The 68,672-nt window shown below is 62.6% G+C and overlaps 1 protein-coding gene across 1 annotated transcript; it reads left to right on the top strand.

Moving 5' to 3' along the window:
* Window positions 1-30,982: 30,982 nt before the first annotated feature.
* On the top strand, window positions 30,983-40,920 carry TBXT (T-box transcription factor T). Its single transcript, XM_028504022.2, has 8 exons — window positions 30,983-32,092; window positions 32,563-32,827; window positions 33,469-33,603; window positions 34,352-34,413; window positions 34,534-34,595; window positions 36,251-36,427; window positions 37,656-37,785; window positions 40,307-40,920. Exons 1-8 carry the CDS (start codon window positions 31,887-31,889, stop codon window positions 40,578-40,580), a joined length of 1,311 nt encoding a protein of 436 aa, XP_028359823.1. The 5' UTR covers window positions 30,983-31,886; the 3' UTR covers window positions 40,581-40,920.
* Window positions 40,921-68,672: the final 27,752 nt, after the last annotated feature.

Here is a 68,672-nt window from a genome sequence, read left to right as displayed (position 1 = left end):
TCCCCAGGGGCATGTAACCGTCATCCCAGAGCCCAGGAAACCTCCTCAGCACGCCAGCGTGGCGGGGTTTGGAGAGTCAAGAAGGAAGGATCCAGGGTGTTACGAGTACCGTGAGATGTGGCTTAGCACCTGCGCTTGACCGGTTAGATTCCAAGACCGACATCACGTCCGGCCGTGGTTCCCGGTGCGGTGCGGCAGCCGGACCTGCACACCCGCCCTCAGCGGCAGGACTGGGGGAGGGGTGGGCTCTGTCTGGGGCGGAGAGCCTGCGTCTGGCCCTCGTCCAGCTCTGGCAGGGGTGACTCGAGCAGAGCCCCTGTGACCCCTGGTCCTCCTAGAAAGGGCTGGTGAGGAGGGGCCTCACCTGGGGGTGCCTGCCACAGCCTCCCGGGAAGATAAAAATGAGGGCTGGTTGCCGTTGAAAACGTCTTACTTTTTGTGCTTGGTTCTATAAACTCCTTTTGCCGAACGTCTTGCTAGGCTGTGTCCTGAACTTCTCCGGCACCAGAAACCCGCTGGGACGCACCGGGACCGCGGCGGGGAGGAGGCGGGCCGGCTCGCTGGCCTGTTCTCTTGTCCCGTGGGCGCCTGGCCAGCATCCAGACGGCCTGGGCGGGGCCGGGCCTTCGCACCTGGGTGCCAGGGGCACGTCGGCCCCAGGCTGCCGGACAGGCCGTGTTCGGGGCCCACGGTGTCAGCCGGCTGGGGGTGGCTGCAGGTTCCCTCCCCGGCGAACGCCGGCCTTAGGCGCTGCGTTCTGCGGACAGAGGCCCGAGAGGCCGCGGCGCGGGGGGCTCCCACGTCCCAGGCCACTCTTCCGTCCAGGTAAACCTCGCACCGGGAGCTAGGGAAGACGGTTTTCTTGGAAAGCGTTGGCAGTGGGGAGCTTCGGACAAAACAAACCACGACCCCTGGAAAGGGCCGCTTTAGTGCCGCCACGGACGGTGAGGAAATCAGAAGGGTTTTCCACGGGAAGGGTCCCCGCTCACCCGCCTGCGGTCGGAGAAGGCGCACCGAGCGGGCACAAGCGTGCCTTGGGCGAGAGCGGGAGAGGCTGCGGCAGACGACCTCAAAGATTTTGTGCAGGTTTCAAGGCCAGGATGAAACTGTAGTTCCTTTTGAAAAAGATAGCTAGGCTGCATGGTGAGGCTCTAGAACCTTCCACACAGGAAAGGCGCAAAGACATTGAGCTGAGCCAGGGAAGACACGGCCAACAGGCGGCCGTGGCCCCAGACGCTTGGGGTTCTCGGCTGGGTTTCTTGCCTATTTCCTGTTCCAATAGGCGTGTCACTCCTGTGGTGCCGCCCAGACAGGCCGCCGCGCACCCGTCTAGGCCTGAGCCCAAAATTACCAGGTAACACGCAGCAAGGGCACCTTATGGACATTAGTGCAACGATTTTAACATTAGTGTTTATTAATAAAATCACATAAAGTACACGGTAAGGAAAGACAACTTCACGCCAGCGTCTGTCATGAGCATACGTGCAGAAATCCTCACTAAAGTATTAGTAAATCAGACCCCAAAAAGTGTGAAAAGAAATGTGCACTGTGCCCAGGCGGGGCCTGGCCCCGTGCAGAGCGAGGCTGGGTTTGGACACGGGGTGCACGTGGCCCTGGCTGGTCACTCGGGGGAGTGAGCGGCTGGTGGTCCTACCTACGTCCCCACCTCCTGCGCACCTGTCAGTGTCCTTGGCGGCCCCCTCTCTGCAGAAGGGCCTTCAGGTGGCTTGGACCCGGGGGGGGTGCCGCTGGCACCAGGCTGTGAGGAAGGCCCCCCACCCCCTGGCCTTTCATCTGGCCTGGGGTCCCTGTCGCCAGGGAGCCCCTGTTTGGTTTGCTGACCGAAGACAAACAGGCCTTTGCCGGGACGGCGGCGCTCCCCAGGAGCTGACCCGGCGGGGAGACGTTCACAGGAAGGCGAGAAAAAATAAACCCGAGGGGGGCCAGACCCTTTTGAACATGAGGAGAAGTGCCACTCGGGATTAAATCCGAAATGGATTTGAGGAGAAAGCTGTGACAGTGTGTCAACAAGGAGGGCAAACATGGGGGGGCGGGAGGGCGGTGAGCCAGGCTGTCGGGGAGTGACCCGGAGAACCCTGAAGAAACTCGGGGGGCCGGCACAGCCTCGGCCAGCCCGCCGCGGGCCTGTCTGTGGGTGCCGCGTGTCCGAGTTCACAGTGCCGGCCTGCGGGCTTTCACGGCCTCTGTCTGGAGCCGTGTCCCGCAGGCTTGCGATTCGGGTGGACGTGCGGCCACGGGGCGGGCGCCAGGTGTGGGTGACGTCCAACCCACAGGCCTCTCGAGCCCTTCCTGACGCGGACCGCACGAGCCCGGGAAAGGACGCCCTGGCGCACCACAGCCAGGTCACGCGGATGGCAGGCAGCTCGGGCCCACGCGGCTGTGGGTCCCTCGACGTGGCCCACGTCACCCCCAGAAACGCAGACACCCCGTGGTCCTCTGCAGCATGACCAGGGAGAACTTCCGGGAGGCCCAGGTCGGCCCGGAGGGAAAGGAATGTCAAGGGTGCGCACTGCCCCAGGTACAGTCCGACCCATGCGCGGGGCCCCTTGGCCGATGCCTCGGTGCTTTGTTCGTCCCTCGTGGACTTGTCTGTGATTAGTACACATGTCTAATTAATTGGCCTGTGCGTCATTAACACGCAGAGCTTGCCTTCCGCAGACAGAACGGCCGTCCTTTCTGCTGTGGGCAGCCACGTGAGGGTCTCAGAGGAGAGTGGGGCCCCTCTGCTCGCCCCTCGGCATCCGAGTGTCCCCATGAGCCTGGACTAGAGCGGGAGGACTCACTGGGTGGGGGGCTGATGGTCGGCGCCTGTGTGCACGGAGGTGTGCGAGGAGGTGTGCACAGTGTGCAGATAGGTGTGCGCAGGTGTGGGAGCACCGGGAACCTGGGCTTCCCTCAGAGCGCCGCACCCTGGGTGGCTCAGCCCCGTCACAGACAGCAGAGCCTCCGGTCCCGGTCTGCACCAGGAGTGGTTTGGCCCGAGTGGTCCCGACAGCCCAGAGCCCCCAGGGGACACGTGTCAGAGGCCAGATCGTTGGCAGACCTACTGAATTGGACCCCCCGGGCAGCAGCCCACTCACACCTGCGGCTGCCCCGATTCACCGATCTCACTGTTAGGAGCGCAGGGTGCCGCCTCCTCCGGGTGGGCTGCGATTGCCCGCCGCCCGGCAGGGAGAAAGGCCAGGGCTCGTTTCCGGAAGTGGTTCTTTTCTAGTTTGCACACCGGGCCCCCCCCTCCCCCCGCACTCCCCACCCTCCTCGCCTCGCTTCGGACCGCCCACAGCCCACGGCCCGGGCTCTGGAGGAAGCAGAGTTGCCCTGCGCCGGCCCCCGGCGACCGGCAGCCCGTGGGCCCGGGAGATCCCTTTCCTGTCAGGCTGCTCCGCTCCGGGCGGAGGTCATCCTGCCTTGCTCAGCCTGGAGCCTGAGCCCGGGCTGCAGCGTGACCCGCCAGGGGCCTGGCCTGCCGGCCGAGTGGGGAGGGTGAACACTCACCCAGCACTTCCAAGAGAACACAGGCCAGGCCCCCTGAGCACCCACAGCGACCCCCACGCTGGCCCCTAGAGGACTGTCCCTGTGCTTCTGGGCTGAGTGAGCCGCACGCGACCCGGTGAGTCCCGCTGCTGATGCCCGCAGGGCCGCTGCAGCCCGGACGGCCAGCCCTGCTTCCTCTGGGATGCATGGCCGGCCCTGCCCGCACTCCCCGGCATTCGTCCCCGTGCTCAGCGGGTGGGGGCCCGCCCTCCACACTCACAGCCTGGGGCTCGGAGCCGGCACAGGGCGGCTCAAAGCGTCCTGGGGGGAGAAGAAAGGGCAGGGAGAAGAAGAAAAGCGTTGAAACAGGAACAAGGAATGTCTTCATCATCTCATGAGCCCTGCTGGAGAAGAGAGGTCTTGTCAGGGGGTGGCGGGGGGCTCTGGGGGCCGCCACGGTGGCTCCGGCGTGGACTCAGCAAGTCAGAAAAGTGTACAGGCTGCTGGCCTTGGAGCCAGATCTGAGCGCCCGCTCCCCTGCTCTGACTGAAGAAGGACCCCCCCCCCTCCAGGACCCCGCCCCCAGGTGTGTGGTGAGCGGGTGCTGCCCGGCCCGGGGTCCGAGCTCGGTCAGTGCCGGGGCGCAGGGGTCCGGGGCAGCCGGAGCCCACCCATCTGGAGGAGGAGTGTGTCCATCCTTCTGGCCGAGCCAGCTCAGACACCGCTCACACACCGGCAAGCCTGCTGCTGAGCGGTGTGGGCGGTTCTCCCTGGGGGGGGGAATGTCCGGGGCGACGTGAACTTGGAGTCCGAGGACCGTCTGTGGGGAAAACCGATGACTCTGCTCTCGCCGGTTCTCCCTGGCGGCCGGCTCCCCTCGGAGCCGTGCCCCTCTGTGGGCAGATGGACCTGCTTCTGGGGAAGGGAGGGCCCCATTGTCAGCGTTTAGAGAGAACCCACCATTCACGTTCATCCGCGAGAGACCGTCGGTGGCGCCGGAAGCCCCCCACTCCCGCCCACCTGGCGGCCTCCGCAGCGGCATGTGGAGCTGCAAGGGGTCCCCGCCGACCTGCACACTCTCGGGGGACAGGTGGCCTGGCCACTCCGCTCCCGCCCAGCCCCAGCGCACTGCAGCCACCAAGGGCAAGGCCCCCCGCTGGCCCCCCTCGGGGGACAGGCGGCCTGTCACTCGCGCACTGTGCGCCACTCGTGCAGAATGGGGACAGGTGGCTGCCAGGTGGTGAGGGCGGTTTAGCCCTCGACAGGCCCCGGGCGTCACAGATCACACGTGCTCAGTCTGAGGTCACGGCGCTGCCCCCACAGGAGGCCCCGGACCGGCTCTGTCTGCAGGGGCTTTGCCAGCAGGCGAACGTCCTGCAGCCGCTCTCTGCCCGCCGAGTCCCACCGCCGAGGCCGCACTGATGCTGTTGGGTCCAAGCCGGGCTCGTCTCCTGTGGGTGTCGTGTCATCCACCACAGGGCCCGAGCTCCAGCGCACACCCATGCGGCCGGACTGTCACGCCAGAGCCGGGGCTGTCCCCTGCCGTGCCCTTGGCTGTGGGTGTGGCTCCTACAACAGCTCTGTTCTTCCCGAGGGCTGGGGGGCCCCGGGGACTCCTGCCCATCTCCGCCCTGTGGCTGCGTCTCGCTGCGGACTGGGCGGAGCCTAGAACACCCGAGAGGGCTTCGGACCGCTTCCCCTCTGTCTCTCTCTGTATGTCCCTGTCTCTCTGTCTCTCTGTCTCTCTGTCTCTCTCTCTTCTCTGTCTCTCTGTCTCTCTTTCTCTCTCTTTTCCTGTCCGTCTGTCTGTCTGTCTGACCGGGTAGCACGTTCCCTACACGACGGTCTTCTGAGAAACAGGGAGCAGAAACGGGCTGTCCCCTTGAGGCCTGGGTCCGGGAGTCCCAGAAGTCCCCTCTGTCACGTGCTGTGAGTCGAAACCAGTCCCAGGGCTGCCCAGGGGCGGGGGGAGGGGCGGCCCCTCCTCCTGCGTGCCGGGAGCAGCAGGCGGAGGAGTTGGGGCCCCTTCACAGAGAGCACCGGCTCCTGTGACCGCCCCCCCCACCCCTCCCCGGCCCTCGGAGAGCCGCCCTCTGTCCTTGCGGCAGCTCCATGGCCGGTCAGTGTACTTGCACATGTGTCTGTCTGTCTGTCTGTCCGGCCTCCTTCACATGGAAGCCGTTTGCTCGTGGCAGCATTTCTGCACCACCTGCCTGTCTATGGCTCTTCCCAACGCCCAGGGCGGCGCCGGACACGCGGGCGGAACGCAGTAGACCTGTGAAATGAGGAGAGAAAAGCTGTCCAGGTGCCGGGTGGGGAGTCCACATGTGTTTCCGTCCACCGTGCAGCCTGCGCTGCTCAAGCACACCTGCGGGACTCGGCGCGGACAATGCCACGTGGCTGCCAGCTGCCCCGAGGTGTCGGAGACAGGGCCCGCACCCCGCGTCTGCCGGAGCTGAGGTCCGCGCTGGGCGTGAAAGGGCGAACGCAGCGGAGAGCCAGCGTGAGGGCGGTGGCCTCGAGCACAGCGACGGGGACAGCGCCCCCGAGTGGGTGGGGCTGGTGTGGCCAGGACAGCGACGCCCCGTGCGGTCGGCCACACTGAACCAGGCCCGTGGTGGCCGAAGAATGGTGCTCTGTGCCCAGCCCGGGCCTGCTCGGCCCAGGGCTTCCCGAGAAGCGGCCCCGTCCCTGGTGCACGGGGTCTGACCTGGGAGCGGTGGCCCGCCCATGGCCGGCCTGCGGTCATCAGTTCGTGAGTCCCTGTCCAGTGAGTATTTCTTCCTTTTTTCTGGTTGGTAAACAAAACGTGGCCGTTTTAGGATGAAAATATAGTAACATGACGTAGCAGTGAAACATTTCTGGCTTCGATGCGTCTCCAGCGCTGGATCCTTTTCCGTGCCTGCCTCTGTTGGGGGCTAGTGGCCGGGCGGCCGCTGGGTAGGAGGGTGACGCGGCGGCGAACCGGGGATCAGTGGTGCAGAGCGTGGTGCTGCGCCTCTGCTCATCGCTGCGTCACCGCGCAGAGTCCCCTCGGCGGTGCTCAGGTGTGCCACGGCCGCCTCCTCCGATCGTCCTCCCTGTCTGAGAGGGGGGTCCGCACCCCACGTGCCCGATGCCCGATGCTGTTCTTTTGTAGGCCGGTGGGGGGGGCAGGCGTGGCTGTGGAGTCAGACAGGGCCCCGGTGCCCACGGTTCCCGCCGGCCTCCCGGCACTCTGTGCTGTGCTGTGCCCGGGGCGCCGCCTCTGTCCGCTGGCGGACGCTCAGGGGACATCAGCTGCTGGCTCTTCCAACACCCACGGCACCTTTCTCACTCGCGTGGTTTTGGTGGATGAAGGAGGTTAAATTCACCTGCCTCCTTATCTCTTTTCCCCAGGTTTCCTGGGGCATCTGAGGGAGTCCGTAAGCCTCCTTGGCCTTCCCGTTTACCCCAGTAATCTTCCGTGAGTAATTACTGGGCTCTACTTTGTACCCCAAGCTTCGCCACTTGGCAGGACCCCTGGGGCCATGTGTGCGAGGGGACAGTTGAGAAGCACCCCCGGGAACACGAGTGGCAGCTGACAGTGCTGCTCGCCGTCCGCAGGTTTAGAAACACTGTTTCGTGCTCGGTTTATCGCTGCAGCTGCCGGACTGTGGCGGGCGGCTCACACACGCCCCTGGGCCTGTCCCCGGCAGACACCCTGCGCTGTGGGACCGCCGTCCCTGGCCCCGGCCTCGGGGAAGTGTGACGGCCACTCAGGGTGGTGCAAACGGCATCGATCGCCTCAAACGGGCACGTGCCAGATGGGATCATTGGCTTTGGGGACGACCCACATCCTCCTCTCAGACCCAGGATCTAGCTTTTATTTTGCCTCGTTCTAGGAAAACACATTTTGTTAGGTTCAGACCGCACGAGCATAGACCCAGTCAAATGAGGAAATTCGGAACACATTTTCTTCTTACCTGATTTGTTTTCTTTTTAGGTACTCTAGGTAGGCTTAAATAATCCAGGCTGATTTGTTTTGCTTTGATTTCTCAAAATGTATAGATTTTCATTTACGCAGATCTATACTTAAAAGTAATATAAAATGCATAAGGTAAACATTCCAGAAATTCCAGCGTCCACGTCCCGAGTAGTTTCTCACACCCGAGTAAGTGACCAGAGGGCAGCTCACAGGTTCCTCCTTCTAGAAACTGATATAGTATGAAATGTTGCTTAACCCATGTGTTTTATTAGAAAGCAGAGACATAATTTGATGATTTAACCAAGACTTGCCTTTAATGACACCTGAAAAGTAGCTTTGTTCCCCAGTGCAGCAATCTCTGTGGTTTAACTGCAGTTAGAAGCCACGGTCCTTAAAACTGCGGGCTGTCCTGCTTGCACACACTCCCCTCACCAGCGAAGGTGTCTGCTGGGTTCGGAGAGGCACCCTGGGGGCCTGGCCGGAGAGACCTTTCAGAAGTCACCCGTGTTTGAGTCCAGTTAGCATGTCAGAAGTCATCCGTGTTTGAGTCCAGTTAGCATGTCAGAAGTCATCCGTGTTTGAGTCCAGTTAGCATGTCAGAAGTCATCCGTGTTTGAGTACAGTTAGCATGTTGAATGCACTGAGTTCTTCCTTAAGAAAAAAACCGAGTAATCTATGCTAAACCAGGAATTCAGAAATAAGTTTAAAATGGAGCTGAGTTCCATGTGGAGCCCTCCAACACTGGAAATTCTGCAAACCCAAAGAACAGGAAGGAAGTGACATGCTGGGGAAGCAGGGTCTTTTTCCAGCTGTTCTCGTCACCAGGCAAACCTTTCCTTGAGCAGGGAGGGTAGCCATCCTTTCAGACTTTGCAGGCCACGTCCAGTCTCTGGGGCGAATTTCCCCTCCCCTCCCCTCCACTCCCCTTCCCTCCCCTCCCCTCTCCTCCCCTCCCTTCCCCCCTTCCTGCTTTCTTCCCTTTCCTTTCCACAACTGTTTACAAACCCAAAGCCCAGAGACCTGGCCCCCAGGTGGACCTCATGGACCTCTGATCCAGGAAGATGTCAACGAGGTGACCCTCCTTTCTGCACTTACATGACCAAACAACGAACCGCCACACGTCATGCACCTTCTGGGGTCCAGAGGTGCCAGGGCCGCCTTCTCTGTGGGCCTGCATCCCTCTCTCTGGAGACTCGCTTCCTCAGGTCTCGTCCTCATGTCCCGAGACCCTAGGACGACGCCTGCCACTGGGCAGGTTCCCGGGAATGTTGGCCAGGCGAGAGCGTTCCTGAGGGTGGCCTCGGCTCTGAGTGGCGGGTTTTCACTGTCCACCCCACTGGGAAGGTGTCCTGGGGGTCACCCCGCCCCGCCCCCACCAGCTCCCTGCGGAACCGAAAGTCTGGGGCCCGACAGATGCAATCGGTCAGAGCCGTCACTGTGATAAGCAGAGCTCCGTGTGATGTAAGCACAGTGTTGAGTGGGAATAATGTAAGGATCTGGGACAGACTCTTGGCTACTGACTTCTAGAACGTGCCCAGGCCCATCCTGTGCCCGTGTGTCGGGTGTCTCCCATGCCCATGTCCTTGGGGTCAAACTAGGGCTTTTTCTTCCTTACACATTTTTTTTCACGCTTCTTTCCCCTCCACGCCCCGCCCTGCCCGACCCCCGCAGTGTGGTGAAGCGCTCAGCGCACAGTGGGGCAGCGTGACCGCTCTGGCCGCGTGCTCCTCCGCCCCGGACCGCGCTCTGCCGGCTCTTCTCCTTTCTGTTCTCCCTTCTTTTGCAAACGGGCCTCTCTCCCTCCTCCCGTGCCTTGAGGAGAGGCACGCCTCCTCAGCCTGCCAAATAAAGGCAACACGGACCATTCAAGATTGCTTTCAATTGTTTTTTTCCTTCTTTTTCAAATACTGTCGCAAAGCCGTAGGCATGATGAGCTGGTGGCCTGCAAAGTTTCACTGTGATGGGTGAGCGCGCAGCCCACAGCTGTGCATTCCTTCGACGGCTCAGAGAGGAGGAAAAGGGCAAAACGTGCCACCTTCCTCCTGTTCAGGAGCGACTGGGGCCTGACGGGCTTGACGTTGGCCCCCCCCCCCCCCCCCCGTGGAAGGAGGAAGAAGGTCCTGGCCGTGTGGCTTTGGGGGCTGCTTTCTAGAGCCCTCGACGCTGTTGGGGACGTCCTTCGCTGCGACCTGGGCTCCATGTCCCAGTCACGGTGGCTTCTCGGTGTCCCCTCCGTGGGCGGTCTGAGTGTGGGCGGACTTGCGCTGCAGGGTCTGTCCTGGGGCGTCGCCCGGGACCTCAGGGTCTGGGGAGGTCAGGAGACCAGCTGCACCCCACCCTGCGGAGCAGCAGTGGGCCCCACCCCGCCCCCCCCAGGGGAGCAGGCCTGCAGCCCTGACTGCCGGGCAGCCGCAGCCGGCCCCCGACCACTCTCCCCAGCGGCTCTGCACGGGTGTCAGAGAAATCGTTAGGCCCCCTCCCCCCGGCCGCCCTCCCACACCTGCGCCCCGGTTCCCTGCTGCACTTTATGGGCCCGAGGAGGCAGGTTTGACGCGGCGGCACACAGGCTGCACCGACAGCTGCAGACGCCCGCTCCCCAGACAGTAAAATGTAAAGAGGGGAGGGAGGGAGGACCTTTGAAGTCTGCAAAAAGGCATGACTTTGACCACTTCCTTTTCCCTGTTTCAAGTGGGGTCCCAGGTAAGCCGAGGGCAGCTATCAGCCGGCTTTACGAGGAAGGACCCACTTCCTGCCACACTTAGCGCCGGCCGGCTGGGGGGGCCTCCCCCCTCAGGGCTGGGGTCTGCAGCCAGCAGAGGCGGGACCCACAGCCGCCGCCGAGGGGCTGTGCGCACGGGTGCTCGGCTGGGCTCTGGGCTTGAGCCCCTCCTCACGTGCACAGCAAGTTCTTGGCCTCAAGTTTAAGGTTGAGGGGAGCAGGCCGGTCCCTGAGTGCTCCCCACACCTCTCCGAGGGTCCCCTCCGCTGTGGGCCGTCCTGCTCTCGTCACAGGGACGTGAGGGACGTGACCTGAGGTCTCCAGGTGCCTTTCCCTCCTGATTTCACACCTGGACGTGAGTCCCTGGTTAGTGCCTTTCCCCTGCCCTGTGCTCCCAGTGTCCTGCGGTTGTTGTTGCTGCTGTTGTTGAAGGAAGGACCCCCCCCCCCCAGGGCTGTCGTTGTTCCGTCCCTTTTGTGCAGGTCCCCAGGAGCTGCTCCGGTGGGGTGTGGAGGTGTGTGCACGTGTGTGTTCGTACGTGTGAGCGTGCACACGCCCCCAAACGACGCCGGCAGCGGCGGTCTCCAGGAGCCCGTGCTGGGTCCGGGCTCTTCTCAGCACCGGCCTGGGCCCACACACGGGGAGAGAGCAGAAGGGATTCCTTCCACATGACGGAAGCGCCACGGTTCTGCCAGCGCCCTGACTTCCAGATGGAGCTGCTTCCATGTGAGGAGCAGCCCCCACTTTCTGTGTGATGGGATGTAGGCAACGTGGGTGGCACGGGCCGTGTCTGAGGTTGCGTGCTCAAGTGAGAATTCGGTCCTCCCCAAAGGCCAGCAGGGAGACTGGAGAGAGCGAAGGATTTCACAGTTTCCTCTGGGTTGTCCTCCAAGAGCGCGGAAGGGGACCATACTCGCGCCTTGTCTGGCAGGGCGGAAGCCAGATGGGAGACCGGCTGTCCGCCCCCCAGATGCCGTCCCTGACGCGCCCGGGCTCTCACTGCCGAGCCGGAAGACTTGGAGGCAATCACTCGACTCCCCGGGACTCAGTTTCCCCACTCGGAAAAACAAGGCGACCGGCCCAGACCTCTCCCCTCCAGCACTGAAGCCACGAGTCCCCCGTGACTACTTAGGTTTACATTCAATCTGACCGAGTAATGGTCCAGTGTCCAGTTCCCCGGCTGCACCAGATAGGTGTCCAGGGCTCAGTAGCCTGTGTGGCCCGTGGCGACAGCCCCCGCCGTGGCGGAAAGTCCAGTGGGAAGCTCGGGCAGCGGGAGCATGCTGCGTCTCACGACCGAGCGGCACACCTGCCCGGCCCCCAGCCTGCTGGGCCCCGCCCAACCCTCTCATCCTCCCGCTTGCTGTCCAGCGGCCACTGGGTCACTTACCATGCCCTTTATGGCACCGTAACAACAAGGGCTCCTTCTGCCTGGAGCCACGGGCGCCTTGACCAGGCGGTGAGCCCTCGCCGTGCGCCAGACGCTGCGTGACGGGCGGGGAGCACCAAGGTGCACAAAGGGAAACGCTGGGCGCGGGGGCCGTGAGGCAGAGGCTGTAAGTGGGGGCCGCGGGGGCTCCCCCGTGAACGCCACCCCCGGGGGGGCGGGTGACTGCTCTGGGCACACGCTGTACTCTACGGGCGCGGGGGGTCCACGCTCAGGAGCGGAACTGCCGAGTCGCAGGGCGTGATGCAGCTTCAGGACGGACGCGCTCTCGAACCGCCTTCCCCGCGGCGTGTGCTCTCCGCTCTCCCCTCCCCACGCGTCAGCAAAGTGTGCCTCGTTTCGCGTCCCCTTCGTGACGAGTGCGGGAGACGGCGCCGCCTGCCGTGGTGTCGCTGGCGTGGACCGCACAGGTCGCTCTCACAGCCCGCTGTGTGTGTGCGTGCGGGGGGGGGGGGGGGGCGGGCGTGCCCGCACATGCACACGCACACAGGCCGACGCCCAGCTGTGCACCTCGCCGCAGGCGTACTTCCGTGGCCGCCTGGCCGACGCCGGTCCCCCAGACCCACTGGGGGCTCCGTGGGGTCCTCACCACGAGGCGGGAGCAGGGTCTGTGCAAACCGCCCGTCGGTCACTTAGGGACCCAACGGGGGAGGCAGGGAGGGAGGACCCACGTGACCCAGCCAGCCATCTAACGGAGAGTGACACGTCACCTGGACTCTCACGCGACAACTTCCCTTCTCCTGTCCCCTCCCTTAAGCAGACAGGACCGCGCTCCTGCTCAGGGGGTGACACATCTCAGCTTTGGGCCGACGGCGTCGGGAGTAAGGGGCCGGGAAGGCGCCTTCACAGACTCAAAGGCAGTCAGTCCTCTCTGGGGGACGTTCAAGTTCCGGGGCGTGCGCAGCGGTCCCGGGAAGAGAGGTCTCCCTCAGCCCTCACCCTCGGGGACAAACCGTCAGTTTCAGATCGTACCAAACTGCAGCTTATTTTTAATTCCATTAGCCGTCCCTCCCTCGGGGAGCAGGCGGCTGCCCTTTGATCCCGCCTGGTGCTATGCTAATGCTGGACAGCAGGAAGCGGTGGCCTGCTGCCCCCCCCCCCTGGGCGCCCCCCCCCCATTCATTCATCTCCCCCGTGATTAGGGAGCCAACTTGAAAGGGCCCGGGCGCTGGGCCGTATTTACATCAGCTGTGGCCATTACGAGCGACTTGAAGGGAAAAAATAATTGAAAGGGTTCCCTGGTTAATTTGAGTCAACAGCTCGTCGGGATCTGGGACTTTCGTATTTCCCGGGTCTGTGAGCTTTTCTGTGAAGGGCTGGGCCGGGGGTGGGTGGGGCAGGGCTTCAGGCCGTGTTCTGGGACCCTCGGCCCGGCCAGGACCCCCCCACACCCCAGCCTGTCACCCTGGCTCCCACGCCCTTTCCCACGTCACCAGCGCACCAGTCTCTCTCCAACAGGATGATTTGGCGGCCCACCCGCTGCCCCTGATCCCGCCCAGCTCGGGGGCCGGGTGGGCCCGGGCAGGTCCCTGAACTGCACGTGTGCCGCCCACTCGGGTCCCTCTCCGAGACGCACGGGGACTTCGTCAGCGGAGGGCGCTTCCCCACCCGGCTCGGCCGACTTTTCTGCGAGGACCGGTGACGGCGCGGTGGCCGGCCTGCTGGCAGAGTCAGAACGAGAAGCCCCCCCCCCCCCCAGCCCTTCAGTATGAAGATGAAACGGTCACGTTTCGTTATGATTCCCGCGGTGTGCTCTCGGCGGCCTGCGGCCTGTGAGCCCTGGCAAACGCGCCCTGTCGTTTCGGTGGCGGACACGGTATTTTCCACTGCCCTGAGCTCCTCCCTCAGTGACCCGCCCACCCGTGCCTCTCGGCCGCCCCTCCAGCCCCCGGCAGCCACAGCTCTTTCCACGGTCCCCGCGGTCTCGCCTTGTCCAGAGCGTCCTCGAGTTGGGGCCCCACCGTCTGCAGCCTTTGGGGACGGTCTTCCTGCCCCTAGGAACACACATTGAAGGTTCCTCCGTGTTTTTCCCAGCCTCGTAGCTCACTCTGGGCCCTGAACAATCCCCCCCACTCCCATCTGGGTGGACCACGGGGAATCCCCCCGTCACCTCCCGGGGGACAGGTCGGTCGCATCTGGGTTTTGTCGACGGTGGCCGAGGCTGCTGCGCACACCCACGTGCGAGCCCTTGTGCGGGTCTGCACGGTCAGTCCCTCTGGGGGACCCCAAGGCGCCTGACCACCGAACAGAAGGGTGGGGCGCTGGGGTTTAGCCAGACGCCGCTGCCTCGCTGTCTTCCGAGGGGCGGCTGCCCAACACGCCCCACGAGCACTGCGTGAGTCCCGGCTGGCGTGCGCGTGGTCGGGGCTCCAGATGCGGTCATTCCAACGGGCGGGGGCGGTGTCCCCTGCTGCTGCAGTGCCCACTTCCCAGGGGGCTGGGGCTTGTTTCCCATCTGTGTGCGTGTGTCTCCTCTGGGGAGCTGTCCGTGTGGGTCTTCGGCCCGTTTTTCATTGCATTGTTTTCTTTGGCCCATTTCCGTGGCATTGTTCTCTTGAGTCTGTGTGTGCGCTTTTCCGTGTGAGTCCTCAGACACGTCTGTGCAAACCTCCTCTCCGCCCGGGGCTCTCCTCTTCCGCCCCTTGGGGAGTCCCCGCAGGGCAGAGGCTCCCGGACTTCAGTGCTCCCAGGTCATCATCGCCTGTTCTCCTTCCCGGGTCGCGCCGCTGCTGGTGTGGCACCGCTGGAAAGACGCACTGCCCGCCGGGGTCCCCGAGGCTCTCCCTCCCCTGCGCTGTTTTCTGGAAGTTTCACAGCTCTGCGCTTGGCGCTGAGGTCTGCGATCCGTTCTGCGTTAGGTTTTTTGCAAGCAGTTTGCAGCCTAGATCTGGGTGGTTCTGTAGATGGCCTGAGATTGTCTATGTAGACAGCCCTGCCACCTGCAATAAAGACGACTTTATTCCTTTCCTTCAAGTTCCTACGGCTCATATATTCTTTTTCCCCCTTTTATTGCCCCGGACCATCCAGACTCGGCTGAATTAGAGGGTGAGCACAGATGCCCCTGCCTTGTCCCCAGCCTTAAAGGAGAAGCGTCCTGTTGTAAGCCCCTGGGCGTGATGCGGGCTGGGGGCTGGGGGCTCCGGGCAGATGCTGTTGACGAGGCTGCGGAAGCCCCGCTCTGTCCCTGGCTCGCACAGAGACTGACTGTGTGCGACGGGGTGAGGCGCGTGGTCAGGTGCCTCTTCTGCACCCGCTGGTGTTTGGCCTGCGAGTGCGGTGGTTTACGAGGGCCGGTTTTGAATACCGAACCAGCCCGTGTGTCTGGACCGTCTACGTGGTTGTGCTGCGTCACTGGATCCGATGTGCTAGTGTTTTGCAGAGGATTCCCGTGCCTACGTCTCTGACACAGTGATCTTCGGGGGATGTGTGCGGTCGGTCTTCCTCTGCTTTGGGCATCCGGGTAGTCCCAGCTTCATAAAATGACCTGGGGAGCATTCCCTCCTCACAGATTTTCTGGAAGAGTTGTAATCCAGTTTTGTGTTGATTCTTCCTTACAGTTTAGATGACGTTCTCTTGGGAGGCCAGACGGATCTGAAAATTTCTCAGCTCAATTCCTTCAGTGGAGAGAGGGCTACTCACCCCACAAGGCCGCCGTTCTCGTCCGGGCGGTCTGTGGGCCGGAGAAGGGGGGCGTGTCTTCCCCGTTGTCCGAGTCACGGCATGCGTGTGTGCTGTCCCTGCGACCCCCACGGCTGCAGGGCCCGTGGGGACGCTGCTGACTCAGCGACTCGCATCTGGTCTCGCTGGTGTCCCTCTTGCTACAGGCTCATCCAGGTGTTTTTTTCTCTGCTTCGCCGGTTTTTACATTGTTTTTCTGCTTTTGGTTTTGTTGAGTCACGCTATTGTCTTTCGTATTTCTCTCCCTTCCGCTCCCTTGGGATGGACGCTGCTCCTCTTTCCCTGGCTGTGCAGTGCGGACTCGGGAAGCTGGTTTGAGCCTTTTCTCTTTTCCCACGGGCACGTCCAGCGTTATCAGCTTCTCTCTGGCTCTGCTGGGGCTGCAGCCCACAGATGTTTTTAAAAAAACTTTATTATTAATTTTTTAGAGAGCGGGGAAAGGAGGGAGCATGAGAGGGAGTGAGACATCAGTCGGTTGCCTCTCGTACATGTCCCAACCCGGGATGGAACCTGCGACCCAGGCACATGGAACCCGCGACCTTTTGGTTCGAAGGATGACACCTGACCCACTGAGTCAGGGCGCATGGGTCAGGGGGCATCTCCCAGATTTTGACAAGTTGTGTCTTCATATTCGTTCAGTTCAGTGTGTTTTTAATTTCCCCGAGGCATCCCCGTGGGGTCATGGATTATTAGGGGTGCGCTGGCTGCCGTCCACGTGTTCGAAGGTTTTCCTTTGTCTTTGTGTTACTGATTTCTAGTGTCATTTCGTTATGATCAGAGAACAAACGGAAAATTGGGTTTGTAAAGCTCGGCCTACGAAACGTACTACCCAGGACACGGCCTGCCTTGGTGGGTGGTCGGCGGGGACTTCAGACCCGCGCCCTCTGCTCTTCTCGGGCGGCGTGTTCTAGGAATGCTGATTTGACCACACCACCGCCACCACCACCGCCACCGCTGCCTGTGCGCGGTCCTCCGGCACTCCGGCACCGCGCCGGTGCTCTGTCTCGATCTGTCCGCGGCCGAGAGACGCTGGCGAAGCCTCGGCTGTGCCTGGTCGTGGGCCCGTCTCTCTCTCTCTCTTCCGTTCTCCCTGCGGTTCCCACCTGCGTTTGGAAGCCCTGTGGCTGGTGCACACGGTTTCAGGGTCGCCGCCTCTCTGTGGTGAACCGAGCCTTTGCTCACACTCCAACGCCGACCCGGGGCCGCCGCACCGCTCACCCGAGGCTGCAGGCGCACCCGGCGGTGGGTGACCTGCAGGAGGGTGCTCCACCTTCACAGCCGCGGGACGCCCCGGGGAGCTCCAGGCAGGCCTGGGGGTGGGTGGGGGGCTGTCTCCTTCCTGAGCCGCCTGCAGTCCCCGAGCAGGGACTGGCTAAGGAGAGGAGGAGGAAGAAGAAGAAAAAGCAGAGGACAAGGAAGGATCGACGGAGAAAGATGAAGAGGAGGACGAGGAAGAGGAAGAGGGTCGATGACTAAACTCGGGATGCCTCCAGGGAAGGAGAACGTCTTCCAGGGAGACTTCCCGCTGCACGGCGACGGGATTCGATCCCTCGTCTTCCCAGCGAGCCCCCCTTCGCCAGCTGGGCGTCACGATGCGCCCACCCACAAAGACGGGGAGATGGCGTGAGCACCGCGGCTGTGGCTCGCCAGCCCGCACGGCCCCTGCGGAAAGCCACCCCCTGGGATCGCGTCACTTCGGCAAACGGAAGCCGTTCAGGTCAGCGTGGTGTCTGCTGTGATTCAAAGTCCCGGCACGGAAAGAAGTTGCTGTCGTGGGGGGTGCTGGCAGGTGGCTGATTCAGCGTGGGGGTCACTCGGCGTGGCAGGCCCTCGTAGTTTTTTTAAAAAACAACTTCTCCTTGTTTTCTTCGAGTGGTGTAATTTATGCCACTGTGTTTGGACTTGAAACACGCTACCCCAAATCCTGTCCTCGATGGGGCCTTGGCTCTGCCGTGTTCGGTGACCTCATGCATGCCCCCGAGTGCTGGCCGTGGCCCGGCGGCTCCCTGTCCGGCGGGCCTCGGGGACTGACTCACACCATCTCCGTGGTCGCAGCCTGCTCGGACGCCGTCACACACCACCTGCTTGGACGCCGTCACACGCCCCAGAAGCGTGTACATGGGAGCAGGGCGAAACGGGAGCCCACTTTACTTGTCACGGGAACGGCGCGGCTCCAGCTCTGTGGGCAGTGCCCGCGCGCCGGTCTCTGCTGGGGAGACGTGGAGATGCAGCCCGGCCCCGACAGCCTCGAGTCCTAGCTGCAGAGGCGCGAGGTGACCGAGAGACACAGACGTCCCAGCGACGCACTTCTTTCAGAACGAACGAGATTATCTGCGAATCAGATGAGCAGGATCCCTGGGGCCGCACCGCCTCGGCCGCCTGGGTGGGTGCCCTCCACTCCCCGCGCTCACACGGCGCCCCCACCCCCACCCAGGCGGGCTCCTCCTTGGATGCCCGCCGGGCCCCCCTCCGGCGTCTCGGCAGGTGGCAGCCCCAGGCTTCTCACAGATGCAGGATGGGAGCCCCGCCGTGTGGCACGGTTCCGGGACTGTCCCCAGGACAGGGAGCTTCGTGCCTGTCTGCCTGATGGGGGAGGAGCCAGTGCCGTGGAAACCGGACCCTGAACTGAGGCACCTGTGCCAGGAGCTCGTCGGGGCCGGGGGAGCCGGGGGAGCCGGGGGAGCCGGGGGAGCCGGGTGGCGGTGGGGCGGGGTTGGGGATATGGCTGCTCATTTGTGGGGACTGTGTGACAGGCCCCGCGGGACGGGTCGTCATGACAGCGTCTCACTCACACACGTCCACGGACAGGAGGGACCGAAGCCTCAGTGAGCGCGGGGGTGGGGTGGGGTGGGGTGGGCGGGGGGACAGGGTGTGCTCATCATTGTGCAGCGAGCCCCCTGCTCGCCTGGGCGGGTCACGGACTCTAGACCCCCAGGGGCTGGACTCCGGGGACCTCCCCCGTCTCCTCGGGCCGAACAGGCACCCAGGGTACACAGGTCCACAAGGCCAGGCCACGCCCGGCCGGTGCGACTTGACCTTGAATCTGCTGGCCCCAGGTCCGGGGTCCGGCTCCCTGAAGATGCCGGGCAGGTGGGAGGACCGGGGGCACCTGGCCGTCGGGGCTGAGAAGTGGCTTTCTTTCTCCAGAATCCAGGACACGAGGCCACCTCCGGATCGGGGTGACCTGAGGTGGGGGGCAGCCCACCACAACCAGGGCCTTTCCCAACACAGAATTCAGAAGCTGCACCCCATCTGTCCCGGGGTCTTCCTCGCATGTGACAGGGACACCTGTGACTGACAGGGACACCTGTGACAGGGACGCTCGCAGCTGCCGGGGAGACGGGAATCTCTGGGGCAGAGCCCTGTTCCCCGTTCCCGTTCCCCATTCCCGGGGAAGGCCTCTCCCCTCAGCCCTCAGCCCTCAGCAGGCCCGCCCCAGACCACCTCTGGCACAAAGGAGTGTGATTTGCAGGGACATTGCCCCGCTCCCGGGCGGCCAGTCGGGCCCTGGCCATTAGCACTTGAATAGGGCGGCCATGCGGTTTTGATTGAGGAGAGAATCCCGGCCTTTGTGGTCGAAATTTAGGGGCGTTGGTGATTTCAGTCCCTTTAATCAGGCCAGTAGTGGGGGGGGGGGAGATGGCGGTGTGCAGGGAAGCGTGGTCTGGCCTGGGACGCGCACATGCAGCCCCCGTTCTGAAGCCTCCGTCCCGTGGCGGGGGAGGGGGCGCGGGGGGAGGGACGGGGGGTGCAGCAGGCTCCAGGGGCTGGCAGGCTCCCGTGGCTGCCGGTCCTGACCAGAACTTGGCTGGGTGTCTTCCGGATCGTCTCCTGGTTTGGAGGAAACCGATCCGCACAGTCAGGGGGCCCCACGGGACCTGAGGAGTCGATGATGATGATGATGGTCAGGGGGTCCCCGTCCATCGGCCCGTGTGGCCTGCCCTCAGGAGCAGTGGCTGGGGGCTCCGTGGCCCAGCCCAGGGCCACCTCCAAAGTGACTGACATCTGGGTCCCCTCGTTGCCTGGGGCTGTGTATACTATTTAAGGTGTGTGCTCGGGAAACATCCTGTCCGTGTTTGTAACCGATGCCCACTGCACACCTTAAGTTTAAAAAGACAGAAGCCCGAGTTGTCAGGGATCCTGGGTTGCTTTGCTTTGCTTCTCCTGGGACGGCGTCAGTCCCTCAGTCTGCACCCCGTGTGGGGGGCCCTCAGGGTCCCGATGCGCAGACACAGGAGTGCCCACCGGGGAAGGGTGTCTCTGGGGAGGCTGGCGCGGTTGCAGCCAGGCCGGGAGCACAGTCTGTTCTCGCTGGTGTCAGGCGGAGGTGGGTGCCCCTCTGGCACTTGGGGCTCCGGTTCTGGGCCCAGTGGAGGGTGGCAGGGTGACAGCGTCCTCCCTGAGATCGACCAAGGTGCCTCGCAACACCCCGGGGCGCCTGAGCCCCAGGCCCGAGCACAGGAGCACAGGAGAGGTGCTGGGGCCCTGGCCACTGGGCAGCCGGCGTCGGGCTTGGCTCCGGCCCAGGCTCCGGGTCAGGAGGCCCTGCTGCCGCCACCGGCCCTGCTCTGCTCTGCAGGGCGACACTTCTGCCTTCTGCTCCACCCAGGACCAGGTCCGGCACCACGAGAAACTGCCCGTGGCACTCGGGTGAGCCCTCAGAAGGCACCGATGCCCAGCAGGCTGCGCTGTGTCGACCTTTCTGGCTGAACTACAGGTATTTCCTGGCTGCCTCTCCCCACTGCCCTCCGAACCCTCAAGAGGCGACAGGAGAGTTTTCTCCTCTGGGACTGCGTTTGGCCCACTCCCTTTACCTCCCCCTCTTGTCCACCAACCTACCCCCTCCTCCAGGAAGCCCTCCAGACTTAGCAACTTTGCTCATGGGGGCCCTACCTCCCCTGGGGTGGAACCGCCCGCCCTCGGGTCACATTCTTCAGATGCTCAGGCTCCCCTGGGTGCCACCTCAGGGGCAGGCCGTCTAACTAATTACGAGCGCCTGCCCTCCCCTGCGCCCCAGCGCTTCTCCGAGGAAAGCAATTTGTCACGCAGCCGCTCCCAGGAGCCCGGCAAGGAAGCCTGTGTTTGTTTCTGCCGCCGTGTTTGCTGTGGCCGCTTCGCTGGGACAGAGACCAACGCAGTGGCAGGGCCTTGGGCACCTGTCTCCTCCCAGCGGGACGGGGTGCGGGGGGGGGGGGGGCGGTGCTGGGGCTGCCGCACTGGCCCCTCCACCTCCTGGCGCTCCCCTTGCTCCGAGCCCCCCAGGGCCATGCTGGCGGGGGCTCCCCTGGCCTCACCAGGAGAAGCAATGGGGGGAGGATGTGGCCCCCCTGGGGCCGGCCCCGGGCACTGGAGGCAGGTGTGACATTGGGGAATGAATTTGTCGGAGACCACCCAGTGGCGACAGTCGTCACTCCAGTCCCCACAGGTGCCCGGGCTCTGGGGCTGGTGGAGGCGGAGGGGGGTCCCCCCACAAGACTGTCTCCCCCCCTCTGTCCCCATCATCCTGGCAGCCTGGTGGGGGACGGCTCAGTGACGAGTGTCTACCATTCGCATCGAGAGTCGAGCGGCAGCTGGTGAGTGCGGGCTGTGCGCTAGGCCCCAGGAAGCTTCTCCGAGGCCGTGCCCGTCCCTCTGTCCTGCGCACAGCCCTGGCGGGACGGCTGTGGCGATCCCCTCGGCACTCGGCACTCGGCGGGGACTCCAGTGGGAGCACAGGGTGTGGCCGCCGTCCTGGGCAGAACCGGGGGTGTCCCGCAGCCCCAGGCTTCCTGTCTCTAGGCCCCCCTCACCCCGGCTTTTATTTCTGATGCTCTGAGGGCGCAAAAGGCACACGTGGTCTCACACGTAACAGGCGGGCCTCACGTGCGCCACGTAAAAGCTACGTGCTCCGTCTGCACGTGGGCACCACGGCCCGGGGTCGGCCCAGGCTCTTTGCCGAGGTGAAGGCTCTTCTTCGAGATGAACTGGAGCCATGGGCTGGCCGTGTGGGACGCCCCGAGGGACAGGCTCCCTGAGGGCCACGCTGAGGCCCGGGACCGCGGTGTGTGTACCCAGGGCGTGACGGCCTCGCAGCTGGGGGTGCGTTTGCTTTTCTCAGTTTGCTGCCACCTGGGTGGGCCGCGGGAGAGGGGGGGTCGGGGTCCCATGTGGCCCCGCAGGGCCGGGTGGAGGGCCAGTGACGTCCTGGCCTGGAGGCCGCACAGGGAGGCTCTGTCTCAGGTCCCCGGGGGCGCAGACGAGGGGCCGGCCCGGACAGCTGGCTGAGACGGCCTGTGGCAGCCTGACGCCCGGGGAGGAGGGGGGCAGGGTGCCTGTGAGCAGGGGTACCGCTAGAATTAAGGGCGACAGTGTGTGTCACATTCTTGCTGAATTGCGTTTCCATTCTGGGTTTCGATGTGTGACCAGGGGACGGAGAGGGTGGTTTAGACTTTGGGGAGAACGCAGCCCCCCTACACGCGCACCACACACCTGCCGCTCAGCCCCGGGCGGGGGGCTCCCCGGGGGCCCAAGCAAGCCGGGCGCGCTCCCTGCCCGCTGGGGACCGGGAGGGGCCCGGCGTTCCTCCCCGTCGTGGGCGGGCCCTGCTCGCTGCTGGCAGGAAATGTCACCGAGGCTGTTCCTCTCGGCGCCGGGCGTAGACCGTTCACGAGCACAGGACGCGAGGGGACACCCGCTGTCCTCCGGTCTCCTTCCTGGGGGTCGGTCGCCGGGCTCCGCCGGATCCCCGGCGGTTCCGATGCTGACTTCCAGCCGACACGCACGGCAGAGGCACACGCCCACGTCCCGGTCGGTCTGGCTGCCCGTGCAAGCTGCCTGCCGTGGAGGTTACATTCTTCCTCTGCACACACGCACCAACATGCAGGCAAAACACACATGCACACGCAAACACGTGGATGCACGCGCACACGCCCTTGTTCGCAGCGGCTTGTTTCTCTCTCTCCGATAGCTGGTTTGGTGAAGAGGCCTGCGTCCTGCTAGACGCAGGAGCTGCTTTATTATTTAGCGTCTTTGTTTATGTAGCCGGTACCCGTGGCTCTCAGAACACTCCCCAGAAGAGCAGGGCTACCGGAGACGAAACGCCAGTCCTACGGGGACACACTTCACCTCCAACACTCATGAAACACCCCCACCCTCAGACTTAGGGGCCCCGAGGAATCCCAGAGGACGCAGATACAACAGCCAACGTGAGTGAAGCTCCTTAAAGAAACCGGAGAGGAGAGACAGAGCACCCCCAGAGCAATGGCGTCAGAAATGCAGATGACAAATTCTTACAAACAGTGGGCAGATTCTAACACACTTACTTTCATAAGAAGAAATAGAAAGCTTAAGTTGTCCTATAATTGCTAAATAAATTGAAGGCGCCATTTAAAAACCTTCCCACAAAGACCCCTGCCCCCCCCCCAACTCCAGGCCCACGTTGTTTCACGGGTGAATGCTACAGACCCCTGAGGAAGAAATGGTGTCATTCCTCGTGGTGTCCCGGAGAACGGAAGACGGGGCACGCGTCTCCTTGGGAGGCCAGCACCCCTGAGAGAGGAAACCACGGGCGGACCGCGGTCGGGAAAGCGGCTGCAAACTTCTTAAACCACGCGGTAGCCAGTCGCACTCAGGGATCTAGTGCGTGTCAGTGATTTCTGCTCACACGAATGGTTCTAGTGGTCACAGCCGAGACAGAGGTCCCTCCGCCTGTCGGCGTGTTTGTGGAGAAGCCCGCTCCGCGGTGGGGACGGCAGCCCCTCCTTCTGGAGTCAGGGGCGGCGGGAGCAAGACCGCTCCCCCCCACGTGCTCAGGATGGTGCCCAGTGGGCTCACGGGACCTTGCGGTTCGAGCTTGTTCACTCCGCCCGCGAGCCCTTCGGGGCGGTGGCTCCTGCCGCTACTGTCCCCGGAGTGCGCCCGAGGCTGTCTCTGTGGCCCGCTGCTTGTCCCCCGGGGGCCACTGTCAGAGTCAGGGCCCTGCCTCCCACAAGCATCTGCGGCTGGGAGTGGGGACAGGTGGGGGTGGGGGCAGGCAGGTGCAGGGGGTTTTTGGACGGCTGTGTTGAGGACAGACCACGGTGTCAACCAAGATGCTCCGGCATGAAAAACCGCACAGGAAAGACAGCTGCATAAAAAGAACTTTCTAGATTGGGGCTGGTTATTTGGAGCCAAGGATGATGACAAGGAGCCAAGGGACCAGCCATTCGACGTACTTGTTAAACCCTCTGTCAGGTAGAGGGTGTTTCCGAGATCTCAGGTTTTACAGCGGCCGCTCAGCCCGCGGCGATGCTGGGCTTCTCCGCCCTCTGGGAGCCCGGGCACTGGCGCGGGGGCCGGTTTTCAGGCGACTCCAATGGCGGCCGCGGCCCCGCGCTCTGTGCCGGGCCCCTCGAGGGTCCGGGGGGCCTGCCCCGCTCAGCGTGTAACAAAGCAGTGCGGATCCCCGGCGTCTCGTGAGCCCCCACAGACCTGCACAGGGGACCAGCCTCTCCACGTCCTAGGTTGTCAAAGAACCCGGCCCCGGTGGGGACAGACCGTCCTGTCCAAGGCCTCAGTTTACCTCGTCTCTCACCAGGCAACCCAGGCCACCCGCTGGCCGATGGTGCACGTCATTTCCTGTTATAAAAAAAAAAAAACAAAATTCCCGCCCTCCCCTGCAATTCCCACTTCTTTAAGTCTTAAGTCATCTTTTTCCTTTCAACTTAGAGTTTTTTCAGAATTCATCTGTAACACGCACTGGGCTGACACTGGCCGGTGGGGTTACATGCGTGTCGAGTGCACAGCCTGGGGTCCGTCATCTGAATGTCGCGTGGCGTGCCCTCCCCTTTGGTTAGGTTTTAAACCCCTCCCCCCGAAACGGGAACTACCGTGCACTCACACCCAGCCGACCGCGCCGCCCAGGCCCTCTGGCGCCTCTGCCCTCACCAGCCCCTCCCCCGACGGGGCCTCTCCCACAGCGGCCCCAGGGGTCAGTGGTCGGTGGGCCCGTGACGAGCCAGCGGAAGGCCAAGGACAACTGGCGGCCTCGTGCTCCTGGAGTCTGGGAATCGCCGTAGTCCCTAAGCGTCCCCTGGAGTTCTTGTCCGTCGTGAACCGGGTGGCCCCGGGAGACGGCTGCCCCTCTCTCCTCCACGTGTGACTGGATTGTGAACATTTCAAAAGGGGGAGGGTCCTCACACCGGCCTCCATGGGGTCCCTTGGGAGCCCCCTTTGGAAAATGGCTGGAGGCGGGAGCCTCTCCTGGCTTTGCTGGCCTCTGGTCACCAGCGTCTCTGGCAGAGCTGCGGGTCGCGTGAGGGGTTTCCCAGTGCAGCTTCTGTTCCATTGTCACCCTCCCGTCACTAAGCTCTTCTCCAGAGGCCGGAAGCAGGGAAGCCAACCGGGTCTCCCTCCCCAAACCCGGGCGCGTGCACCAGGGCCCGCAGGGCCCTTCTGTAAATAGCTGGTGTGCCTGTGGGTGGTGGGGACATGGGTGGGTGGGTTTCTCTAGTCTAGTGGACACGAGATGAGTGTGAGACAAATCGGAACCGCAGGGGCCACTCCCTGGGTGCCCCTCTAAGGGGGGGCACCACCTCACCGGTGGCTGAGGTCTTGCCAATAAGGTGGGCACCAGGCCTCGCATACACCAGGCTCTCTGACTGTTCAGGCTGCCTTCCTGTGCCCCCGGGCTGGGGCCGTGGGGCTGGGCCCGGCTGGAGCCACTGTGGGAGTCAGGCTGCAGGATGTGCCGGCCCGCATTTCCCAACGGGCTTCCCTCTGCCCGGGGCTCCTTGTCGGCTGGAAAAGCCCCCGGTGGGGACACTGATGGGAATCTCTTCTCACAGGAGTGCCAAAGCCTCGCCTTTGTCTCAGCTTCACTATCAGTCTGGGGCTCCTTGTGTGGGATCTCGGCTCCCCACCCCCGCCCCGAGGCCCCCCCAGCGATGCCCTGGAGCCCAGTCTGTCCCCGCTGCTCAGTTCTCCTGGGCGCCCCAGCAGCAGCCTCCTCCACTTCCTGCCCCAAGGCAGGGAGGGCTCTTTCCGCCTTTGCCTGCCCTTCCTCCCTGCTCCCCGGGCCGGCTGTCCCCAAGTGTTCTCATCACCTCACGCTCTGCTTGGTGGGTTTCTGCCTTCGCCTGCAGTTTGTGTGGGGGTTTCTGCCTCGGAAAGGGGCTCCGAGAGTTTCCGGGCCGGGAGTGCGGACCTTTCCCAGGGCCCCTCCTGTTTCTTCTAGAAGACGCCGGCACCGTCTACCTCTGCCCCCCGCCCTGCCCCGTCCTTCTTCCCCGTCACACACTCAGCACATCTGTCCCACTGTCTGTCCCACTGTCTGGCCCACCGTCTGTCCCGCCACCTGTCCCACCGTCCGGCCCACCGTCAGGTCTCCTGCCGGGGCCCCCCTGTCCCAGCGCCCGCGTGTTCTCCCTGAGCAGGCCGCTGTGTCCGCTGCGTCCCTGCTGTCGTTAGGAGTCAACCCTCTTTAGTCAGCCTCCCGTCTTGGCGCCGGGATCAGGGGCAGACATGCCCGCTGTGCTGTGTGCTGCGGTCCATGCTCCGGCCCCCACGGTCTCCGCCTGTCCTCACGTCTCGTCCGGCCACACGGCTCACTGCTGGCCCCTCCACTCGCGGGCTGGAGACCCTGCCGTCTGCCCCGGGCCCCCGCAGCCCGGAGCTGCCCCTGCACACGCGTCAGGCCCCCCCGGACCTTGGAGCTCTGAGCTGGCTGCTCCAGGCCCCTCGGCAGTGCGGGTCACGACTTGCCCCGAGTTCGGACACAGTGCGGCCCCTCCTGCTGCCCCGCGGTCACGGAGGCTGGGGCGTCAGTGTGGACGAGTGCTGTCCCACCTTCGTCTTTTCCGCAGAATCGGGGTTCGTATCTCACTTGCTGCAGAGGCAGGTCCCCAGCCCACAGGGGTGGGCGTGGGGAAGGGGCAGAGACAGGAGAGAGCAGAAGCCCGGCAGTACTGCAGGTGCAGCCGTCGGTGAGTGACCGGAGTCCCGGCCACGATTTCTGGAGCAACTTTAAGCCTCAAATGACAGTGACGTTTCCGTCCCCTTCACCCTCACTGGGCCCCTCAGAAGAGCTCATTATTTTTTCAAAAGATTTTATTTATTTATTTTCAGAGAGGAAAGGGAACGGGAGAGAGAGAGAGAAACATCAATGTGCGGTTGCTGGGGGTCATGGCCTGCAACCCAGGCATGTGCCCTGACTGGGAATTGAACCTGTGACACTTTGGTTCGCAGCCCAAACTTAACCCACTGAGCTACGCCATCATTATTTTTTAAAAATTAATTTCAGAGAGGGAGAAGAAACAGGGGGAGAGAGAAGCATTGATTTGTTGTTCCACTTATTGATGCGTTCAATGGTTGCTTCTTATATGTGCCCTGACCGGGGATCGAACCTGCAACCTTGGCGTGCGGGGAAGACATTCGAAGCAGCTGTGCTGCGTGGCCAGGTGGAGGAGCTCGCCTCTGTTTGTTCTTCAGGTCTCATCCGATACACTGTTCCCACGGGGAGCCCTTCCTTTTCTGTCTTGCAGACAATTAACAGCTGGCATCAGGGCGAGCCGGACCGCAGAAAGACCGGCCTAGCTCCCGCCGCTGAGCCCCCTGCTGTGAAGATGGTCCGTGGCCCCGGTCCACGTGGGCCCTGCTCCTCCTCAGGGACACAGGCTACCTACAGTCCGGCCACTGCGTGGGGACCTGCTGGGTCCCCGCCATGAGCCCAGAGAGCAGATGGGGAGGGGTGGGGGGTGGTGAGGAGGGTGAGGGGGGAGGGCGAGCTGGGCAGCCGCCCGAGGAGGAGCGGTGGGAAAGGCAGTCACCGGAGCCAGGTGATGGGGGTTGCAGGCGAAGGTGTTATTGATGAGACTCAGAGCCAAAGCAGCCTCGGGGGAGGAGGGACCGCAGGAACCAGAAGGTAAATTCAGAAAACTGTTTGGCCTTCTCAGCAGGTCAGAGAAACCATGGCCCCCGAGAGACAGAGGCGGCCTCGAGGGGCAACACATGGTGGTCTTCAGATGCCCCGGGACACCAGGGAGGCCACTCCGGACGGAGGGATCGAGGACGGTCAGAAAACCACAGCCGGGCCCTGGCTGGTGTGGCTCAGTGGACTGAGCGCCGGGGTCTGTGAACCAGGGGGTCGCCGGTTCGATTCCCAGTCAGGGCACATGCCTGGGTTGCAGGCCAGGTCCCCAGGAGGGGGTGCATGAGAGGCAACCACACATGGAAGTTTCTCCCCTTCTCTTTCTCCCTCCCTTCCCCTCTCTAAAAATAAATAAATAAAATATTTTTTTTAGAAGAAAGAAAACTGCGGCTGGGACAGAGGAATAGAGTCTGCGTGGGGGGCAGTGGGACCCAAAGGGACACACGGGGAGGCACACTGGCAGAGCGGCGTGGGAAGACCACTCGGCAGGGTGCTGAGACAGGCGGAAGGGCCTGCGAGAGGGAGCAGCACGGGGCTGGGGGGTGCTGCCGGAGAGCAGGCTGACGCTCGGACCTGGAGCAGAGGTCACAGAGGGGGAGACGGGGCAGCATGACAGACCCGTCCCCTTGGAGACTGGCCCAGGTCCCGCACACGTCACGAAGGAAACCCTGAGCGGCCCACCGAGCGCCCAGACAGAAAACACTCAAGCCCCCACCCCCGCCCCCCACGTCGGGGACCCACGGAGTTCCCCTCTGCAGCCTGGAACTCCGGAGGGACCGGGGCCACGGCCGGGGTGTCCAGGAGAAACGTCACCACCCCACACATTCAGCCTGTCGCCAGACTCGTTTGTTTGTTTTTAGCGTGTGAACTCCCGTCACACGACCTCACGCTGTCACGTGTGATGAAGCCGGTGTCTCGGACGGGACAGCCAGACGGATCTGGGCTCGAAGTGCTTCCCTCGGCCGCTGCTCGTGTGGAATCCAGCCTGCGAGGCCCGCCCTCCCCTGCGGGTCAGAGGGCGGATCACTGGTCCCCGCTCTGAGCCGGGGCCCAACTGGGGGCCCCGGCCGATCGGCCTCCATGGACTCGGGCCACCGTCCTGAGAAAGAGACTTAGAAAAGCAAGTTTTGCCCTGGCTGGCGTAGCTCAGTGGATTGAGCACAGGCTGCAAACCAAAGTGTCGCAGGTTCGATTCCCAGTCAGGGCACATGCCTGGGTTGCAGGCCACGGCCCCCAGCAACCACACACTGATGTTTCTCTCTCTCCCCCTCCCTTCCCTCTCTAAAAATAAAATAAATAAAAAAGTAAGTCGTCGTTCTTTTCCACAAGCCGGAGGTGCCCAAACCACCCGACGGCATCATTAAAAACTGTCGACGCTGCAGAGTCTAGAGAGTGATACGGTGCTACTTGAGAAGCCAGGACAAATGTCACTGGGCTTCTTTCCGCGGGAGCAACAAAGACACCAGCCGGTGACAGTGGTGACCCGCCCCCTGGAACCCCTTCTGTGTCTCAGCGTCAGGACTCGCCAGTGCGTTAGCTACGCCTGCTTCACGGCATGGCAGACAGGGCCCGCCGGAGAACAGAACGCGAGCGGAAGGAGGCCGGGAAAACACGCAGCGCTCACACGCTGGGTGTGTGACACTCTACAGCGAGCACGGATGTGCCGCCAGACAGGAGACACATGTGTTTCTCCCACCGAGGACACCGGAGGGCCGTGCCCGCCCCTTCCGCTGGCCTTGAGCCTGCCCCCACCTCCGGTACCTGGTCCCCTGGGACAAACAGTCCCCCCCCCCCAGAGGGGTGGGGCCTGGAAAAACGCCCCTTTGGGAATTGAGGGGTGTGTGTGTGTGTGTGTGAGAGAGAGAGAGAGAGAGAGAGAGAGATTTCTTGCAAGATGTTCCCTACTTGGGGGGAACCGCCCCTGTTTTGCAGGGGACAAGTTGCATCCGGGGCCACAGCCACACGGTCTCTTCTCTCCCCTGAAAGGCTGGGCTCCCCAAGCGGAGGGGGAACTTGGGAGAAAAGCAGCAGGAAGCGGCCCAGCCCGGCCCAGCCCCTCCCCGGGGCCAAGGAGGCACGTCGTTGCGAACTGGGAGCTCTTTCTAGCTGGGCGGGAGGAGGTTTTCGGCTGTAAACTGTCCTGCACCGCAGCCTTCCTTGAAAAGGCAGCGGAGAGCCGAGAGGCTTGTCCTGACAACCAGGGGACAGACGTCCAGAAAACCAGGCACAGAACGAAGAGGGGAAGTAGCTGGGGTGGGGGTGGGGGGCTGGTCCAGCGGCTCCAGACCCGGGCAGCCGCCCCTGCGGCGCTGAACCCGGGGCCTCACTCTCCGGCCCTCGGGGCGCTCCTGCCTGAGGGCAGACGGCGGCTGCGGGCGCAGGAGGCAGGGCCTTCCCTTCTGCAGGGCCCTTATTCCGTGTGCCTATGCTCCTCCCGCTCGTGGGGCCGCACTGGAGTCAGCGCAGGCTGGGAAACCTCCAGCAACGGGGGGCTCTTGTAGGACTTGGAGGAGGTCGCCCCCCCACCCCCAAGCGGTCCGCGCCCAGAGAACGCCCGCATTAGGGGTCCAGGAGCGTCCGACGCTTCGCTCCAGACGCGCGCCTCGGAGACGCGCAGTTCGCCTGGGACCCTGGCTCCGCCCGCCCGGCCCCCTCCCCCTTTATCCCAAGTGAGGAGGTTCGGCTGCCGGGCGGCCGCGGAGGTGACACTGGAGACACTTTCGTTCCCTCGGGAGCGACTCCCGCACAAACCCAAAGCCCGGGGTCGGGAGAGCCGGGTGGAAGGGGCTCCGGAGGGTGTCGTCTCCGGTGCTAGGAGCAAATGAGGTCCTTTTGGTGCCTCTTTCCAGAAGGAAACGACCCCCCTTCCCCCGGCGGGCCCCGTGGGCATTTCCATGCAAAGTGAGAAGTCCGGACAGTGCCCGGGCGCGCGGGCCTTCTCGCCCCCCAAGTCCCCATTCGGAGCGGGCGGAAAAGCAGCCGGGGCAGCGCGGCCTCGCGTGGCTGGCCCCGGGGATGCGGAGGCGGAGGTGTCCTCCGCCGGCCTTGCGCCGGCCCCTCCCGCAGCTGCCCTGCAATTCCCGGCTCTGGGTCGCCGGGCAGGGCCGGGCAGGGAGGGGTTAACCCGGGGTGCAGGGTCCACGTCCTTCCTGGGGAGCCCCCTTCTGGGGCACAAGCCGTTCTGCCGGGGGTGCGCGCCCGACGCAGTGGCTCTTCCCAGAGGGCGTGGGGGGGAGGTGCGTGCGAAGATCGGGAAACAGGCTGGAACCACACGCCGGTTCCAGGGAGCCGCGAGGGGCGAGAGGCGCCCAGCCCGCGCTCCGCCGACTTCTCGCTTCTGCCTCCTTCCCCCTTCCTGGGCTCCCGTTTCAGGAGGAATGTTATTGTTTAAAGAGACCCTATTGAACTATTTCCTGCTCATTGTCACCTTTCCTTCGCTCTCCTCGCCGAGGTTCTCACCAAAAGGTAATAAACCAGCCGCTGCCCACCCCGGCCGAGCGCAGAGAGCGCGCTGAGCTGGCAGACCCACCCCGCACTCCGCTCTCCCGGGAGCACCCGGGCCCGCCCCCTCCCACCTTGCGCGGAAACAAAGACCAGACAACAGAAGACAAGGAAACCCCGGTTCACACTCGGTGCACGCGCAGACCTCTCATCAAAGTTTTTATAAGGAGCGAAAAAAACTTCCCCCAAAGCGTCGTTTGGTTGACTTCCGTCTACTTCGGTCTCGGGGAGCGGGGCCTCCCCTTCCAGACAGGTGAGAGCGGCGGGAAGTGGGCGCACCGGTGCGCGGATCCACGGTCGTAGGTGGAAGCGCCACGGGGCGAGGGACGTGTCGGTACCGGACACGGCGCCGTGGAGGACCGGGCCTTCGGAGGATGGAGACCAGCACGACCCGGGCGCCGCAGGCGGGGCGCCCTTACGCTGGGCAGTACGCGCTGCTCTCGGGCTCGGGGGGGGGGGGGGACGGAGGCCATCAGGCCCGGGCGCGGGTGAGCGACGCGGCGCGACTCCAGGCTGGCACACCTGCGGGATCCAGGTGCGCTTGTACAGCCAGGAGGGCCCGGCGCGCCGGAGTTGGGGAGCGTCGTGGGCGGCCCGACAACCCCTCGCGGACGTGCGGGCGGGGGCAGCTCCGGCCCCCGGCTCCTCCCACCTCCTGGACCTCCGCAGGGCCCGCAGGGCCCGCCCCGCCGCTTTGATGGAGGTGCAAACATTTGGGGGAGGGCGGAGGTGTAGGGGCTGGGCCGGGGCGCGTAGGTCGGATCTCCGACTTAACATGAAACAGGCGCGCGGGAGTCCATTGTTGGCCCGGGGCCTCCCCAGCGGGCCCGGCCCGGTCTGATATGGCCGCGCGCGGCCAATGGGCAGCGGTCCCCGCACTTCAAAGGGAGCGCGGCCCAATCCGTCGCGCCCCCACTCCGCGGCCGCCGCGGCTGTATTTATGGAGAGGGGACCGATTTTCTGTCCCCAGAGACCGACTCTAGTCTCGCCTTGAGGGAGTTCAAGGGGAATAGCCTCCCCCCCACCCCTCCCCCCGCCCCCTCCCCCCCAGATCTCCGTTGTCTCCCTTCCCCCCGGGTCTGTGCTGGGACCCGGGTGCCGCTGCGGCCGGTCTGGGCCGGAGCCGCCTCCCTTCTCCGGAGAGCGGCCGCCACCTGGGGTGAAGGTGGCTCTCGGATAGAGAGTCGGCCTTGGGGGTGGCGGGGCGGGCGGGAGGATGAGCTCCCCCGGCGCCGAGGGCGCTGCGAAGAGCCTGCAGTACCGCGTGGACCACCTGCTGAGCGCCGTGGAAAGCGAGCTGCAGGCGGGCAGCGAGAAGGGCGACCCCACGGAGCGCGAGCTGCGCGTGGGCCTGGAGGAGAGCGAGCTGTGGCTGCGCTTCAAGGAGCTCACCAACGAGATGATCGTCACCAAGAACGGCAGGTGGGTGCGCGGCCCGGGCTTCGGGGTGCGATGCGCACCGGGACGCGCCGGCAGCCAGGGAGCCTGGGGCGTTCCTCACTGCCCAACGTCCACCCCCCCCCGGCCCCCCGCCAGTGGAGGTCTCTCTGCTCGTTTCTGCTCGCGCTGGAAGCAGGCCCGGTGGCCTCTCACCAGCGTCCTCCTGGCGCTTTAGTCCCGGCAGGCTGGGGAAGAGGGCTCCTCCCAGCAGGCCCCACCCCGGGAGCGGTGCCTCGCCCACTCCGCCCGGGTCCTCCGCGCCCCTGGCTCCTCCAGGTGGGGGAGAGTGTGGAGGCTGCCCGGGGGCCTGGAAGGGCTCTGGGAAGTTGTGGGTGCCCAAAGCGGCTCCTCTTTGCCCGGAAACGACGGACGACCCCGTCCCAAGCCTTCTGCTTTCGGCCCGGCGCGCCCGCCGGGTCCGGGTTCCTCCTGCCGCGCTCTCTCCTTCCCAGGAGGATGTTCCCGGTGCTCAAGGTGAGCGTGTCCGGGCTGGACCCCAACGCCATGTACTCCCTGCTGCTGGACTTCGTGGCGGCCGACGGCCACCGCTGGAAGTACGTCAACGGGGAGTGGGTGCCGGGGGGCAAGCCCGAGCCGCAGGCGCCCAGCTGCGTCTACATCCACCCCGACTCGCCCAACTTCGGGGCGCACTGGATGAAGGCGCCCGTCTCCTTCAGCAAAGTCAAGCTCACCAACAAGCTCAACGGCGGGGGGCAGGTGGGTGCGGCGGAGCCCGGGAAGGCCGGAGCTTCTCCGCGCAGCGCGGCCGGGTCAGGGAGGGGAGGGACGCGGCCCGCGCTCCGCGATTCTCCGTCCAGCCTCCCGCGCTGCCTGCAGCGGGCTGGGGAGGGTCGCAGCAAGGCCTGGGGAGCTGGGGCTGAACTGTCCCAGGGGCAGAGAGAACACGGCTGTGGGTGGTGAGCCGGCCACTGTAGACCCAGTGGGTGCCGCCCCACTGGCTGCGTGGGTTCTGAACAAGCACGTGCCTGTTTGTCCTGCGTACGCGTCTTTGCCTGGGGACGGTGGCGGGCGCACACCGGCCCGGGCGTTCAGAGCTGCCTGCGGCCGGCGGGGAAGCTTGGGCACCTCCTCCTCCGGCTCCGAAGGTTTCCCGGTGGGTGTTCACCGCCTTCCCGGGCGTGGGGGCCTCTCGCGCTCCTTTTCCCGACGGCGGGGGGTGGGGGGGGCAGCCCCGGAGGGGAAACCCACCGACTTCAGCGGGGCGGCCGGTTTCCGGGTGCGGCGGGCGCGCCTACGTCTTGGGTGCATTTCTCCCCTCGAGGGCAGGGCAAGTGGGTGTTCCTTGGCCTCAGCCTCGACTCGGCGGCGGACCCCGCCTTTGTGTGTGTCTCCCCCAGATCATGCTGAACTCCTTGCACAAGTACGAGCCCCGGATCCACATCGTGAGGGTGGGGGGCCCGCAGCGCATGATCACCAGCCACTGCTTCCCCGAGACCCAGTTCATCGCCGTGACGGCCTACCAGAACGAGGAGGTGAGGGCGGGCGGGGGTGGCCCGTGCGCGGGCGCCGAGCTGCCGGTGGGACGGGAATGCCTCTTGGAAGAATTCACCAGGGGCACGAAATTGGGCAGAGGGGAGAGACGTTTAAAGTAAGTCCTCCCACAAGCATTCCCCCTTAATTCCCTGTAAAAGCGTCTACAACTAGAAACACCTACTGATGCTCAACAAGACGAGATACGGAGAGCATTCGGGTAGAGAACCCAGAATTTCTTGAACAAACCTTGAGCGAGAGAGGGGGGCATCTTCTTTTGGAACTCCTCCTGAAATGGGGCCGGGGGGGGGGGGCGGCACCCACCCGGGCAGCACGAGTCATCGACCAGAAACAGAACTCTGGTTGGCGCCGGGTGGCCCTCCCCCGCCGCGTGAACTGGCAGGGCGAGTTTGGCGGGCGTGCCCGGGCTGCGGCGCGAGCTCTGTGTGTCCCGTGCACACACACAGGACACCGTCCTCGGTGGGTCTCGTGAATTCCGCTTAGAAAACCGGCATTTAATAGCTTTTCACAAACGTGCTGTTCTTTACTGAATAGCACAGTTCCTCAGCCATCAGACCCAGATGGAAAGATACTTCCGGGAGGAAGTCTGGTTGCATTTGGATACTTACTCCACACGCAGCCTGTGGGTGCCTCCCCGTTTCCTGGGGCCAGATTGACCCCCCCCCCGCCCCCCCACCCCCCGCCTGCCTTCCACAGGCCGGCCAGTAAATGGGACTTCCTGTTCTGCAGATCACAGCCCTTAAAATCAAGTACAACCCGTTCGCGAAGGCATTTCTCGACGCGAAGGAAAGGTGAGTGGGCTCCGAGGGCCCCTCCGGGCGAAGGCGGCTCAGAACGAGGGGACAGAGCTGCCAGGAGCCCCGCCGCCGGCGCGGTCTCCTTTGTGACGACACCGCATCCTTTTCTGACAGAAGCGATCACAAAGACACGGTGGAGGACCCTGGAGACGGCCAGCAGTCCGGGTACCCCCAATGTACGGTTTGTCTGTGGCACCCCGCCCGATGTACCTTGTCTCGGGCCCGGGGTGGGGGGCCCCGGGCGTGGGGATGGCGCGGGCCCCGGGACCTGGGTGTGGTTGGGGCAGACTCGGCCCTTGGCTGAGCCCAAGGGCCCTGTGGAGCCGAAGGCCTCCCACCTCTGCTCTGCGGGGGCTGGTGGGGGCTTCCCCCACTGCGGCCACCCCCCACCCCCATGGAGAGGTCCGGGCAGAGTTTACCTGGCCCGTCTGTTCCTCTCAGAGGCCGCTCCGGCCCGGGCTCTGGGGCAGATCCCCGAGGCCTCGGCGGGTCTCTGGGCTCTGCTGTGCGGGACAGGGGAGAGCCTGGCCCCTCAGGTGCCCCTGGGGGTGGTCTGTGGGTCTGCCACGGCCCGAGGGCGGAGGGCGGTCTTCGGAGCAATGCTCGGGAATGGGTGCGGTCCCCCCCCCCCGAGTGGCTTCGGGTCTGGGGCCAGCACCTCCATGCGTGCTGGTCGCTGGTCTGTGTGTCCGCTGTCTCGTCAGGCGGGAGAGGCGGCTTCAGGTGCGGCTTCCCGCGGGAGGTCCGTGAGCCCGGGCACAGGGGTGCGGGCCCAGGTGCTGGCGCCGGGGGGCTGTGTCCAGCTCTCCTCTCCTCCCGGGGCGGGGACTTGGGCATGTCGGTCCCCGACGCCTGCCGGGAGGGAAGCACAGGTGTGTGCCGGTCCCTCCGGGAGGTGGACCCACTAGCAGGGCACACTCACCTGCCGTGTTCCGGGCTGTTTCTCCTCCTCCAGGAAACCATCTCCGAGGCCCGCCTAACCGCCGCCGCGGGCTCTGCCGCACTGGCCGGGGCCTCCCGTGGGGGAGGGGGCGGGCGGACAGCGCGGCAGGCGGCAGGCCTGTGTGCGGGGGTGTGTCCGGGGCCCGTCGCTCCTGTGTTGCCTGCAGGACCCTCTGGGGTTTGGGGCTTGGAGCCAGAGTGGCTGTTCCCCTAAAGGTGGCTTCTCTGAACTTAAAAACAAATCCAGAACGTTTCAGCAGCGTGGAGAGGAAAGTGGAGTTTTGGGGGAGCGAGTGGGAATGCTTTTCTGACCGAGGTGTCCGGGGAGACACGGGGAGAATTCGAGCCTCGAACAGGAGAAAAACGAGCGGAAAACCTCGCGCCCCAGGCCGCACAGCGGCTGCCGGGTGCGACTGCGGGTGGTGGCAGACCCAGGGCCACCCCCCGCGCGACTGGCGCTGCGTGTGGGGCAGGTCAGGCTCTGGAGTTGCCTGTTTTTACATTTTACTCACGCTCAGCAGGGCTGGGTGTGGCGGGGAGCACAGAGACTCCAGTAAGAAACGTCCCGTAAGAGGCTGAGGACTCGGGGGGTGGCGCGGGCAGGTCTGACGGGACCAGTGGAAGGTGCTGAGCTGTTGGCTGAGGCTGGGGTCCCCCAGGTTTTCTCGGGGGCCCCGTGGGTTTGGGAGCCTCGGTCAGCCTGCGGCCGCTAGTGCAGGGCTGATGCCGCGGTGCCCTAGGTCTGGGGCTGGACACTAGGTGTGGACGCCGCGAGTCCCACCGCATCGGGGAGTCCAAGGGAAAGACCCCCAGCCCCCTGGTCTCTGCCCCCTGGCCCGCCCGCGAGGGAGGCGCCGCCGTGCCACTGCTCAGCATTCTCTCCTCACAGCAGGGGGGTGGCTCCTGCCCGGGACCGGCGCGCTGTGCCCCCCGGCCGCCCCCCACCCTCAGTTCGGAGGCGCCCTGCCGCTCCCCTCCACGCACGGCTGCGAGCGGTACCCCGCCCTGAGGAGCCACCGCCCGTCCCCCTACCCCAGCCCTTACGCGCATCGGAACAGTTCTCCAAGTGAGTGGCACGCGGAAGCCGAGGGGGTTGGGGGGCCGGGGGACTGCTCCTGGGGAGGTCTCAGTGGGGCCCCGGGGGCGGGAGGGGGACCCGTCCAGACGCACACCTGAGCCCTGTCGTCGGGTGGCTCCCGGCCCTTCATTTCCCGTCCACGCCACGGCGCCGTGGCTGGCTCGACCGTAGGGCGGTCCCGGCCAGGGACTCTGGGGGCCCAGTGAACGCTCGCTCGACCTGTTTCCCCTCAGAACTGCGGGTCCGTCTCTGCGGCCCGGGTTTGGGTGTTTCCCCCCCTCTCCATGGCGGGGGGCGGGGCTCCAGGCGCAGCAGCGGCCGGCTTGCTCGGGGCCCAGCATGTTTCTCCAAGTGTCTCGCCTGGGCCACCCCCGAGTCGCCCGGCTCCACCCCGGACTTCTGCATCAGAAGCTCCGGGGGGCCCGCCGGGGCGGCTGCACGAGCCCTCGGGGGGGCCCCCATGCAGGTCAAAGTGCAACGAACACCAGGCTCTCCCCCATTGAGATCTTCCTTAATTCTAACGCCATGTGTGTCTACACTTAATTTTGTCTGGCTCCGAAAGGAGGAAGAAGAAAGCTAAGGGACATCATAAAACAATTAAGCAATTAAAGCTGATTTGAAATGAAAGAGCCTTATTTGGTAGGAAAAAGTCGTTGGGACTCGTTCAACCAGGGGCTGGACTCCGAGGCCAGAAGATGTGTCTTCAGTCTTGGCCGGAGCCTTGGTTTCTCGGCTCTCAGGAAATCGTGTCTGGGGAGGAGGCGAGCGACAGTTGGATGTACTTTTATTTTAAAATACAGTGAACCCTCAGTCAAGGGATTGTGGGGTCCAGTTTCCACCGGGCAGCTGTCGATGTAATGATGAGGAGAAAGCCCCCACCGACGGGAGCGCAGTTTGAGATCCGGGGTGGGCAAACGTGGGGTGGCAGCCGTTGGAACGGAGGAGGACGTGCGGGTGGTGATGGCATGACGGCTTCGTTAACGCAAAAGAACGTCACAGGGGACTGTCAGCTTCCTTCCGCCCACACCAGTATGTCCGCTCGGCAGGAAACGTAGGCTTGGGCCACCAGTGAGGCGGGCGGGGGGGGCACCTTTCTCTGTTGCAGGGCACGCCTCTCGTTGTCCTTGTCGGGGGGCTGCAGTTATCGGGGACACTCACCGCATTTTGTCGTTCTTGGGAAACCCCACCGACGGTGCCTCGTTCTTGCTTCTTGTAGCCTGTTCCGACACCTCCCCCGCGTGCCTGCCCATGCTGCAACCCCACGACAGCTGGCCCAGCCTGGGGGTGCCCGCCCATGCCGGCATGCTTCCCGTGACCGCCGGCGCCGGCCCCGCCGCGGGCTCCAGGTAACGGACCCTGGATGGCTGTCCACGTCCACTCACGGGCTCTTATGCTGCCCTTGCCTGTGGGTGGTGGGGCTCTTATCTGTGATTTGACCGAGAGCCAGGCATGAGCAGGGTCCCAGGCTGTGGGGGGGCGGTAGGAGGGGCACCGTGAGCTCCTGCTGCAGCCTGTGCTCTAGGAGGCCCCAGGGCTCCACAGGGCGGATGGGGGCTGGGCCTGACCCAGAGGAATCTAGGGCCCCGTGCTGGACAGATTTTTAAACTTGGGGCCTCCTCTCTGCAAGAAAAAGATACTAGCCCTGGCCGGTGTAGCTCAGTGGACTGAGCGCGGGCTGCAAACCAAAGCATCGCAGGTTCGATTCCCAGTCAGGGCACATGCCTGGGTTGCAGGCCACAACCCCCAGCAACCGTACATTGATGTGTGTGTGTCTCTCTCTTTCTCTCGTTCTCACTCCCTTCCCTCTCTAAAAATAAATAAATAAAATCTTAAAAGAAAAAAATAAAAAAAGAGAAAACAGAACTCATCAAATTAAAAAAAAAAAAGAAGAAAAAGATACTAAATAACCCAAGTCCTGACCTGTCTTTTCAGGGTGGGATTGGTAGGTGAATTTTTTTAAATATATATTTTTTTCATTTTTCAATCCCAGTTGATATTCAATATTGTGTGAGTTTCAGCTGTGGGTGGTGGTGGCGATCGTGTAACTGGTGACGTGGCTCCCTCGGCGAGCGCCGTGCCCAGCCGACACCGTACGTCCCTCCTACAGCCGGGCTCCCGTAAGGCGTCATCACAGCCCGGTGGCCACACCCCCCGGGATGCTGGCTGCGCGTCCCCGTGGCGATCTCATTACCTGCCCATCGGTACTTCACAGTGGGTGGATTTTGGAGACGTGCTCCCAGCATCCTCTCTGCCACAGGAGCTGTTATTACATGAAGGAAATCGGCCGGCTTCTCTGTGGACCTGGAGTCAAAGTGTTCACAGATGCGCCGGGTAACTGGTGAAGAGTGACGGCTGTTTTGTTACTAACTTGCAAGTTGTGTAGGAGGAGATCGGCTCGAAAAACCAAGCAGATGGGTGAACGTATTGCATGTCTTCACAGAACGTTTACAGCAACGACTAACAAAGCCAGAGGTCAAGTCCATTTTCCGACGAGGGGGCCGCTTCAGACACATGAAGTGGTTGAACTCCCAGCCCAGCGGGACTGGGGGCGGCTTATCTCAGCCTTAAAAGCAACGCGGCTCATTGCAAGGGAACCCCGAATGTGCCCGCAGTGTCCACTCCCTTCGCCCAGGAGACGGCTCCTTTCTGATACACGCGTGCGCACGGTCAGCAAACCCGCAGACTCTCAAGAGCTCGGAGGCCACATGGACGCCTGCGCGAGGATTGTGTGACCTGCCGGTGGCCCGCGGCCGGCCCCGGGGACCTGAGCGTTCAGTCCGCTCTGCTCTTGTTGGGCATCTCAGGCCTCGTGTGTCCCACCTGTACCACGGGTGTCGTGCCCTGCCTCCTCGCTTAACTCGGGCTAGTGAGCAAGTTCAAGTGCATCTGAAAGGCAGGAAGAGGCTTGGCGAAGAACATACACGATGCAGCGTGAGGGCTCACTCATTTATAGACGGACTGTTCCCTAAGAGAAAGATACTTTTTCGAAACAAACCTAGGTCTTTAGACGAGAGGATTTAATACCTACCTGCAACCCCCCACACGGATAGGGAAACAGAGCATCAAAAGCAGCCACAGGTCACGTCTCAGAGGACAGCTGGCTGTGGGCAGCATAGGGATCCGCGGGCAGGTCCCTTGCTTTCTGCTGTGCACAATGCCATTGATGTCACAGCTCAGCGTGCAGGGCACGGTGCTGGGGGCAGGGGGCTGCTCTGGGGGCGCCTCTCCCAGGGCCCTGTTTTCAGGGGTGCGGTCTGCACCTGCCCACCCCTGTGCCGGCACATCCCCCCAGACACTGGAGTCAGCCTGCCTGGGAATTCTGGACCCCAACAAAAACGCCAACCTCCTATCCTGGAGTTCCATTAAAAAAAATTTTTTTTAATCCTCACTTGAGGACACTTTTTTTTTTCATTGCTTTTAGAGAGAGAGGAAGGGGGAGAAACATCCACGCGAGAGAAGCATTGATGGGTTGCCTCCCGCACGCCTGCTGGCCCCCTGCTGACTGGGAATGACACTCCCCCCCCCCCCCCACACACACTTTCTGATTAAGGGAGGGCGCTCTAACCAACCAAGGCCCGCGGCCAGGCCTGCCCTGGAGGGTTCAGCAGCAACACCTAACAGCCTCCGCCCAGAGCCGCCTGCCTACGTGCACATGACCCTGCTGGTCAGCTTCCCGGGGAGCCTGCTCCCTGTTGATAGATAGGACAGGGGCTTACACGCCTCTGGGTGGGCTGGTGGACGGGAGACAGCGGGCTGAAAGGCGCCCCCCAGATCCCTGGAGTAGGGCTTTTGGAGTTGGGGCCCCATCCTGCCGCCCTTCTGGAGCCTGCGCCGCGCCTCTGACCCCCCCGTATTTTTCCGTTGCAGCCAGTACCCCAGCCTGTGGTCCGTGAGCAACGGCACCGCCGCGCCGGGCGCACAGTCAGCGGGAATGTCCCCCGGGCTGGCGCCCCAGTTCTTCCGAGGGCCCTCCGCGCACCCTGCGCCCCTGGCCCACCCGGGCTCGGCCTCCGCCTCCTCAGGATCCCCGCTGTACGAGGGGGCCCCCGCGGCCCCCGACGTCCCCGACAGCCAGTACGACGCCTCGGCGCAGGCCTGCCTCGTAGCTTCCTGGACACCCGTGTCGCCGCCTTCCATGTGATCTCGCCGCGCCTTAAAGACGCAGTGACTTCGGTGCGGCAACCAGCGCTGATTCCATTGATCTGCTACCAGGTGCAGAGTGGCAGTCTCGAGGGTCGGGGGAAGGAAACGGCCCTCTCTACCACCTGCAACCGAGAGGACGCATGCGCGCTGTGCTATTGCTCAGGCGGCCCCGCCCCCTGCGCCCCACGTGGGCCGCGCGGGGTCACCGCGGCGCGTTCCTGCAGTTGGTGGGGTCCCCGGCGTTTCACGGTAAGGCGGACCGCGGGGCGCCAGGGAAGTTCCGTTTCCCTGTGCGGCCCACAGGCGACTCGGGCACATCAGAACTGTCAACTCCACGGGTCCCGCGTTGGTGAGCTGGAAGGCACACTCCCAGCCCCTTCCTCCTTGCTTTCGAGTAGGTGGTCTTCGGGCTCCTGCGGCGGCGGCGGGCGTCCCGCTGGAGCCGAGCTGCGGAGCGCCGGTGCCGCCGCAGCTGAGGCGGACTTGCCGGCCTGCCCACTAGCGCGGGCTGTCTGAGCAGGGACAGCGGCCTCTTGTGTTGTCGAACCCACCACCCCTGTGTATGGTTGTGTTTCGACGAAGTAGCCAGACAATCAGCGGAAAGCGTTTTCTGCAAAATAAAGGATACATGCAACATGTGGTCCGTCTAGTGATTATTCAGATCCCTCCCTTTTGCGGGAGAGGTTGCTGTTCGTTACAGCTGGTGGCAAAGACCTGGCCCCAAAGACACGTTTCCCTCTGCGGTGACCTTGAACGTTTCATCTGACCCGAGGCAGAACTGAAAGTGAAATATGCGTGTATTTCCCCCATGCGAATTGCCGCAAAAATGCAAACCATGCTCGGTGATTTTCAGGAGACTGACAGACTGACGCAGGCGGCACCGGATCACGGCAGAAGGTGGGCGATGACAGAACGGGGCGGGACCGGTGAGGTGACACAGGGGCCAGTGTGCGGAGGGAGATGTAGTTGCCACCATCCAGCGGGACCCAGAGCCCATGGGTGCCGGATCGGGGCCCTCGCTCCATCTAGAGGCAGAATCCTTGGTTTCCATTCACTTCTTCCAGCTCGGTGTTCCGAACCGCTGCTTTCTGAAGGTCACCGGGATCCCATCCAGAGAGCTCGGTGACGAAGGCAGCGGTGGTAGAGTGGCACCAGGGGTGTCCACGGTGACAGGGGGCTTCGGGACGTCCCAAAGGAGCAGGCAGGGTCACGTCTTGAATCCAGCGGGGCTGCCTGCTCAGCCCGGGTGCTGCGGCTTCCTTAGGCCCCGCCTGCTGGTTCCGGGACCCTCAGGGACGCGTTGGCCTTCCTGAGTGTAGGGCCAGGACTGAAGGGTCCGCACCTGACCTCCTGGGGCCTCTGGGCCAGCCCTCTTCCCCGGGGGCCATGCTGCTCGTAAACGATGTGCTTCTTGGCTTGGTGACGGCTAGGTGTACGAACAGAAATACCCCGAATCAGGAGACTGCTGGACGGAAAGGTATCAGAGGAATATTTTTGAATAAGCCACCGCCCAGGTAGGACTGGGAAGTAAAACTGGCCCCAGTCCAGACCGCTGCTCCTGCCCAGCGTGGGCGGGTGGGTGGTGGGGTCTGCTGAGGGGGAGGGGCCGTTCAGAAGAAGCCTGGGTGGCCACGGTGCACCGTGCGGTGCCCAGCACTGCCCCCCCCCCCCCCGGGAACCCGGTGCCCTCCCTCGCCCGGCCGCTCTGGGGAGCCTGGCCCAGGGGTTTGTATTCCTAGGATTCCCCCAGCGCCCGCCCCTGCCCGGGCCTTCAGAGGTTTCGGAACAGGAGGAGCCCGGGCCCACGGCTCTGGCCCGTGAGGTGGGGTGCTGCATGGGGTGCTGCGGGGAGACTGAGTCACAGCGCCCTTCCCCCGGGGACTTCCGACTCTGGCTGGGGAGACCGTTTTCCCGTGAAGGCAGACAGGGTCTCGACGTGTGGAGTTTCTGGAAGGGACCCAGAGGTCACGCAACCGACACCTTAACAAGCTGAGCAGAGTCTCTCTGGTTGAGCAGCGGGGCCGGGGCGGCCGTGCGGGGCAAGGGGCGTGCGGTTCGGTACAGGAGACCTGGACCTCGCTGGGCCTCGTGGGCCTCGCTTGCTGGGGGCCTGGGGACCCCCTTTCATCCTCCCTTCGTCTGTGCCCTGCCGTGGCGGGGCCTTGCCCTGCCGCGCCGGTCTTAGCAGACACTCTTCTCACAGTGAAACCTGGCTCTACAAGCAGGAAGGAGGACACGCGGTGACCCCAAAGACAGGCGGCGATGCGGCCAGCAGACCCGTCAGGAAACAGACAGTGCAGCCCTGACCGGGGCGGCTCACGGGCTGGGGGTTGTGCCTCGGAGCCAGAGTGGCCGGTGCGGTTCCCGCCGATTGAGACTTCTTTCTCATCGGTGTTTCCCCCTTCTCCCCCCTTCCCCTTTCTCTAAAATAAATAAATCTTTGCAAAAGAAAGCACCCCCGCCCCAGCATAAATAAAACCGAGGTGAGGTGCCCCTTGGGGAAAAGCCCCGGGGTGGCGGCCGGGTCGAGGCCCCAAGGAAGGACCAGGCTGGGCCCCCAGGGCGGGCCCTGCAGACCGCAGAGCGGCCTCCTCGGGCCAGAGCGGGGCCGGAACCCTGGTGCCGGCCGATCCTCACTGCCAGGGCTGCGCCTTCCTGGAGCTGGCCTGCTCAGGCAGGTTCTTGGGGTGCAGGCCCCTGCCCCCAGCAGTGGAGCCCCGCCCACTTCATCGGTGCAGGCGTACAAACCCCTGGACATCAAACAGAAGACAGTTGTCCCATTCCAGGGCGCCATCGAGGTCCCCACACTGCCCCCAGCCAGGCCTGTGCGGGGCCCACGTGGTGATGAGGCCCAGGTCCCAACACCCCGCGTCCCCCCCTCGGCTCCAGCTCCGACCGGTGTCCTGCCACATGGGGTCTTCTGAATAGGGGGTGGGGCGGGGGTCACAGTTCTTGTCCCCATTCGGACCGCCGCGGCTTGTCACGGCTGCAGTTGTAAGAGAGATGTTCTTTCCACGTTGGTGGGAGGGTAACTGGCCCTGTGTGTGCGTCTGTTCCTTTCCCCGCTCTCCCAGGGCTGGTGTTGTGTTTACTGAACAAATATGCAGACCCCCCCCCCCCCCCCCCGCTCCATTCCTGTGTCTGTTGGGGACTCCCTGTCCCGCCCCCGCAGTCTGCGCTCCGCCTCACAGGCCAGCACTGCCCCAACTCTCCACAGCCTTCCGACAGTTCTCGAGTTTAGGGAGTGAGATCTCCGTTTTGTTTTTTTTTTTTTACGGAAATTTTTATAGCCGTGCTCTATTTTCTTTTTTGCATCTCCAGATAAAGTTTTAGGACCAGCGTGTCAAATTTTTCAGACACACCTACCGCCGTTTTCCGGGGTCTGCCCTGAACCCGGCGGCCGTCCCTGGGACGTGCCCCGAGGACCGAACTTCGTCTCCTCCGTGGACACGGGGCACCTTCCGACGCGTCTCGGTGGTGTCTGATTTCCCTCAGCGGGTCTCGCAGTCTCCCGTGCGGAGGCAGCACGTGTGTTTCTGTTAGGTTTGTCCCTCGCCATCCGACACTCTTTAATGTTGTTATTATAATAGTTACTGCTGTAATTTCACTTTTCAGTTGTTGCTAGTATGCAGAAAAGTATTTAATTTCCCTACGTTACCCTTGGGGGTTGTGACCTGGGGAACGTCACTTAGTAGTCCCAGCGCTTTTGGGGTTCTCCGCACACTCACATTGTTTGTGCAAGGGTTGTGCTTCTGGGTCAGCTGTGTGCCATCAGTTGTGTGCTTCTGGGTCAGTTGTACACCACGCTCCCAGGTCGGGGCAGAGGCTGGGAGCTCCAGGAAAACGCCGACGGGGACGGGGAGAGCGGGCATCGTGCCCTCTTCGAGGACTGAAGGGTAAGGGCTTACTGTGATGCCGGCTGTTGGCTGCTGCAGGCTGAGGGCCTCCCTGGGTTCCCCCGTGTCTCTGGCGGTCACTGTCCTGCAGGCACACGGACCCTTGTCAGATGCTCACTCCCCGGCCGCCGAGACCCACACGCAGTCACCTCCCCACGTGCCGGTCACGCAGGGCACACGCCGTCATTGTCAAATGGTCCGCCGACCCCGCGCTCCTCAGAGGAGCACCGCTCGGTCCCTGGGTGACACACTCTGTGTGTCATTGGACTCGTCCCCCAGTGTTTTATAAGGGTGTTCGCTGACACACTCCTGAGGGATGCAGACACGAGCTTTTCTCGGTGGCGTCTGGGTCACTGGGGTTGTGGTGCTCTCGTGGAGTGTTCTAGAAAATGCACCAGCGAGGCCATTGGGCCCTGGCGTTTCCTTTCCTTGTTTTTTTTTTCTTTTTAACTTTAAAAAAGAGTGTAGTTTGACTTCACTGCCCACCACCCGTCTGACGTAAACACGCGGTCCTGCTCCGTTCAGAGCAGCTGCAGGTGTCCTGGATGAATCTCAGAGAAGAAGCGGAGTCGGCTGGCGGGGTCCGCAGGCGGGGCCCCCACTGCCCGGGCTCGGTGGTGGCACGGTGGCCGCACTCGGTGGGTGACGGGGGAGGCGAGTTGAACCACACGGCGTTCTGCCCCCTGTGGTGCGGGGCTCTGCCTGGCAGTTCTCACGCGGGTGTGAAAAGCATGGGCCCGCTCTCAGGGAAGGAGGCGATTAACATGAAAAATGCTCATTTAAACGTCAGCTCTTTACTGTCACTCTAAAATTTGGAGAAAGTATTTTGTGGATTCAAAGATCTTGGTACAAGGAGAATTGTTGTTAGTATTTTTAATGCACACAGTCAGTGTATGATGTGACATTTGCTTTTTCTGGCAACCTTCATCCTTTCTTTCGGACCTGGAGTTCCATCTAGGGACTCTGTTTTAGCATTTCTTACATTTCCTATAGCAGGGGTGCCAAGGTCATTGTCACCGGGGGCCACAGCAGCCTCGCGGTGGCCTTCAGAGGGCCGGATGTAATTTCAGGACTGTGTAAATGTAACCGCTCTGTAACCGTTAAGCGAGAGCTCCGCGCTGCCCCAGGTAGAAACCAGGTGCCGGGCTAAAACAAGGTGAAGGGCCGGGTTCGGCCTGTGGGCCCTGTGTTGGCCGCCTGCGTCTTGCAGGGCAGGTTTGCTGCATGTGAATTCTTTCAGCTTTTGTGAGAAGGTCTCACTATTTCACTGTCAATTTTGAGCAGCATGTTCACTGGGCTTAGAATTCTAGTTTGTTCGTTGTGGCTCTTTTTGTACATTCCCTCGTCTCCCGCCCCCGACGCTTCTGGCCAGAAGCCAGGTGTCATTCTCATCACTGTTCTCCTGCCTTATACACCAGGGGTCCCCAGCCCCCGGGCTGCAGACCTGCTAGGAACGGGCCCTGAGGGAGGCTCCCCGGAGCTCCGCCTCCACCCGTGTCCCCCACTGGGTTCTGCCTCCTGTGTTGTCACCGCCCCCCCCCCCCCGCCGTCTTCCATGAAACCAGTTTCAGGTGCACCGAAGTGTGGGGACCACTGCCATATGCGATATATCTTTTAGCCCTGTCCAGGTTGCTCAGTGAGCTGGAGCAGCATCCCACACCGAAAGGTTGCAGGTTCGAGCCCCAGTCAGGGACATGCCTGGGCTGCAGGTCGGATCTCTGGTCGGTGCGTACGGGAGGCAATCAATCGATGTTTCTCTCTCACGTCAATGTTTCTCTTTCTCCCTCCCCTTTCCTCGCTCTCCCAAGTCAATAAACACACCCTCGGGTGATGATTAAAATATATATATATGTATCTTTTTTTCTTTGATGACTTTAAGGTCTGTTGTTTACCTTCTGGTGTTCAGCAGTTTTCCGGTGATGTTCCCAGGTTGGTTTTCTCGCCTCGGGTCCGCTGAGGGTTTCGCACCCATGGGCTGGTGTTCCCGCCAGTTCCGAAAGGCTTGCCCCCTGCCCCCCCACCCTTGCTGGGATCCTCCGGCGCGTCCCCTCTCCCCTTCCCCTGGGACTCCAGTTGCTCGTCCCTTAAAGACTGTTTGGTGCTGCGCCGCGCATCTGGGGTGCTCCCTTCCGGTGTTCCTCCTTTTCTTTGTAAAACTCAGTTTGGATTCTTTTCATCGACGCGTCTTCGATGTGCTTTTTCCCTCCGCAGCGCCCGGGCAGCTGGTGAGACAATCCGACGGACTGCGTGTTCCCGACGTCCTGTTTGTCGTCTCTAGACTTCACACTGGGTCCTGGCGCCCAGGGTCCGTGGGCCTGCTGAGTCCTGCCGTCTACACACATGTGCTCTCTGCCACCTACACGTATGTGCTCTCCGACTGCCCTCTACACGTGTGTGCTCCCTGACTACCATCAACATGCATGTGCTCTCTGACTGCCATCTACACACATGTGTGCTCTCTGAGTGCCATCTACACACATGTGCTCTCTGACTGCAGCAGGGGGCCCCCCGAGTCACTTCTGTGAGCCCTGGTCCTCGGGCCGAGCGTGGGGCGGGGTGGCATTCCTCACCTCCGTGCAGAATGTCCTCGGAGGGCAGGCGGACACAGAGCAGACACGCTGAGGGGGGTCCCCGGGGTCCGCTCCAGGGGTCACTCGGGCGGGGAGCAGGAGGCAGCGTGTGCTCTGCTCAGCCACGCGCGTGTGTGGGGAAAGAGGCACGTCTCAGGCCTGCTTGCAGGGTTCATTTTTGACGCGGGCAGTGAACTGTGGCTGGACCTCGGCTTTTAAGGGGTCTCTCACAGAAACCACACCCGGCATTCAAGGGCCCTGCTTTCAGCATTTACTCCCCTTGTAGGGAAGGTCTGTGAGGAACTCAGCTCTCCTCAAGAATATACTCGAAGGGCAGGGTTCTGTGAGCTGAGAGCGTTCCTGAGACGGCTGTGTGCTGGGGCCCAGTGTACTCCTGAGACTGGAGAAAGAGCACGCAGGTTACTTGAGAACTGGACAGAAGCTGGTTTCACTTCCCCGCAGAGCACCCCCGAGCCCGGAGCGCTCAGAAGCAAGGAGGAACTGCCTTGTGACAGCCTTGCATTGGGAACACGGTAGCACTCATTAAATGTGACGGATTTGTTGCATTTTTAGCGTACTCTACCACCAGAAATCAAATATTTTGTTGTGTTACTACATTTTATGCTCCAGTTTTTGCTTTTGAAAGTGTGTGAGTTTTACAAGAAACACGTTAGCATCATGGCTTAGGTCTTAGCCAGCGGTTTCACGTGACCTCATTCCGTTCCTGCGCCGGCATGGGAGGGTGTGCTGACGGCACTCAGATGAGTCCTGTTTTTTAAAAAAATAATGGTTTGTTCACGTGTTCTACTTTGGTCGGAATTAGTTTCTTTCCATAATACAAAGACTTTTTTCTTGCGTCCTTCCCTTCCTGACGTCTCGTTTCCCGTTCTTTTCAGAGTTTCTCTTCCTCACGCACCTTCATCTCCGTTTCTGGGGGCACCGACCCTCCCCCAGCCCAGTTGAAACCACGAGCTCCCCCTCCCCCGAGAACGGCGGGAGACCCCTCCCCCCATGCCAGCAGCTGCACCCGGTCCTGTATCCCACTTCATGTCTGCACTGGCACGTGGAGACAAGTGCTGTCCCCCCACATGTGACGGGGTGAGATGGGGGGGCTCTCTAGGGCACAGCACGTTCCGAAGCTGCCGACGCGAACTCGGGAGAGCCGGAGGTGGGCAGGGGCCGCCACCTGGTCCAGGTTGTGCCAGGCAGGGACATGCTTGCACGTTGCTCTTCGTCCCCACGGTGACGGCCTGGGTGGGGAAGGGCTTCTCCAGCTCCTTGTACCCTCGGCTCACGGCCTGGCGTCGTAAGGCTCCCGTGCAAACGCACACCCTCCGCGTGGGAAGTCACACCCAGGTCCGTGTCTGTCTCTGGAGCCCAGGGCGTTTCCGGACAGGGACGAGGCAGCCACGGTCTCACGTGACAAGGCTGAAATCCCACGGTCGGGTTCGTCTGGGTCACGTTGAAGTCTCCGCGTCACTATGACGCAGCACAGCTCTTCCCCGGGTGGCAGTGTGTGTGGGTCGGCAGGACGGCCCAGGGCTCAGATGCCGTCATTGCACAGGCGTCTTCGTGTGCAGCCTCCTGGGGAGAAACCACGGCCACACCGCTTCTCTGTCACCGTGGAACAGTGTCACGATAACATTTGGAAGTGACTTCCACTGGGTAACAGGAGGAAAGGTGTTAGGTGCCCCAAAGATGGGGTGGGATCTTATCTTCTGGGACGCGTTTCCAGCTTCCCGCAGGTGAAGGGGCCGAGGGGGTTCTGACCCGGGGTTCTAATCCCAGCTCCTGCCCAGGCGATCAGCACGGCCTCAGGGCGACCCGGTGCTGGGGGTGGGGGCAGGGCCCGGGGCACATCCTGCTGACCCTGAGGGAGCCACAGCCCCGCCACGTCCACGTGTCACGTTCTGCCCAGCCTTCGGTCACGAAGGCTGGGGGTATGGCATCCCCCCGCCAGGACAGACTTGTGGCACTGGAGCGAGTATGTCACCCACATTAGGGGACGGTGGAATTTTCAGGAGAAAAAAAAAATAGTGGTTCAGAGTTCTTTAAGATGGATTTTTTGTTTGTTTCCAAAACACGGTTGAGCCGTGGGAGGTCTGGCAGGTGGCGGGTTGGGTCAGACCGGGGTGTGCAGGAGCCCGGCGTGGCTGAGGTCTGGGTGACAGCAGTCGGGGTGACCCAAGTGACCGGACCTGTGGAAGGGGGGGACTGGCAGGTGAGCAGTCTGGCCACGCAGGTCAGGCGCACTGGCCACGCTGCCGTCCTGCAAAGGCTGGGAACTGTCCTGGGGCGCCACCCCCTCCGGCCGGTTCCCTCAGGGAGGGGTGGGCTCCGGGCGGGCCTCTCCACCTGGATGGCTGGGGCTGGGGACACAGAAGTCACACGTGACAGTCACTTTGTCTACAGAGCTCACATTCATGGGTGTACACTTCACACACACACATGCACAGTCATACAGCATGCACACACGTTCCAGATAGTCTCATACATGCACATTCATACATGCACACACACACCTTGTGCCTATTCATACAGCACACACACACGTTCATACACATGCACCCATTCACACTCGTACAGGTGCGTGTTCATGTGTGCGCACATGCACACACACATTTTTAACCTTTATTACAACCGTGTCAAGTGCTCCCTAACCCCGTTGTGCCGGTGAAGAAGTATAGACAGCAAGGAGTTTGCTGCTGATAATTCACAACGCACAGTAATCAATGAATCAGGAGCCTGTGCCACCCGGGTCCCCCAGCTCTGTCGGCCTGGAGATCCTGTGGGCAGCCCCCGCCCTGAGAGTCCGGCCCCAGGCGTCCAGCTCCCGTCTGTGCCGAGGGACTGCAAGGCCGGGGCTCCCTGCACCCCCCGCCTGCCCTCCTCTGTGCCTTTGCAGCCAGTGTCCCTCCCTCCCCGCCGCCCAGACCTGACCTCTGTCACGTACCCCGGCCCCCCCCCCCCACACGGGGACTCAGCTGTCTGTGCCCCCCTCTGTGCCCTGCAGTGCCCCGTGGAATTTCGGGCCACACCCGGCTGGCCTGCCCCAGGCGCCCTTCCCGCCCCTGCTCCTCGGACAGCCGCACAGTTGCCGGCGTCTGTGGGGAGGGAGGTCGGCTCCTGGAGCCGGCACACAAGGGGCTTTTGTGTTCTGTCCGAGTGGCTCGCCCTCTCCCTGCCCACGGGGGGTGGGGGAGGCCTGTGTGACCCAGCCGTGCGAGCAGGTGCTAATTTTCTCACAGGACCGTCACCCTGGCGGTCCGAGGGGCGGAGGTCCCGGCCCACCCGAGGAACTGGAGAGTCCAGAGCTGCCCTGGTTTCCCAGGGTTCCCCAGGCCCCTCCGAGAGGCCAGCCGGGGACAGCCTTGCATCCCCACCTGTCGCAGGAAGCCCAGCCCCCTCCCTGGCTGCTCCCCAACTTTTCATCCCTAAGCAAGCCTCCCGGGAGGGGGTCTCACATGCAGCGACCCCTGCGTGTCTTCTGTGTACGTGGCCCAGGTGACTGCTGCTCCCACGGGCCACGGCCAAGGGATCCCCCTCACAGTCCCAGCTCTCTGCTCTCCTCCAGAGGGTGCAGGGAGTGGAACTGTCCCCCCCCACCCCGATCCCAGCCGGGCTGGGTGCCCCGTGCACACCAGGCTTCTGCCCGTCCAGCCCCCGGGGGGAGGTGTTCACCGAAGAATGAGAGGATCTCATGGACGCGCAGGGCGGGGACAAGGGGGACACGCAGGTCCGTCTGAGCAAGGGGGAGGGGGAGGGGGCGTGCAGAGCCAGCGGAGCCGGGGAGCACGGGGAAAGACCACCCGAGGCGCGTCGTCGGGGGGACAGGTCTGTGCGGTTTCCCAGTGGGCCTGAAGAGACTGGGTGGGGGCGGGTGGGAGGGTGAGTTCGGGGGCGATGGATGGGTCAGGGGTCAGAGGTCAGAGACCGGAGGAGGTCGCCTCCGCAGAACCAGGGCAATGCCTGGATGGAGCGCACTGGGGAGACTGGAGGGACTGTCCCTCACGGGTCAGAGGGGGCGGGAGGAGCTGGCGAAGGACGAAGGACGAAGGACGGCCACACGGAAGGAAGGTCCGCGCAGCGGGCAGACCGACGGACCCGGGAGGCCGGCGCTGGGACGAGGAGGCGCCCCCACTGCACACGCGGCGCCGGGTCAGACGGACGGACGGACGCAAAGCGGGAGCAAAGCCGCGGGAGCAGGGCTGAGAGAATTGCTAGAAAGTTCCGTCTTCTCCCGTTTAGTCTCACTCGTCCCGCACGCTGGCCGCTCCCGTGCATCCCGCTGCCCGAGCCCCCGCCCGCGGCCCCGACCCTGGGGACTTTGGAGGTGAAGGCGCGGCGCGCCCCAGCGGAGGGTTCTCGGGGCGCGCGGTCCCCTTGGAGAGGGCGGAGCGGTCCGGCCGTCTAGGGGGCGGAGTCCGAGACCCAGGTCTTTGCCGTTAGTGTGGCTCCCCCCGCGCCCGCCCCCGCCGACCGGAACGAGGAGACGCCGGCGAGAGCCCGTGTCTCACGGAGACCGAAGCGGCGAGAAGAGAACGGTCTCCACAGGAACCCAGGGAAGTCGGACGTGTCTGGGGGCAAAGCCACGGGTGGTCGCTGGGGGCCGGCGGCTGTTTGCAGCTGTGAGTCATTCACACGCGCAGGAATAGTTCCCACCCGTGTGCGGGTCCAGGTAGGTGGGCGGGTGGCCGCTCCCTGGCCACGGACCGAATGGCTGGGGAAGGACCTCTCCTCCCCCTCCATGCCGCCCGGCTCCCCCCGCTCCGCCCCAGGGACAGGAGGGCGCCCCGGGCAGAAGCGGTTTCTTCCGTGGGCGCCTCTGTGAGGCAGGGGGCCCGCCTGCCCGCACCTCGGAGTTCCTCTCGTCCAGGGCTTTAATCCTGGGACCCCCGGCGGGGGCAGGTGCAGGGGTGGGGGGTGGTTGGGCGACCTCCATGGACTCAGGAAGTTGATTGCAATACTTTTTGTGTCGCCTTTTTCTGTGCACTTTCCTTTTAACGAGTTGTCATAAAAGCACACACAGAATTTCAAAGAAGAATGCAGTAACAGCCTTGCTCTCGCAGCTGGGAAAGACACACGTTGCGACTGGCTGGAGGCGCCTCTCCCTGCCCCCCGATTGTGTGTCTCCCCCTCCGACCGCAGGAGTCGGCGCTCCTGGGTCTGCTGCTCACTCCAGAGACACGGCTCTGTGTCGGCCGCATACGTATTTATCCCAAAGCCACCTCTGGCATTTTAAAATCTCTTATTGTGCCACACTCTTAGGCTCCCCCAAACGTGGCAAAACAGTGGGGAGACCAAGAGGGACCTCTTCCAGGGACGCAGGGACGGCCCAACACACTTACCACGTGGCGGGCAGACGCCCTGCCGTCCTCTCGACAGACGCAGAAACAGCGTCTGACGAACTTCCACGTTCGTGCGTGACCTTGGCTCCCAGCCGGGTGCCTCGAGGACCTGCAGAACACGCTGCACCTGGCTGTTTGGTCCGGGGACCGACCCCCCTTCCCCGAGACCGTCAGATGAAACAGTGACAGCAGCTGCCAACAGGCAGTGGCCATCCCGTGTGGATGAGTCAGAACTGTCCCCGTTTTCTTTCCCAGATCAGCAAAAACTACATTTGCTGGTGTGCCACAGAGTTCTAATAACCGGCTTGTGTGTGCTGTGAGATGAAACGTGTTGAAAATTGCTGATTTAGGATGAAAACTCTCGACAAAGTGGGCTCGGAAGGCAGGTCCCTGCACAGGGGAGAGGCCACTGGTGACAAGCCCGCAGCTGGTGGCAGGCGGGTCCCCAGGGACGGGGGGGGGGGGCCCTTGCACTGAGGGGCGAGCAGGGGGCGCTGCTCTCGCCACCACGTTTACTCAGCAAAGTCCCGGAAGCCCCAGCCAGAGAAATGAGGCAGAAATAAAAAGAAAGTAAATGAATAAATAAATAAGGAAGAAGAGGAAGGCACCCCCGTGGGAAGGTGAAATGGGCACTGTGTGAGCATGACGGTGTTGTGCCAGGGGAAGAAAAGTGGGGTTACAGCTGTGAGTGTGCGGAACAGTTTATTCTGTAGGATTCATTGTTGCCTTGTTCTCCACACCAGCAACCGTAAACCTGCTTTTGCCCCGCCCTGTACATAGAGAGTCCTCAGGATTCCATTAACAACTGTTAGAACTAGTGAGCAAATTCAGTAAGACTGCAGGAGACAAAATTGATATGCAGAAATCTGTTGCATTTTTGCGCACCAATAATGAACTCTCACACGAAAAATAAGGAAAACAATCCTATTTACAGTTGCATTGAAAAGAATAAAGTAGGGATACATTTAATGTTGTAGGTAAAAACCTGTACATTAAAAACTGTAAGACAAAAATAAATGGAAAAACATTTCATGCTCATGGATTGGAAGACTAAATATTGTTAAAATGTCCATACTGCTCAAAGCAATCTATGGATTTAATGCAATGCCTGTCAAATTTCCAATGACACTTTAAAAAGAAACAACAAATCATTTAAAAAAATCTTCACGGAACCAGAAAAATCCAAATAGGCGAAGTGATTTTGAGAAAGAGGAACAAAGCTGGAGGCACGAGGCTTTCTGGCTTCAAACTATATTACAGAGTTAAAATAATTAAAACAGTGTGGTTTTATTGGCACAGAAATAGACAGAGATCAACGGCACGGAACAGAGAGTCCAGAAAGGAACTCACACATGTGGTCCATTAATTTGGGACCAAAGAGCCCGACACACAATGGGGAGAGGACAGCCCTTCAGTAAACAGTGCTGGGAAACTGGACGGCCAGCGCCAGACAATGAGGCCGGACCACGGACTGACAGCACACGCGGAGATGAATTACAGCGGATGAAAGACTTGAGTGCAAGACTTGAAGCCATAAGACTCCTAGGGGCTCCGTCCATGCACCCATCCATCATACGACTTGATAGCCAAAAAAAAATTCGAATTAAAAATGGGCAGAAGATCTGAACAGACATTTTTCCAAAGAGGACATGCAGATGGCCAACGGGTGTGTGGAAAGATGCTCAACACCACTGACTATCAGGAAAGTGGAAAAAAGCCCACAATGAGGTATCGTCCCACACCTGTTGGGATGGCCATCCATCATCAAAGAGACAAGCAGCAGCAAGGGGTGGCTGGGATGTGGGGAACGGGGGACCCCTCGTGCACTGCTGGTGGGGGTGTACAATGGTGCCGCCCCTGTGGGAAGCAGTATGGAGGTTCCTCAAAACATTAAAAATAGAGTCACCTTCTGACCCAGCAATTTCACTCCTGGGCGTTTACCTGAAGGAAACAAACAAAAACCCACTAACTTGAAAAGATACACGTGTGCCCCTGCGGGGTCGTTGCAGCGTCACTTACAGCAGCTGCGTTAGCGAGGCTGCGAGAAGTGGACCGGAGAGCCGTCCCGGGAGCACGCGGGAAGCACGAGAAAGCGTGGGGGGCTAGCGGCCTATCAGAGCATTACGAGGGACGCTTCATCATCATCATCATCATCACAAAAGCGATGCTTCATCAGGAACGCCAAAGTCAGAGCAAAAAAGGGCGCAATGGAGAAATGCGGCCCGCGCCACGGTGACGGTTCCGAGTGTTATTCTGCTTCTCCCCACAAGGGGCAGCACACAGTGAAGACGGAGCTGACCTCGCCGCCGCCGCCACCTCGCGCCCTCGCCGAGCCGGTGTTGGTGGACAACTGCGTCCAGCTGCGGCAAACACAGACTCTCTCCCGGGCTCACAACACGTTCACGAAGGTGGACCGCAGGCTGCCAGCAAAAACGAGCCTCGGTGCATTAAAGGGATCAAAATCTTGCGAAGTGTGTTCTCTGGACAGAGTGAAATTCAGTTAGAAATCAGTACAATAAGACTTCTAGAAAAATGCCCTGGCTGGTGTGGCTCAGTGGATTGAGTGCTGGCCTGTGAACCAAAGGGTTGCTGGTTCGATTCCCAGTCAGGGCACGTGCCTGGGTTGTGGGCCAGGTCCCCAGTAGGGGGCGTGCGAGAGGCAACCACACATGGATGTTTCTCCCCTTTCCTTCCCTTTTCTCTAAAAATAAATAAACAAAATCTTTAAAAAAAGATTTCTAGGAAAACCCCCCAAATATCTCAACACCACTTCTAAATAATTCATGGGTCAAAGATGAATGAAGAGGAAATGAGAAAACATTTTGATCTGCAAGACAACACAAGTACAAAGTATCTAAGTTTGTGGGATGTGCTGAGAGAGCAGCTTGCAGCTGCAGGAGCTTAAACGAGGGGTCGCAGCAGGGTCTGGGCGTGAAGAGGTCCAGGACTGAGCTGTGGAATTAGGCATCATTGGCACGCGGGGGAGTGGACCCACGGGATTTATGGTGGAGACAAGCAGAGGCCACCCACGGAGCGCAGGGGAGCGCCAGCCCTCAGGTGGGTGCACAGACACAGGCAGAAAGGGGCCCCCGGGGAGAAGCAGGTGAGCGGAGCAGGTCCCAATAGCTTCCGACCTAGTTCCACCCGCCGGCGCCGGGACCGCAAGAATCACCCTCATCCGCGACAAGTTGTGAACACGCGGAGCAGCTGTGGGTGGTTCGCTGCAATGGTCCAAACGGCCACAAGAGGGCGAAACAACACCAGCAAAGCTCCCAGGTCCCCGTGTTTCGCCCCCGCTGCGAGCGTGCGCCCTCTCCCGAGTTGAGCGCAGACCCGTCCACTCGCTGAGCCGCCTCCTGGTCCAGCAAATAGATATTCAAGGGGTTGCCACCACGCGCCAGGTACTGTGCGGCGGGAATGGTCCACGGGACCTCTGATTTCAGTCTGTAACAGGAGGATCGCAGCCAGACTGCGGGGGCCAAGGACAGAGGGGCTGGCACAGGGCTGGTGGGGACCACAGTGTGTGAACGTGCCTGCGTGGGGGCGGGCCTGGAGTGGACGGGAGGCGGGAAGGAGCAATGGTGCTCTCCTTCCTTCGTTTGGTTAAGGACGTTGGGGGCAGGGGGAGTTTACCCAACAGAGTGGGCGGACAGGGACCCCTGAAAGTTTGACTGTGGAGAGACCCCTTTATCCAGGAGGAGACCTAGCAGTGCCACAGGGTGCGGTGCCGGTGCAGCGGGCCTGCGATGTCTCGGGGGGAGGCAGAGCGGAAAGGGCGGCGAGAGGCGGGTGGAGAAGGAACCCCCTGGAGTCGGGGCAGAGCCAAGCCTGGATGTGAGCCCTGGCTCAGCCCCTTACGATGGGCGGGCCCCAGGCCGGTCAGGCAGCCGGAGGGGCCCTGGGACTTCCACCTATCTGGTACCAATCCAGTGACCGCTGCCGTCTGATGGTGTTCGCTGAGCCTCTGCGCTGCGCCCGCTGGGTGCCTCCCCGCCTCGGCTGGCTGGCAAGGTCCATGCTGATCTATGCGGCCGGCAGAGTGAGTTCCCCCGGTCTGGAAGCCGAGCTGGTGGCGCCACGTCCTCTGATCAGGGCGTGCGGGGCCTCCCCGGTTGTCCACCTCCCACAGCTGTTCTCAGGGTAAGGGCAGCTCAAGTACTCCAAGCGCCGTGCTGAGTGTGGAGCGGCTACGACCTCCCGTGGCCTGCGACACGTACTTCTGTTAATGCAGCCCCCGTCCCCCTAACGGAGTTCCAGAGTAAGCCTGTGATTCATTCAGTCCCGGGGACATTTGACCGGCTTCACAGACCTGTGCAGCGAGCGGGTCTCTGGGCACTCCGCGAGCACGGGAAGTGCAACGGCTCCTGGCTCCTTGTGGCTGCGATGTCACCTCCCGCTCGGGCCAACGTGGGGGGCGGCCCCCAGGCGGCAGGGGGAGCCTCACCACCACCTGGGGCTCCTGGTCCTCCTCCTCCTCCTCCGACTCTGCAGGACGTGTGCTTGTCTTCGGGTGACGCAGCACCCGCCTGCTGAGGTTGCCCCCCGAGCCTTCACCCTGCCCCTACCCCTTCACCCCCGTCTGCGAGAAACAGCAGAACAACCTCCGCCTGCTCTGCCCCTCGCTGGAGCTGAGAACTCCACCCATCTCGCTGACTTGCTTCTAGAGGCCTCTGGGGCCGGGAACAGGGCACAGGCTACCTCAGATGCCAGAGCCCAGGAATGGGGCCGTTTCCGGGGCCCTGACTCCCTTTGTGGGCTTGCTGTTGTCTTTCCAAATGGCCTTGAACACATTCTGCTGCTCGTCGACGGTTTACCAGCGGGAGCCACGCTGGTCTGCTGGGCCGCGCCGGCAGTCTGTCCTGAAACACCGGGGGCTCCCGCTCCCATACCCGGGACTCCGTGCTGCCCTGGTCCTCACGAGGAAGTGTCTGGCGTGGCTCTGGTGTCGCCTGCAGTGTGTGAGGGGTGCCAGGCGGGTGGACGGTGATTTAGGTCATGCTCCCGCACCCGTGAGGGCTGTGATTATAACAGGGTTAGGGTGCAGGGTAAGGGTGAAATGACCAGCTAGCAGCCCGGTGGGCAGGCCACGGATGGGCAACTAATCAATCAACACATTGTCACACTTTGTGACAGGTGACACAGAGCGGGAGGCCCAGGCAGGGATGACTTCTCAGAGCCAGGTTCACCCGCGTCGTGGAGACTGAGTCCTCCTGGGACCGCAGACACGAAGGCGCCCCGTCATCAGTCCTTCCCATTGCAAAGTGGGACGGGCGCAAAGTCTCTTTGAAGCGCTGGGGAACGGATGGCAGAGTGGGCAGAGACCGGCGGCGCGCGCCCTGCGCGCGTGCTGGGTGGGGCTCGGCGGCTCCGGCGCGCGGCCGCGTCTGCAGCAGGCGCTGACTCAGGGTATAGATACGTGGTGGGTAGCATGTGCGACAGAGACGGGAAGAGGAGGGACAAATGGACACCTACGGGTCACGAGGTCCCCGGGTATGGAACAGGCACAACACGCTGAGTACACAGAGGTGCTCCACATTCACGGGGTGTGAGGAACTGCGTCCGGACGACGCGCGGCGCTGAATGCGCGCATCTCTAGTGTTCGGGACCCACTGACTGTGCGCGGGCACTTAATATCCGTGAGGCCAGTTCAGCTCTGCTTTGGGGATGCCCACTCTGGCCTCTGAGGCCTCCTCCTAAAAACAACACAAGGAAACCCATGGTCGTCTCTCAGGCTCACTGAAGCACAGCCAGGCATGCTCGTCCCCGTGCTTGTCCAGTGGAAGGCGTCACTGGCCCAGATGCCTTCGTACACTGGGCCCCGCCGCTCAGAACAGCTGTGGTCCGTGTCACCGCGTCATCAGCAGGGAAGGGCGATGCAGGACAGAGAGACAGATAGTGACAGATGGACGGGCAGACAGACACGGACAAGCAGGACAGAGAGGGGGAGAGAGAGAGGGAGGAGGTGTGAGTGTCACAGACTCAACACCTGGGCTTCCGCCGGTGTGACGCACCTGCTTGCGCCTTCTCCGAAGCGTGCTAACGTACCCCGTCTCCTCCCACCTGCTGCTTCCATTGACTTCAGAGGCCCGTGGGATTCGAGCATTTTCTTCTGCCTGAGACTTACCTGGCCAAGGGCTGGCGGCCCCCACTCGTCGGGGTGATGGCTCACGCGGCATACGCTCTCTGCACGCGGAGTCAGCCTTCAGACTCTCCATAGCACCCGCACGGGGATGTGGTGGTCTTTGTGGTTGGGTCGCCGACAGCCGTCCCCCCCCCCCCCCCCCCCAGCCGCCGAGGCTGTGCCAGGGGCGGCTGCCCACGCCCTGGGGCCCCAATGAGGTGCGGGGTCCGTCAGCTTGCGGCTGGGGCAGGAGACCTGCCTTCCGCAGGGGCACGTGGTCCTCCCTCTGCTGAGGGCCGTCCCAGCAGGGCCTGACCTGCAGAACCACACCCACCCTTTCATGACGAGGCTGAGAAGAAAGCCAGTAACAAGGCATAATAGAAAAAAAAAACATGGTCCAGACACTTGTCACACACAGCAGGACGGATTTTATTGGAGCCACCGCGCTACTAACCGGAGTGCAGGATGGAGCTCAACCCCAAACACGGCCAAAACAGCCGGCGGATCATGGCCCGGGAGTAGCCAGAGGGTCCGTGGAGAGACGGGCTGGACCCGGCAAGGGGTGGGGATCCCCCCTCAATGCCTTGGCGGGTGTCTCTGCCAAGACTGGGTTTGGTGGGCCCAGGATGGGGGGCGGGTCCAGCCAGTGCTCAGGGAAGCCTGCCTGTCTGAGGACTGCAGGGCGGACAGGGCTCCGTGTCCGGTCCCGGCTCTCAGTGGGCAGCTCTGAGCGGCCGCGAGCTGACCCCCCGGGGGGCGATTTACCCCTGACCCTCTTGCCGTGGGAGAGCGTGAATCCCCTGTTATACGTCAGGGGGGTCGTCTTGGTGGCGGTGGTGGTGTCGTCATTATTTTGGCTGTGGTTTTGCTTGTCACTCTAAACAATGCTTTCTAACTGGTCCCGCAGCTGGTCACAGAGAAGGCAGTTCGGAAATACAATTTGGGTCGAATAACCGTACAGGCACCTAGAGATAATAGGCTGGAAAAAACTTCAAAAAATGTACATATGTACTTATTAAAAACTTTAATGGCTTCTACTATTATGGAATTAGGATCTTACCTATTCCAATTTTACTGGTATATATATGCATAGTGGGTAAAATGCTAACATACTTTCCTTAAATTGTTTTATAATTACCCAGCTTTTCCAATAACATTGTTGAATCTGATTTGCCTTACCCCATGTGGTACTCAATATGAGGTTTGTTATGAAGGGTAACGATTTTCCAACATACAGGTGATGCCTTAGAGAATTATACACTTGAAACCTATTTGTTTTATCGACCGATGTCACCTCAATAAATGTAATAAAATTTGAAAAAATAAGGCTATGATTTTCGTTCACTCGTCAGATATTTCTAAGTGCCGACGGGGCACCAGGCGTCTGGCCAGGTGCTGAGAGACAAGGTGGCGGGGACGGTCCTGGCCCCTCCCTCAGGGAGCCCCCGCCCCTCCCAGTCTTGCCCCGCCCCCTGCAGGGGCGTGGCCGCAGGCGGAGCTGGGCCCACTGAGTGGAACCCCGGAGCCTCCTTTCCACACCCCACCCCCGCTGCTCCAGGTGTCAGTCCACGGTGGCGTCCCTGTAAGATGTTTCTAATGCCTGATGGAGACGAAACTGCCCCCCCCCCCCCCCTTAAGAAGAAGACTCAGACGGGCGCGTTGCTGTGCTGGCAGTGCTCAGCCCTGTGAAATCTGATCTCTTCATTCAGGAGAAGGTGGTGCGCTAAGAACCGGCACTCTTAGCCCTGGCTGGCGAAGCTCGGTGGATTGAGCGCGGGCTGCGAACCAAAGTGTCGCAGGTTCGATTCCCAGTCAGGGCACATGCCTGGGTTACAGGCCATGACTCCCAGCAACCGCACATGGATGTTTTTCTCTCTCTCTCCCCTCCCTTCCCTCTCTAAAAATAAATAAATAAAATCTTAAAAAACAAAACGGCACTCTTTTTACCGACGGTGACACTCAGAGCAGGGATCCAGCGCGTGGAACAGCAGCTCACGCACTCGTGCGTCGGTGCCGGTAGCAGACTTCCCCGCCACGCGGTAGCCACTCAAGTCTGAGATCCTTAGGTTCACCCGGACCATTGTGGAGATTCACGCACGTGGAATTTTATCACGCGACTCGCAGCAGGTGGGGTAGCTGCGCGGCGAAGACCTGGGATGCGAGGAGCTCCCTGGGTGGCGTGGCCGAGCTCCCGGTTTCCCGGGAACCTTTCCAGCGGCAGGCGCCGCCCTCAGACGAGCTTCCCCGTTTCCGGTGCTCGCAGTGGGGGGGGGGGCGTGAGCATGTCCCCCGGGCTGCCCCCCTCGCCGGCACTCACCCGCGGCCGGCCGTGCGGCGGGAAGGGGCCTCGCGCTGTTTCCCGGGAGAAAGGGGCCATAAAGCTTCAGTAGGGTTTTTGTGTGCGCCAGGACTCGGACGGGGGAGGAGCTGCGGGGGAGAAGCCGGGGAAAAGTGAAAACAACTTCACTTTTTTTTTTCATGTCTTTACATATTCTCCCCCCTACATTTTTTACATGTATGTTTTACTTTGTAATTGTTTTTTAAGTACAGAATAAAAGAAGAAGACATGTTTTTAAAAAATATTTTATTGATTTATTTTTAGAGAATGGAAGGGAGGGAGAAAGAGATGGAGAGAAACACCAACGTGTGGTTGCTTCTCGCACACCCCCAAATGGGGACCTGGCCCACTTCCCAGGCCTGTGCTCTGACCGGGAATCGAACCAGTGGCCTTTGGGTTTATAGGCCAGCACTCAGTCCACTGAGTCACACCAGCCAGAGCAGATGACATGTTTTTTGAAAGCCTCATATGTGCCAGAAACGGCTAGATGTTTTTCAGATAAATAAAAATACCGAACAGTCATTCATGTATCAAGCACCGTGCCCAGTGCCCTGTGGCTGTCCCGTCACTTGGTCCCCACGAGCCGAGGAGGACACGGAGGTGCGGGCAGGGGAACCCGTGGGAGGCAGAGCTCACACCCGTGGGCACAGGAGCCGTTGTGCCCCACTGTGGCCCCTGTGCTTTCTTCGTTTTTGTGTTTAAACATCGTGGTCCTTTTGGGTCACGTGCATCAGTCTCTGTGAGTCCGCCCCTGAAAAAAAGACGGGGGGCTGTATCTTATATGTGTTGCTAGGATTCCAAATTGTGAAACTGGGTTAGAGAAAAGGCCTACTTTTTAGTTTACTTTTTTATGATCCTCACCCGAGAGCATTCTCACTGGCCTTAGAGAGAAGGATGGGAGGGAGGGGGAGAGAAACGTCGACGGGAGAGGGAAACATCGATTGGTTGCTCTCATGCACGCCCCAGCCAGGGACCCAGCCTGACACCGGGGCATGTGCCCTGACCGACATTCGAACCCGAGACCCTCCGGTGTCTGGGGCCACGCTCCAGCCGACCGAGCCACGCTCTGCAGGACGACGTCAATGCATGTCCACGCCGATGCACTAGAAATGCAGTCCCGTGCTCGCTCACGGGGCCCGCTGCCAGTCTCCCGCGTTACTCGCTTTGGGCCGAGTTACCAAGAAAAGCCTCTAAAATAAATCCACTGAAGTGGGAATTTACGACAAGTTTCCGTAAATGGCGTCCAGGTTCAACAGCGTTCTGGTTCGATAAACGGCTCCCGGCCGCGGGGATGTGTTCGGAGCAGCAATGACTCCAGAGTGCGGGTTCCCTGGGACGGCAGCCGCCGGCTCTGGCCCCTCCGCCGGGTCCTGCCGGCACCGTGGAACGTGTGGCCTTTGTCACACCGGCGACGTGTCCACGGCACTGGAACACATGCAGAGCCCACACTGGGCGCATCACCGGGGCTGTCACGCACCCCCACGCCGGGCGTGTCCTCAACCCCTGGAAAGGGCTTCACACACGGAGGGAAGACAATCTGGTGCCCTGGAAAACTTTCCAGAATTTTAGCGACCGACGTCAGGATCGGGAAGAGTCTGTGGAGGAGAGGGCCCAGTGGGGGGATCCTCAGCATCCATGCATTTATTTCTTTAAGAAACACCCCGTTTCGCAGCACTTGGTGGTGCCGCGTGGGTGCTTCTCAGAAGCTGCTGAAGAACGTAAATCCCGAGATCGCTCTCTAGGAGAAGGGGAAGCTCCCCAAGTGGCTTATTTTCTGAATAACGGCAACCGATGGCGTCCTTGGTTTGCGTCAGAGCCCTGAAGGTCTTGTGTAGGGAGCACCTCCAGAGGGGTCCATGAACCAGGCGTGTGGGAAACCATGGTTTCCCGGGAGCAGTGGGGAGAAGTTCCGGAGGAGCTGTGTTCTTCGGTAGACAGACAGTGGCGCAGGCAGCCTGGGCCGTGACCTCAGCCCGCCGCGGGGCACTGGCATCCGACATGGGACAGAGTGGCCTCCAGACCCCCCCCGCCCCACAACTTGTTGAGCCGTTGATCCCGCCGGTCCGGGTGAGGCCCCGAGTGCACGTCTAAGTTCCCCGGCTCAGGCCCTGGTGCCGGCGGCTCTCGCTCAAGAAGGGAAGAGCGGAAGGAGGCCAGGCGGCCACACGTCTGAAGCCATCGCCACCTGCGACCCTGGCCACCCGGGCCCTTCTGGGGAGGGACCGCCCAGTCACGGGACCCAGACCAGCTCCAAGGCCGGTGGCCTCACTGGTTACTGCGGCCGCTGGTGGAGCAGGCTCCGGCCCCGTCCGGTGTGCTGCGACCCTCCCTGGGTCCGCAGCGGCGGGGCCTGGGAGGGGCAGGTGTTTCTCCGTTTCCGGACAAAGACGCGGGGAGAAGGAGACAACTCGAAAGCACCCGGACCGGGGTTCCTGGTCAAATTCCCTCGCAGGGGTTTGTCTGCGCCCCCCGTGATGAATGGTTTTGTTCTCCTGCCTCCAGGGAATAAGGTGGGATCACACAACCCGACCCCCTGAGGAGGCCAGGCCGCGCTCTGCGGGCTCTTCCCGGGGCAGTAACTTGTCTGTCCGCACCGTGACGACCGGGGGAGGGAATGAGTGACGTCGGCAACGTGTGGGTGAGACCTCCGCTTTGGTCCGGACGGTGGGGTTCTCGCTGCCGGTTTTTCTGCCAGTCGGCGGGGCGCCCCTGGGTGTCTGGACCTCATCCCGCCTTCGGCTTCTGCCTCTGGGAGGGTGAGCCCCGGCCCGGGCTTGGCTGTGGGTTGCAGGAAAGGGTCCGTCCGTCTGTCTGTCTTGGGGCCACCTCAGGTGACCACAGCCCTCGCCGCTCGCACAGAGGGCACGGAGCAGGGCGGCGGAGACGCGAGCGTGGGGGGAGGGCTCCGGCACAGCCCCTGGCCAGGGTGGCAGGAGAAGCGAGGTGTCTGAACATTGGATCTCCCTCCCTCTGTCCGTCTCCGTCTCCCTCCCAGAGCTGGCGGCCCCCCTGTACGAAGGGTGCCCCAAGCACACCCGGCTCTTCACCCCGACAAGGTGTAAAGCACGCAGTCCAAGTGACACCGGGCGGCCAACCCGTGGCTGGAGTCAGAGAGAAACCCCTCACGACCATCACGTGGGTGGAACCTCATGGAACGGCCCCTCCCTGCTTTGCCCCTGACCCTGAGGCCCGAGGCTCCCCGCGGGGCAGACGACCCTTGATTCTGCCCAGACAGCTTTTTGGGGCACCCACAGGGTGTCACTCCGGCCACCACGCCTCACGCTGCCGTGTCCAGGGGACACAGGTGGAGGAGTGGGGAGCGTGGGGGGCGGGGAGGGTTGGGTGGGGGGAGCGGGGCCACCCCAGGGGGGCAGGGGTGCCGGGTGGTGCGTCCACGCAGCCTCCGCCCAGGGCCCGACGTGGACGTGGGGAGCTGGCGACGGACGGGTCGAGCGTCCTCCCCTGCGGCTGGAGGAGAAGCCCTGCACACGTCCAACCACGCTCTGTCCCCAGGCTCCCAGGAGCGTGCAAAGGCTTCCTCTGTGCAGGGGAGAAGGGGTGCCCTAGGAGCCCGGATCAGAGAGGCGTCGGGAGCGGGACCCGGGTGGGGGCGGCTCGGTCCACCACCCTGAGCGGAGGGGGGGCAGCGAGGGGAAACGAAACACCCCCCGGCTTTAACCCGGGGCGCGCTCTCGGGAGCTCCGTCCAGCCCCTGAGCCCCTTCCCGAGCGAGCGGGTCAGACCGCCGTGGTCCCCCGGGACAGGAAGTGGTTTCCCAGGACAGGAAGTGGTCCCCCCAGGACAGGAAGTGGCTCCCCCAGGACAGGAAGTGGTTTCCCAGGACAGGAAGTGGTCCCCCCAGGACAGGAAGTGGCTCCCCCAGGACAGGAAGCGGCTCCCCCAGGACAGGAAGTGGTCACCCCAGGACAGGAAGCGGCTCCCCCGGACAGGAAGCGGCTCCCCCGGGACCGGAAGTGGCTCCCCCAGGACCGGAAGTGGCTCCCCGGGACCGGAAGTGGCTCCCCCCAGACAGGAAGCGGCTCCCCCAGGGCCGGAAGTGGCTCCCCCAGGACAGGAAGCGGCTCAGACACACAAAGCTGCGGACTCGGACTCCTGCCCCGATGGTGAGTCTCAAAACTGCGACCTGACGGAATGGCGGGTGCGAGACGACATGGGAGCTGTCGCCTTCGGGGACATTCTGGAGAGGGCACGCTGGCCCGTGCTGGCCCCCACGCGTCCCTGCCGCCTGGTCGAGGACGATGATGGATGATGACGATGGCCCCGTGGCCCTGGGACACCAGGGGGGAGAGGGGGAACGGTCGAATGTGGTGGCAGCCGCCTGCTGTCCCTGCGGCGGGTCCCTCAGGGCCGGGCGGGCGTGCGGGGGCCTGGAGGGAGACGCTGCCCGTTTCTTGCGTCCGCCTCTGTGCTGACGAGAGTTAAAGTGTTTGTCGTGTCTCCTCACACGATGCGGAGGCCGAAGCACTTCTTCCTGCCTCAGTGGCTCCCGGGAGTCCCTGGGGGACGCCAGTCTGCGGCCGGAGGTGGACTGGCCAATGGGGCAGCGTCCTCCAGGACACCGTTGCCGATAGCACCGGCCCTGGAGACAGAAATCTTCTCTTGTCACCGCGTCGAACCTTTAAACACGCGAAGCCATTTCGTCTCCTCTGCCCGTCTGTACGCTGAAGAGCACCAGGCACTCCAGCCTGCGAGGGCACAGTGACTGTGGTGTCCCCCCCCCCCCCCCCCAGGGCGTGCAGAAGTCCCCCAGGCCCCTCGAAGAGTGCGGTGTGGTCCCCCACACTGGTGGGCGGACAGCCGCACGGGGGCCAGCCTCTCCCTTCCCCCTCGGGCCCCTCTCCGTGCAGCCCCAAAGCGCACCTCTCGTGCGGGGCCGTCGAACCCTGCTACTCTGCTCCAGATTTCTCCGGCGTTTTAGAGCGTTTCAGCCCTTAAATGTCTTGGTTCTGGCCTGCTGTGTGGCAGGGCTGTCTTGGCGCAGAGCTCAAGTGCAAGGGTGGACGTGATGTTAGCGTTTCGTTGCTTTGGACGGAGGCCGGCGCTGTAGACCGCTGGGGGTTTTAGTTACTTTTAAGTTGATACATTTGCTGTTCGTGAGAGGTTTGTGTCATGGACGAGTGCGGGAAGCGGACTGCATTTCTGAGGCCGCATGGGAAGTGCTGCGGCGGCCGCCCCCTGGACCCCCTTCCCTCTCGGCCGCGGCCTCACTCCGTCACTCAGCGCTCGGAACCTGCGACGGGTCCCCGGTCCCCCGGCAGACGGGGGCACGGCTTCCATCAGCAGAGAAGGGGAGTGCTGTTCCAGTACCAGGTGCCTGAAGAGGTGCAGTTCACGTTTGCCGCTGTGGTTGTCATTATCCGTCCACGTCACGGTCTGTGGGCGTGCGGGTCTGGGATCGCAACACGAAGGGGAGAGAGTGGCTCAGGGTGTCCGTTCTCGCCCACGCACCCGTGCTCTGACAAAGCTGCTGAGGATGAGGAGGGGCTGCGGAAACCTCGGGGTTGTTTCTGTGGGGAGGCCTGGAGGAGAGACGGATCGATGGAGCCCGGGGGGGTGGGGGGCGGAGGGGCGGGGCGGGGTGGGGACAGGAGCGGCCTGTGCTCTGTGCTCAGGTTGGGCAGGAGCGACGGGGGGGCTGCACCCGCCCCCCTGCACCCATCCAGCACGTGCCGAGGCTGGAGCCATGCTCTGTGTGCTGGGCGCTGGTGCGAGGGGCCTGCGGCGGCTGTCTGTCTGTCTAAGGAAGAAGGGGAAGATGGGACAGGCCACTGGCAGTCGGAGCCCCGAGGGGAGGAAGGGCGGGGGAACGTTCCTTGGCGGTTGAGAAGGAAGCGGGCTGAGTGCGTGGGGGGATGGGTCCTAGGGGAGCTGGTGAGTCCGTAGGGACGACGAGAGGACAGCAGACACAGCAGAGGGAGGCTCCTGTCCCCACCCAGCTTCCACGGTGGTCTGAGACCCCCCACTGGTTTCCTAGCACAGGGCAGGGGAGAGAGAGCGGTGAGGGAAACTGAGGGAGAGGCCGCACGGACTGACAGACGGACGGGCCCCTGGGTGTGGCACGGGGACCCGGGGAGGCCCGGCCTGCCTGGCACAGAAGCTCGGGGGGCTCCTCGGGGAATGGACGGGCGGTCAGCAGTGCGGCTCTCCCGCAGGGCGGCCTCGCGGCCTCTGCCCGGTCCTGTTTTTGGGGAGAGAGACTCACACCCTGTTGGTTGTGGAGCCGGGTCGCCGCCGGAGCAGGAGACGTTCCAGATGACAGCGAACGCTGGTAGCCGTGAGGTTCTTTAGGAACACATTTTCTATTTATACCCCGAGTCGTGCTGGTTTTGTTTCCGCCCACCCCACGACACACTCCCCTCCTGGGAGTCTGGGGACGTGACTGTTCTCTCCGGTCTGTGGGCAGCCCGGAGCGGCCGAGAGGCGTCCTGTGCAAGCCCCCGCCCGAGGACCCTGCCCCCCTGAAGGTCTGCACCCACGAAGTGGGAAACAGAGGACAGACCCACAGCCCCTGGTGGCGCGAGCAGAGGGCTGATCAGCCTGTCGTCTCAGGGTCTGAGATCCAGGGCTCCACGCCGCCCGGTGGACCTTCTCTGCTGGAACCTTCAGCCCTCCGCTTCAGATGAAACACGCACAATGATTAACGTGAGGATCTCAAGCAGTAAACGTGTGACGAGAGCCCCGCACTGGTGGCGGGGCGCACCTGACTCCGGTGTTTTTCACACGGGTGAGAACAACGTGGCCGAGAGCCCAGGAAGGTCAGGCTCCCTGGCAGAAGCAGCACTTGCACACGGAGAAGGGAAAGTTGGGAGTGGCACAGTGTGGGGGGAGCGTGCACGGGGGTGGGGGTAGCTCGCACCGTGTGGGCAGCAGGCCGGGCGGCTCCTGCCAGCCTGGGCCCTGCCGATTGACGTCAGCGCTGCCCGCCCCCTCCTCCCCCCGGTGCCGCCGCCAGCTGGGCCGCCCACGGTGCAGCCGGCCAGGGGCCGCCGCGAGAGTGTTTGGCTGTGGCCTCCCAGCGGAGCACGAGCATGCTCCGAATCCCAGACTATTCTCGGTGCCGGTGGGAGCCTGGCAGACAGAATTCTTGTGACAAAGGGTATTTTTCTGAATTCCTTTCTGTTCGTCAGTTCCACACATGGGAAAGATCCTCAATGTTATATCGGGTTGGAATCTGGTCCTGAGATCAGTGAGTTAAAACTCGCTGGCAACGAATCGTTTTGTGAGTTCGTAGTTTTAAGGCTCAAGAGGTGACCTTCCCGGCACATCTTGAGTGTGTGAGTCGGGTTTTAAAAATGGGGCAAAATTTGGAGGAAAACCCGGTGACGGCTCAGCCACCCATGGCCTCTCCGTCAGCCACCGGTGGATCCGACTGCCACTGAGCACCTGTCAGGGGCCGGGCTCTGCCCCGGGCGCCCAAGACACACTCGAGGACACGACAAACAGAGCCCTGCCCAGAGGGGACGGCACGCCTACCAGGGGAGACAGCAAAGCCCACACAGATCAATACATCGTTCAGGGTGGGGAGGGCAGGCAGGCTGGGGTTCTCAGGGCAGGGAGACGGGGTGGGCCTTCTCAGCAGTGACCGGGGCTGCGGCTCAAAGGAGAAGGAGTGAGCCCGGCAGGTGTCCGGGGGACGAGTGTGGCTGGCCAAAGCCCTACCCTGGGACCCACGCTCGATTACTGCGTCCAGGGCTGGGAGGTGCGGTGCAGGGGGGGACTTGTGGGCAGGTCTCACCTTTGGTCCGGAAGGAAATGGAGAAGCCTGAGGGTTGGGGGTGCAGGGTGAGGGTGACAGT

This window comes from Phyllostomus discolor, chromosome 4 (genome assembly GCF_004126475.2).
Source record: "Phyllostomus discolor isolate MPI-MPIP mPhyDis1 chromosome 4, mPhyDis1.pri.v3, whole genome shotgun sequence".
Taxonomy (NCBI): domain Eukaryota; kingdom Metazoa; phylum Chordata; class Mammalia; order Chiroptera; family Phyllostomidae; genus Phyllostomus; species Phyllostomus discolor.
The sequence above is the reverse complement of the archived record's forward strand: the minus strand, read 5'-3'. Positions and strand labels throughout refer to the sequence as shown.

What these genes read in the sequence shown, in the direction of transcription:
- TBXT (XM_028504022.2), top strand. Translation starts at nt 31,887, where the DNA reads ATGAGCTCCCCCGGCGCCGAGGGCGCTGCGAAGAGCCTGCAGTACCGC. An exon ending in ATCGTCACCAAGAACGGCAG is followed by an intron (nt 32,093 to 32,562) that starts GTGGGTGCGCGG and finishes TCTCCTTCCCAG; the next exon opens with GAGGATGTTCCCGGTGCTCA. An exon ending in GCAGTCCGGGTACCCCCAAT is followed by an intron (nt 34,596 to 36,250) that starts GTACGGTTTGTC and finishes CTCTCCTCACAG; the next exon opens with CAGGGGGGTGGCTCCTGCCC.